The sequence below is a fragment of the Scomber scombrus genome, chromosome 18, assembly GCF_963691925.1.
Source record: "Scomber scombrus chromosome 18, fScoSco1.1, whole genome shotgun sequence".
NCBI lineage: Eukaryota > Metazoa > Chordata > Actinopteri > Scombriformes > Scombridae > Scomber > Scomber scombrus.
Genome location: NC_084987.1, coordinates 26,139,271 through 26,211,359, shown reverse-complemented (window position 1 = coordinate 26,211,359; position 72,089 = coordinate 26,139,271). Strand labels below are relative to the sequence as shown.

Genomic DNA, 72,089 nt, shown 5'->3' with positions numbered 1-72,089 from the left:
GATAACACTAGGCCAGCATCAACTTAATATCAATGTAAAACTACTTAATATATCATGGTTGCTTACTACTAGTATAATAGTTAGGCCTGCCCCCCCCCCCCCCCCCCCCCCTTACATTATTATACTATTATATTATCATTATATCAGTTGTATAAAATGATCTTCAAATAACAATAATATCGTTTATCGCAATTATTTCTGAGACAATATATTTTTCCAACAAAAGTAGTTTTCATGACAGGACTGTTTTCACATTAAAAGCCTTCTATCCGCTCAAAATATATAAATCTTCCTGGTTCTTGGTAGACTTTTAATGTGAAATATCTCAAATGGCAATCAAACTTAAGAAACACTTTCTTTCATTCCTTAACCTCCAGTTATTTTCACAGTAATCATCATGTCCCTCCTCTTATCCAGGTGCATCACTTCTGTCACCTTGACGACCCCCCTGAGCCCACCCCACTGGTGACCCCTCCCCAGTCCTCTGATGATGAAGAGGTGATGAATGATAATAATAATGTGTGCCACTCTTGTGTGTGTCTTTAAAGCAGTGTTATTCACTGTGAAGATGTCTGTTATAGGATGTGTGCACCTATCTATCGCCGGCTGCCAGCCCACCTCAGACGCTCGGCGCAGCTGGGATTGGCTCATCATCGCCTAGGGAACAGCCCCTCCACCCTTCATTCCCATCTCCGAGGAAACAGCCCCACCATCCCTCTTTCTCAGCCCCAGAGGGCCCTGCCACCCTCTCCTGCCATCTGCCTCCCTACATGAACACTGAGCACGCTCAGTCATGGCCCTCCATTAATGTGAGTTCTAAACAGTGGAGAGGATTACATAAAGTGGTTAATAGATTCTTTTCTATTCCCTGTGGGGAAACTAGGTCACTGCAGCAGCAAAAAGAGGATTCACATGAAAAAAAAGAGGAAAGGGAGACGAAATATGAAACATTGTTTTATATAATACAGGACTGAAAAGGTATTACAGCATAGCATTAGAACTTAATGAAGCAGAGGAAAACTCATTTATTCTAAATAAAAACAGGAATGTAAACATGTAAAATTAAATATTTTAGGAAGAACCAAATATGACTAGTTTGATTCAGTAAGTTACTTGCCATATTTAGGCCTAATGATTTTTTAAAAGCTGCATTAACACATTTTGATTGGCCAGACTCTGACACCCAATTAACAAAATCTACCTACCAGCACCCCTATAGCTCACTAATTTACACGTTTTAATTAACACATATTATGTTTGTTTAATCTGCACAAGAAGCAAAGTGTAAATAAATGACAATTGCTCATTTTTTAATGGGTGTTATGTCCTCTATAGTTTCTTGGCAACCAATAGAGACCCCAAGAAGTTACTATGACACTAGTTTCCAGCAGGAGAATGCTGTGTGTTACTGAACAGGAACATATTAATGAGTCTTTGTGTTGATTAACGTTGTCTTCAATCTCTGGCATCAGCAAATCTAAACAACTACAATCAGCCTGAACTCACTAATCACATTTCTTGCTGTCTCTACTTAGTGTTTCTGTAGTTGCCACAGCAGTGATATGGAGGCCTATTCAAATGATACATTCACAGACAGCTACGGTGTTCCTATGGTGGTGCATCACCTCCATAGCAATGTTGTAACCATGTATAACCCTTTAAATCCAGCTGAAGGCCTTATAGCTATGGTTTGGTCTTCACCAACTTGCTATCAGACATTGTGATTTGATCCATTGTTAGTATAAAATCTTCATTAATGCATCTTTAAAAAAGAAAATGAAACTTAGTTCAGACTCTTGCTGTAAGTTGGGGTTCAGTAGTTTGAAAGCTGTTTTTCTCTGTCTTTAGTTATGGATGGAGTCAGAAGAGAGTGCCGTTCGTAGCTGTCCTCTGTGTCAGCTGACCTTCCCAACTGGTTACCCTGATGATGCCCTCATCAAACACATCGACTCCCACTTAGAGAACAGCAAGATCTGAACCTTCTGTCAAAACCCATTCCAACCAGAGGTGGGAATTTGACCCATCTTGATTGTTTTCTTGTTTTTTTTTGTGTGGTTTGATGAGCCTGCATGCTCCTTTCAGCTGCCTATGGAACAGCACTCCTCTGGTACTACATAAGGGTTACATGCCTTGCTCAAAAGGGGCACTTACGTGTGCCCTTCTATACAGACTGTGGAATCAAACCAGCAACCTTCCACTAACAGTACACCTCTGTTTTTCTACTCTTCAGACTCAAGTGCTCATCATTTCATTTCCAGATTGTAAATCTTTCTAAATCACTTTGGTTCATCGAGGACATGCATACATAATATCTCTTACAAAGGACCATATCAACAGTTCTATGAGTGGCTTTTATCAAATGCTGTTTTACTCTTTTCACAACCCAGCTCCTCATTTGTATATAGATCTGAGTGCTGCAGAACTGGCAGATGTAGAAAAGACAATAGAGCCACAGATACACTGAAGCTCCTCTGGTAATGTAACATACTGTATATACTGGTCTGACTGGAGTACCGAAGACAGAGGGTTCAGTGTCAGAAGCATCTGTTGTTTTTCACGTCCCCAGCATCAAACCATCCGGACGTAACCACTATCATGTGTTTTTGTCTTGATTCAAAATGAGGATTTTCAAGATTTCTGGACCTCCGATGAACGCTGAACTCTTTTAAGATCAAAGAATTTAGAGGTGGAAAAATCATCTGCACAAATAATTTCAGTGAGTAAATAAAAAAAACATGCAGTCTAGAAGTCTGAGTATGTATGAATGGAACAAGCCATGGAATCGTTTTAGGACATATAAATCAGGACATTGGTGACAATAAACGGGGCCAATGGACAAGCAGCCGAGGTTCCAAAGCAAACTGTATGTAAACTCACAAGTGTGAAACGCTCCAAAGGTACTAATGTGAAAAAGCACCTACTGCCATCTACTGGTGTGGGAATGAAAGTGCCTTTTAATCATTTTCTCAGAATTATGACTTATCCTATAATTATGGAAAAGTGTCCCATAATTCATGATTGTTAGTCAACATTTTTTCTTGTTTTTTTCTATTATGTGACAATATCTCTAATTGTTAGAAACTTTCTCATAATTATGACCTAGTTTATTATAATTAACCAATTCAACATACATATATATTAAACAGTACTTCCTAGTTTATATCAGTCCAGATTGTTTTATTTTTTTCTCCATAATAATTCTAACTTCCCTTTTAATTTAAAGATGTGTTTCTACAACTACAGATTTTATCACATTATAATCTATAACAATTATGTATCTTTATCTCATAAGTTATGACTGGAAACATAATAATAGGGCAATAAAAATATTCTGGACAGTGAATAATCTATATACTATCTCATGATCATTTAAATGTATAATTTATGATGTATCTCATAATTATGTCTTATAATAATAAGGTCATAATTATAACATACTACGATCATCTAGCTTGTATGGATCCATATGAAATCTGTAATGAATGGCATTGTTAGACATAAGCAAATAATGTTTTACAATTTTGCTTCATTTTAAGTTGTTACACTTGAAACAGTCAACACTCATGGGTTTACATACTTTGCTTTGGATTGAATGCAGCTGTGCGGGGTTCTTCATGGTACAGAAGAACAATAAAAAAGTGAAGATCAGCAACAGAAACTTGTCAACATGTCTTCACTCATCACTTCCATCACATGTGGACTACTGTGCTGAATAGACTCCAGAAAAACTACGGACTGACATTTCAAAAAGACCGAAAGTGATTTAAGACTCTTAGCTGTTAGTGTTTTAAAGGATGAAAGCCAAACAAATGAAGCAACAAAAAAAAGAGAGAGAGAATCTGATATAACAGAAAGAAAAAGAAAAAAATCATCTGTATAAGAACTACGGAGAGATTTTTGACACATTTGGCTGCGAGTCACAGGTGGATTCATGATGTGATGAGCAGCAGGTGGAGGGGGAGGGGGAGGGGTCACTGCCTCGCTCAGTAACATTTCAGCTTGGCTTTGGGTGGACACACACTGCCTGTTAAATTCTCCTTCTTATTATTCTCGGGATCTTAAAACCACCACAAAGTCTGACCTCTGTGTGTGTGACTGGAATGTTTTGAGCACACAGACACACTTCATAGTAATCTGTGCAGGTGAGGTTCCAGCTGTCACACATGCAGGTCAAACTAACAGCAAACAGCTGTCCATACACAAAAAAGTCAAGACATTTCACAGTCGATCCTACAGGAAACCTAACAGGAGACTTAAAGGGTCAGTTTACTCAAATGATGTATTAACATGTTCTGACATTTACCCAATTTAACCATGAGGATAGGACAAAGCTAGTAACAGGATGTTCAGTTGGGATTGTTCTAACAACTATTTCTAAGTTCAAGAAGGAATTTTCATTTTCAACTTGCTTTAATTTGTTTTAAGTTCTGTCATATCTGATTTTTGCATCCTCTCCAATACTTTTGAGATGAATGAAAGTTGATTTCATCAAAATTCAACATCTGCAATACGACATCTGCCCAGCAAACACCGGATCAGTATATTCATGAGAACACATACATCCACACTATGTAGGATCACACTCGTATCCGTCGCCCCAAACTGAAAATGTGGACTCGACACATTGATTGAAGTGCAGGTGTAAATACTAACATGTATGTACAATATTACACTAACTAACCTGCTATATTGTACATACAGTACACACACTAGGTTAGGGCTATACAATGAGAAATCATTTCAGGATACTTTTTTTTGTTTTGTTTGAATCTTTGTCACTTGAACTTCTCTCTGGAAAACCTCTGTGGAAAATGAAGAAGCGGAAGCTCTTGTCTTTTTTTGTCTCTATTTACGATGCTTGAACTAAAACTCCATTCACACTGCAGCTGACACATACTACCATACGATTCAGATTCAGTCTAAAAGGAAAAACTATGGCTTGACTTTTGTCTCAGCAGGTCAGTTCTAGTTGGTTTTAATAACACAAAAAAGTGATTGCTGAGATCTTGATGAGCTGTATCAGTTCTTGACATGAAATAAAGTGAGTAAGTGCACCCAAAAGTTATTCATTAATCCCTCGTTGCACAGGAAACAGCATGTGATAAACAGGAAGCGGGTGTGTAAACCATGTTATTTTAAGTACTTCCAAATAAATGAGACTATCCAACTCACTGGTTTTCAACCATTTTTTTTTAGCACTGTCGCCATGTTGAGAAATCTCAGCAATTTTGGGGCCACAAAGTTATTATAATTATTGAGAGGAAATGTAGAACCTGATAATGTAATCATTTCCTGATCATGTAATAACTCCCAATAATGTAATAAAAGCCGCTCATAACTCATTAAAAATGTAATAAAACCTGATAACGTAATAAAGTGCATTTCCCAATAACGTAACAATCTCTGTACTGATGATGTAATACATTCTTACATTAACGGAGGTTATTACATTATTGGGTTAACCTTATTTTTGCAGAACCTAATAATGTAGTAATTTCCCACTATTGTAACTACATTATTGGGAAATGTACTTTATTACATTATCAGGAAGTTATTACATTATAAAGTTTTATATTACTTTTTTATTGAGTTATGAGGGGGGGTTTATTACATTAGGAATTATTACATTATGGATAAATTATTACATTATCAGGTTCTACAGGAATGATGGACTAAAGTACAAAAATAAGAGCCAAGTGCAGTTTTTAGGCTACTAAAGACAGAAATATGAAATAAACAATATTAGATCATTTTCTTAATCTACTGTCCTTATCCAAACATATGGAGCGAACCATAAAATCAGGTATGGTAAGGTAAACTTTATTGATTGGAAATTCAAAATTGACACAACAGTAGCCTTGTAATGGTGAAGTAATAAAAAATTAAATTAAAATAACACTATATACAATAAACAATCTCTAAAATAATCTGCAATTATATACATCTGCAATATAGATAAATACCTTATACTATATACAAGTGTGTGCCTGGGATTAAACAGTAAGGACAGCCTCAGTCTTATTAGTGGGAGGGACTACGAGGTACTGGGAGCTGTGGTGTTGTACAGTCTGATGGCTGATGGTATGACAGTGATTAGTAAGACTATGTTCCACAGCTGGATTTGAGTTACTGTAGTTGTGTTATTATGAATATTAATGATTTTTAATTGGGTTTACTTACATCTGGAACAGAGTGCAGTGTGAATGGAGCCCAAAGCCTCGAACACGCTCTTGCATTTGTAAATCTACAACATCACACACAGTGACCCAATTTGGTTGTTGGGTCAACTCAGTTCCACGTGACATTCATGAGTTGTGCTATCGGAGGCTATCAAAGTCTCACATTTACAAAAACAGAATGTGTGTGAGGTAAAGAAGCAACGCCAAAAACAGAAACCTGTGAAATTGAAGGAGGTTTACATGTTAACTTGGTTTATAGATGCCACCCTACTGCACAGGTTACTTGTAGACTCAGAAGTGTATCAGAGCAGAAGTGCAGAGCCAACATGGCTGTGGCTGGTGGTGCTGGTTGCATTAGAGACTCCAGAAGAGATGTCAATGAATTAAATACAGGAATTCCATCACTGTATCACAACTGTTTTCATTTTAAACCATGTACTATGAAACTTAGTTTTGTTTTACAGTATTTTTTGCAGTTACATTTATTGTAGATTGTCATTGTTTATAAGCGTCACTAATTATTTACTCTATCAAAAAAAATGAGTATGCACTTGATTCCTTTGGCTTTGTGAAATGAGGATTTGAATGCTGCCAGCAGGGAGCGCTTTTTTATTTATTTTTAAATCAGTTCCCCTCACTGTTGTCATGAATACCTCACTTTTAACTTCACTGTTTACAGCAGTGGTCTCCCATCCTGCTCCTGGAGAGCTACTGCCCTAGTAGTAACACTCCAGGAGGAGGATTGGAGACCATTGGTTTACAGTATCGACATCAGCAGGAGAGCAGAGTGAATGCTTTTCAGATAATAAATGTTAGAGCTGTGGACAGACTTTTCTGCTTGTAAATGATCCAGAAAAAGAACAAATCAATAAAATAACTAAAATAACACCCGTTGAACCTCCTTCACTGATGGAGGCCATGACATAAAGCAGAAAAATTCAAGTATACCTTGAGGTGAGACTATTAAATTGAGTGAACATAAAATTGAAGTCAATGCAAAACAGTGTTGATAACTAAACCTTTTATTTGAACCATTAAAAAGAACATGACTGGACTGGACAGTTGTCTCTTTTCCTTCTTAAAATCTATTGTTGAAACGTCAATAAAAAAATACTTCATTGCATCAACTGAGAGCATCAAGATCAAAGAGACACAATCCTCATCTTTTAACTCATTTTGGACATCAGCAACTTTGTAAAGGTGAGAGGAAGAAGGCTAGGCAGTGTATCACCAGTGTGCCACTATTAAACAACAGGAAATTATATGCACCGACCTAGTAAGACCCACTGAGAAAGAAAGCAGGACAGCACCGGTTCACCTGTACAAACATCCCCACAAGCCCTCCAGCGCTCTTCAGAATGACATTTTGCTATGAATTCAAAAAAATGAGATTTAAAATATTTATATAGACATCTTAAAACTCACAAAAGTAGAACACATAATCTGACATTCATCCCACAAATATAACATAGGACACTTTACATAACGAGGTCTAAATCCTGACCAAAAAAAACCAAACTGATGATTCTCACCTATAATTTTCTGTCGTAAAGGGTTAAAAATCTAAATTTTTTAAAAAAGGTAGGATTTACGTTTGAATCATGAATGATTATATTTAAGGTTTCCATTATATGAAGAAGGCAGAAGGCTGGAAAGGCATCCGGCTTTGTCTAAATCAGTCTACTTTTTGTTCCTTAGTGGCACCTCACCTCTACATGAAAAACAAAAAAAAAAGAGGTTCATGTATGCTTTCTAAATGGCCTTCTCCTCCACATCTGCAGTAATGGTAGCAGCAGACCTCTGGATCTCTGCTGATGAGTCACTACAGTATATTCATGCTTGATCGGACTGTTCGCAGCATTCATCAAGCGTACAATTCATGTTTTTTACTAAACAGAGAGCTGCATTGTTCCCCCGCATCTGATCAGTGCGTGTTTAACACCTGGCGAGTTTCATTCAGCTGCAGCATTAAGTGAGGTGCAGGGTTCTACCACAGGTCCAGGTTCTCCGTGTTGGCGAAGCCTGGGTCTTTACGGAGCTTCCAGTAGGTTCCGTTGGACAGCCACACTTCTCTGCCGGCTTCATCCAGAGATTTCCTGAGAATGAAAAACAAAACAAAACCGTTGCTGTCTAGAAACTGATTTTTTTTTCTTTGGACATTAAACATTTAGGGAGATATGCTTTTTAGCTTTCTTAATGAGATGAAGATTGATAACACTCATATCTGTGTGGTGTTAGTGAACTTTAGAGGTGTTTGTAGGTGGATATTGTCACTTTTGGACAGAGCCAGGCTAGCAGTGTCCAACTATTTACAGTCTTAATGCTAAGCTAAGCTAAGGTTACCAGCTGCTGGCTCAGGCTACGTACTTTGAGTAAGATTATAAAGATTGATACCACTCCTGTCTGTATTGTATTTCCTAAAATGTCCCAAACTGTTCTTTTAACATTTTAACAGAATTTAAAATCTGCTGTGACAAGGAATTTCATAATATTAGGTTTTTTCTTTAAGTTCATGAATTACATTTAGTTTGTCATAACTTAAGTCAAGGTTGAGAAAAATAACCATGACGATATCAGTTTGAAGGTTAATATTATTAGAGTTTATGATAGAAACCCTGTGTTATTTATCCAAAGCTTTCAAACTGTGGTTGTTTCTTATATATAAACAAGGCAATGTTATACTTTGCTTCCAAATGCTCACCTGAAGAACCTGGGGATGTGCTCCTCTCCTTTCTTAGCCATCTCCTTCCTCCTCTCCCTCTGCTTCTCCTCTACCTCGTCCTTCTTTTTATCTGCCTCTGCTAACTTTCCCTCCTCCAGGATTCTGATGGAGAGAGGAGTCACAGGAATTGAACAACATGGACGATGCAGTAAAGGGGGATTAAAAAAATATTTGAACAAATGTTGAAATAAAGATAAACCCTGTTTGTACCTCTGGTCTGGTCTGTAGCGCGTGTCTGTAGGTGGGAGGACGGTCTTCAGGTCAGGCGTCAATTCGTTTTGTTCTCTGGCATAACGAGAAAAGCCATAGAACTGCTGGTAGTCATCAGGCTGCACGTCTAAAAATAATAATAAAAGGAAATGATATCATACATGTTAAGACTTGGAACAATGGATGATGTGAACTTGAGGAATTCTAAGTGAAGAACTGCAGTATTACTGTTCAGTCGCCTGTATTTGTCAACCCTTGACCAAACTACAGTCAATCAGTTGAAAGTTTATACTGACTGTTAATTAGTCTGGGGTTTTCAGGACTTTTATTGTATTTCAACTGGAAAAGGAAGTTACTTACTGGGCTTCCAGATGCACTTTGGTGTAGACAGTGTATCACAGAAGATGCCCTCATGCCAGAGCCCTCCAAAACGATGGACTACCTCTCCAGCCCGGTCCAGAACCACACCCTGGACCTCGTTTTTACTGCTATCTGAGCTCCAGTACCGAGACTGATGAAAGAATCAGGGCGGTTAAAGAGGAAGACGACAAATGAAGTCCATGTGTGTTATTCTAACTTCTAACTGAACTAACAGCAGCAAATACAAACATTAGAGAGAAGAGTGTGTGTGTGTGTGTGTGTGTGTGTGTCCTAACCTTGACGAAGGTGATTTTGCAGGTACAGGTGTCGTTCTGTGTGTTCTTGATGACGACCTCGCCGTAGTGTTCCATTCTGCGCTGCTGACTCAGCACATTGTGAATACACGTCACAGCCTTGTTCCATTCATAGTGATCACCGTACCTAGACACACACAGCATTCAATTATATTAAACGTCTGAGTGGAATACAGTCGACAGTTGTCCGTTCAATACTGTTACTGCTGATACCTCATTGACGATTCTCATTCCACACAAATGTAGTTTACCATGGTAACAGTGAAATTCTTAGTCAAGTGATGAGTCTTTGATTTCAGAAAGATAGAAGCTGTCATGAAGCTATCTAACATTCGTTTTCATGAGTTTGAAACTGTCTCCAGATGACTTGTATAATAAGCACATGACTGCTACATACATGATATTGTACCAAGCTACAACAGGACAGTTGCTATTAATTGAAACTAGACATGACTATTGTAATGTAGCTTTATCTGCTGTACTGTGTGACTGCTGTTAAAGGATGCGGTGGCTTACTTGGGTAGGGTAACGTTGACCTGTCCACTAGAGAGGATCTCCACTGACTTCCCCCAAAACTTGTTCTTCCATCTCTGATCTGAGAGCAGACAGACAAAGTGCTATGTTTCACTCCACTCATACAGGTGGATCCATTACTCATGATGACTCTCTCTTACAAACACACACACTGCTCCTACCTTGCCAGAAAGTGAAGTTTTCTGATTCTGCGTGGCAGGCTGAGACGGGTGGGTGATGGCTGACCTGAAAGCATGACATCAAACACAGCGTTACAGTGTGTTCTAAAGCCAGATGTTGAGGTTAAGTTAGAATAGTGCGTTTCCTTCTCTGTCTTTATTAAACTGAGCTGGTTACCTGCTCGCTGACGTAGCGGAAGCCTCTGTCTTCTCTGTCGCTCTCGTACGTTTCTCCTAGAACAGGGTTGAAGGGTTTGTAGCGATACCTCCAGGATGCCCAGGCATATCCAGAGATGGAGAACACTGCCACATACACCTGGAAACATACACATTTCTCTAAAATGCAAGTACAGAGGACTCCTAGATGATGATGTTCAAAGCATTTCAGGAGGCTTGTGAATGATGCAACATGCTGGTTGGATATCTAGGTAAAGCAAACTCACCATTCTCTCATATGGATCGTCAATTGTGTTGGCTATGTCCAGCAGCTCGGAGTACTCCAGCTCTTCGCTGAGTCTCTGCAGCAAAGACACCGGCTCATTGAGAGCGACGGGCATGGAGACTCTGGATAGGTCCTTTCCAATGTTGTTGTACAGGATGGTCATGATGCCGATGTGGCTGTTGTCTGCTCCTGGGGCGGGGAGGACTGTGCGACGACCTGGATCACAGCAACACAAATCAGTACAAGTGCTTAGTGTGTCCATAGGAGTAAAATAGCATGACGTTAAATACATGGGAAAAACAGAAGCATGGAGCAATAAACAAAAGGCAAGTTTAAAGAGGTTTTCTCTTTCAGGCTGGGCACTGTATACCCTCTTAAAAAAAAGCCACATATATACTGTATATCAGCACACACTTTCATGCAATCGAGGGTGTACAAGGGACTTTTGCTTCCTGACTTTAGTCTTTCAAGCAGCAGGAAGGGAATAAAACAGCACAAATCCTGGAGAGAAGAGATGCCTGAAGGACAAACTCTGACAACAAATGTCTCTTCTCTTGCTGTTCTTAGGCAACCTGCAAGCTTCTATAACTTTTGACAGTTATAGTTAGAGGGAGACAAAGCTGTAAATTAGGGAAAGTAGTAAGTGTCGATGTAGTTTTATTAAGTTTTGTGAATCTTGCTCTTTATCTGGTCTAAAATGACTGAAATGTTGAGAGCAATCAAACTATACTTCACTCATTCACAAAATAAGTGAGTCCACAATAGTATAGGTGTTACCTGTGTCAGTAGGCACTGGGCTGGGTTGGTTAGAAGCGGTATTCAGACTGGCTCTGTAGTTAAGGGTAGCAGTGGCTGAGGAGGGGAGAGAGAGAGGGGAGAGTGAGCCATTCTTTCCTGTCAAAAGGTCTCTCTTTATTTTTGTTAGTCAGAATATGTTGGACTGATTCACTGGAGACAGGAGAGGTAGGTGGACATTTACCATGTCCCTCCTCAGGCTCTGAAGTGCTTGTGGTGGTGATGTCACTCAGCCCTGACTCATCCGACGCTTCAGCCTCAGATGATGTCTCGCACACAATCACCTCGCTGGCGTCGAAATACTCGGCCATGGACTCGGCCACTGAGGGTGTGCGGTGAATGTGGCGACTCGTAGATGGTGTCCTCTGTGAGAAGAGGATTAGTGGTTCAAACTTTGCTTTATCATTATCTTTTAAATGAAAAAAAAAAAAGGCGACAAGTATGTGGAGAGTCAGACACACAGGTGAGAAACATGCAAGAGAAAAAAAAAACCCCACACACACTCAATCAGACCTGGAGGTTCAGTCCCATTGGTGCCACCCACATTAATTATTCTGTCAGGCTCTTAGGTGCAAAACACATTTTAGTAGCTAACCTGAACCACACCAAACACATACTGTCATTCATTTGTATTTGCTTGTTGCATCATGAAAGAATCACTGTGTAAAGATGTGCTCTGCTGTCATAGCTTCTGTGAGAATCATGATTTACTCCTGAGTTTTAGACAAATTTCATATGAAAGATGAAAATGAATGTAAATGGCTGACAGTGACATAGAAAAAGATGGAAGGTGTGACTGCTACTGTGCATTACAGCCCAGTAGCAGATATTTTTGGACGATATTGACCTTTCACAGATATATTGGTATCAATGAATATGTTGTCCGATATGTGCCTTTTTTAAAAAGTTATATACGTCGCATTTAATGTATATTTGAGCCTTTTTCTTAATTCATATATATATATATATATCTCTTTCTATGTTATGTGTTATTTGTAATTATTAAATTCTAAGAAAACTTTACTGTTTCAGTGCACTGATGTCATTTTATACAATAAAGTTATTGACAAATGGTAAAAATATCATACCTTCTTAAAAAACTTAGTCAAAAGTGTTTTTAATGGATCAGTGTATATATTCTTTATATGTAAAATTATCGTCTGACATATCGGAATTGTTTTACTCCTCAATATATATTGGTACTGGCCCCAAAAATCAGTCGGAAGTCGGAAGAAACTGTCTTTCACACACACTTGCAGAGCGAGTACACACCTGGTCCGCACGGACAGTGCAGAAGGATTCCTCAGAAGAGTCAGAGGACAGGGAAAGCGAGTGGACTTTGGTCAGATGAGACTGTATGTCAAGCTGAACACACGTGCGTACAGATACACGCACATGCACAGACCAGCCATGCAAGACACATGAAGAGGGAACACAGAAGATCACAAAGAAATGGTCAGGACCTCATGCAGACTGCAGAGTAGAGGGGGGCTTCTCCATACAGACACTACAGGGGGAATGAACAGACTTGCTGACAGTAGAGTGTGTTTCTCACAGTGAGAATGCATAGCAACCACCAACAGCATAAATCCCAGACTCACATCAGCTGATAATGGTTGAAACAGACAGTTGCATGCAGCGTTGATAGAAAACAAGCAGGCAGCTCAGAAGAAAGCTCATGCAACACCAGACAAGAAGAGTTACTGAGAGCCATCAGTGTGACAGGAGGAATGAACAAACCCCCATACTGATGCGACTGCTCAGTTTCGGTATGTGACAAAAGTTGTCCTATTTGTGTGTGTGTGGTGAAAGAGGGAGAGAAAGACTTGTGAGGTGTGTTTCCTGAGGTGGAAACGGGCGGTGCCTGTGATAACTTGTGCCTGTCCTGCCTAAAAACAGCCCAAACCTGCTCAACAGTTTCACACAGAGAGCCAGGGCTTGGTCTCCATTGTTTCTGCAGGCAGATGCTAATATTTTGTGCCAATAATCTGTGTTTTAACTGTGAAACTCCTGGAGGAAGGTAAAGAATGGAGAGAGGAAAAAAACAGACTCTACAAAATCCATGTCAGTCTTTGATAGCGTCTGGTTTTCAGCTTCAAAAGAGATTGAGTTGTGTGCACGTGTCTGTATATACGAGGGTGTGTGAGGGTGTGTGAGGGTGTGTGTGTGTGTGTGTGTGTTACCTCAGACAGTGTGCTGCACAGTGTAGCGAGCTGATGTGAGGTGTTCTGCCTCATGTCTGGGCCGGTCCAGGCCTGCCTCAGTCTCTCTCTCTCCATGGTCAAAACATCATAAATGGACTTGAGAGAAGAATGAACTGCAACACATCACACAGAGGCACATTTCACTTAATGCACAGTACAGTACAGTATGATGTCACTTGAAATGAAAAGTAGGTCAACACAAATGTTGCAGAGTCAGGTGAAGCATTTGTAACTGTGGTCAAATTCATTTAATAATGTCCAAAAAAAAGTGACATTGTTAAATATATTTAGTCGACCATTAGTCAATGAGAAAAATCTTAGTTAGTTAGTTAGTTGCAGGAAAATTCATTCAGCAGCTACGCCTTGCCAAAATTAGGTCAAAACCTAGTATAAGTTATTCCTTTTAGTCCCACAATAGGGAAATTTACAATATTGCAGCAGCAAAGTGGACAGTAAAAAAGCATCAATAAAAAGAAAAATGAATAATAAACAAGAACAAAAGCAATAAAAAACAATAGCAGTAAAAATATAGTAAAAAAGTAATGTACAAAAGTAAATAAGTAATATTGATGTTGAGTGATACCTGAGTTTAAATTGTTATTGCACAGGTTTAAAGTGAGAATCAGAATAAATAAATAAATATATATATAGCACAGTTATAGTTGAACTGAAAGGAGAAGTAGACCTAAAACGCTGATATTACACAATAGTGAAGGTTAAAGTGGCTGAACTGTGTGTGAAACACTAGAGGACTATTATTTTGAAAATGTGGATACAGGAAGTGGCGAAACCTGGCGTTATGTATTTGATCAGTCGCTTTTGGTGGACCAATGGCGCAACTTCATCACTCAGCCAGTTTCTGTTGACATGTCTCATTAAAACCAAACTCCTATATAAATCTATAGAGAGATCAGTTGTTAGGTGTGAGGGTCGTACCTCTGTGGGAAACAGTGCAGATGTCCTGGTGGAGCTTCTTGGCCTCAGGTGAGGTGACCTGAGGGTTGGACAGCTGATTGTAGACGTAGTCTGGGATGGACTGAACTGAACCGCAGTTAGTGCTCAGGTGGCTGGAAGTGAACTGGAGGAGACAAGAAAAAGAGAGAGAGAGACAGAGAGAGAGAAAGAAAGAGAGAAAGACAGAGAGATTATGACCTTTTTCTATTTACTTTCATCTCTTCAATAGTAATGAACTTCACACATGGCTGAATGGACTGACTTTCAACTGAAATTCAAGGTCCGTGTGATTACAATTCACAGAACTCATTTACACAACAAAGTTAAGATGAAGAGGTTAACACTACAATAAAGATTCTCTGTGGTGAGCAGAATAATGATGAATTGTGTAAGAGTAATAAAGTCCCTCCTACTATTCCTCCCATGGCTTCAACACGGGACAAGGTCCTGGAGTGTCCGACTCCTTTCCCTATCCTCTTCTTAGGTTTCTCAAGGGAGAGATGCTGAAACAGAAAACAAGGTTAAAGCTTCTTTATTTCATCAGTTGTTTCAATGATAATTACACAAGTTTAGATATAAATTAAAAACACTGACCTGCATACTGATTCGCCTCTCCAGATCTACGTCTGTGACGGGTAGGCCTCCTTCCAGCCAATGGAGTCGCTGGATGAGCTGGGCCAGCTCTGTCATCTCTGCCTGACAGCGAGCCAGATCTGACGGAGTCATTCAAATAAAGACAGTGAAAAGTCAAGTCAACCCATGTTTTAATATATCATTTAATTTGTCTTAATATGTGCATGGATTATAAATAGGATGGAATACACATGTGGCTCTCACCATTGGAGGTTGCATCTATGTCGTGGGTCTGCTGCAGCCAAGCAGACACCTTGTTGGTCACTCCTAGAGGTGGAGGTGGATGTGATGCGACGGCTGGAGCGGGGGGGCTTACCATCTCTGGTTGATACACTGATGCTGAGCTGGCATAGTGAGACGGCTGGACAATCCAAGCACACCAGTCAGCAAAACAAGAAAAAATACATACATGTATTTTCTTCTGTTTCTATCACAATAAATAATAAGGGAATGTTTTGTTCATTTACTCAGTCGATCAACTGATTAGTATCAGTTTCAAGTATTCCTTGGGTAGTTCTGCTTAAAGAACTGAGTTGGTACGTTTCTTAACCAAAGTCACAGATGGATCTATTGAGAAACAATAGCTATTTAAAGCCCTGGTGTAAAGTATTTTTGCTGATGCAGTTTGAGTTTCTGTCTCTTTGTTTGTTCAACTAACAAAGTGCATCTGCAGCACTTCCTGTACAGGAGGGAAGGACTACCAGGAACTAAATCTAAACTAAAGTTATTCATACTGCAGACTAATTAGATAGTGATAATAAGTTTGTTTGTACAACAAAGATGCCACCTAAGCGCTCTAAAGTGTGGCTACACTACACATATGTTACGCCTTATAAAGGAAGTGCCCAAAACGTGTAATGGGTACAGAATGAAGTACTCAGTTGGTATCAGTATCACTTTAAGGGTACTTGGATTGGTACTGGTATTGGAAAATTCTAAACGATCCGAGCCCTAATGTGCAATGAATGTACATTAGTCAAGTCCAGCAGGAATGTCTACTGACCATGGTCCGGTTTTTCTGAGAGTAAGCGGACATAGCTGGCAGGGTGCTCTGACCCATGGAGAGAGCGTGAAGTACGCCGTGATGGACGCTCATGGCCTCGTTTTTCCTGTATACACGATGAGCGCACAGCTTGGTCAGCCATATGTAGAAGAGATCATGACTCTTTGTCTGCCGGAGAGGAGAGGAGGGGGGGGGAGAAAGAAAGAAAGAAAGAAAGAAAGATTGAAGAATGAGCACATGTTTGGATTCTCTCAGATAGTGAATTATGAGTTTCCAGTCATTGTTTTCTTCATATTTAAAGTTTTGCTAATGGCTCTGTGTACCTTGACATGGTAGAGGTTGTCTCCAGCGTCCATGTCAATGCGTCTGGACTTCTTGTTGATGGACATGACAGCCAGGCTGACATCCAGAGAGCCGTGCAGTTTTCCTCTCTGAATCTAAAACACAATAGCAGTGTTTGTGTTTTTAAAACGGAGCTGTCAGAGCAAACTGGAATCAGCTGAGATTATGGCTTTCATTATCACTGCTGTGTGTGACAGTGTAGTGTCAGCATCTGCATTGTTCTCAGTCACTTACATCTTGCTGAGACTTTGAGTACTTGAGAATTCCCTTCTCCAGCAGGAAGTATCTCTGAAAAAAGGACCAATCACAGTGAAGTGTTACAATGAAAACAAAGAAGATCCACTGGACAATGGAGTAGCATCATGCTGACTGGTTAGATGGTATATGAGTAGGTATGATTTACTGTAACAAAATGTGTATAAATACAGATGAAAAGTTATAAATAGTCCAGCCTGTGATGAACGGACCTTGTGCCAGCCTTTGAGCGGGTATTTCCTCCTCTTCATCAAGTAGCCCTCACAGATTCCTGGGATACTGAGGTCCAGAGAGGAGCCTTGAATTGCACACTGTTCCATTTGCTGCAAGTCGTCCATCACCTCCCAGTGACGAGACTAACAGAGAAAAAACACACATCAATTATCACAAAATACACCTAAATACTAAAAGACGGCCTCTATACCGTAAGAGTTGAGATGTTATTTCCACAATGACAACTTATGAGAGTCCATTTCTGCCAAGCACAGGGAAAAAACAAACAAACAAACAAAGGATGAAAAGTTATGAATGATCAAAATATACTAATAGTAAAAACTGTCCATTTTTTAAACTCATGAGTATTTTTATTTTTGTCATTCCTTGCTGGTGGGAATTGACTTTCATTAACTTAGGAGTCATTGATTGAAAATAATTAACATAGATGGGTATTGGCAAGTGTGTTCATACCATTTAAAGCCATCTTATGAACAGATTGTCAAAATAAATCTTGCATTTTTCTGTCCAAAGAGAAAAACTGTTTATCTGTATGTGGGTAAAATTCAGCACAGTTACTATTGAGTCTGATTTTTGTGTTTCTTTACCTGCTTTGAATGTTTGGAGGAGCCGGTGCTGCTGTTCCGGGAGTGACCCGGTTTGAACCCACTGGCTGGGGACTTCTCCAGGATGCTTATCATCGACTGGCTGCTACTAAGAGGAGGTGGACACACCTGGGGGTCCATTGTTGTAAGGTGTTGAGGAAAGCGTTCCATAGAGTGACAGGACCTTCAGGGCAGGATATGTCTCATGGCACACTGCTGCACTGCAGAGGTCAACAAACAGCAGTATGTTAGTACGATGATGGACAGATCACAACTATGTGGGACAATTTATTACATAGTGACAAACAGAAATCAAGTTCTAACTAATTTAATACCTTAAAACACATGTGAACAAATAGATAATCATAATCTCACTCTTAAGTCTACAAAAACACATGTAATGAAAATCACTATATATCCTGCAACAGAATTAATATAAAAAGCCTCAAAGTGCTCCAAATATCATATTGGTAGGGTCTTTTTTTTTTTCTTCTTAAAACTTTGCATTAATAGCCATGATTTTATTTTCATTACGTATAAAGTGGCTATATCCCACTATGTGAAGCATTTCTCTACATTGAATAAAAAGGTCCTCCTCATGATTTACAGCAACTGCCACCAGAAAATGGTAATGAGTATTTTAAATTCTTCTTATCTCCAAACACCATAACACTCAATACTGTCAATATCTGAAAACTACACCCCATATGAAGTCTTCAGACAAGGTCAGCAGCAAACATTGTTCTCAAGCTTGCTCTTCTTGTATTGGCTGAACAGTTAAACACACAGTACACAGTCACACAAGTGAATAAACTACCTTCAGCTTACATCAGAGGGGATGTGGGTCTAAAATTCATTAGAACAAACAGACAGAGGTATAATTAGGCTGAACCCAGAGTCAATGGATGACCCGATTCTTCCTGCTCCCTTCTCTCATTCAGCAGGTGAAAACAGCCCATAAAAGGAAGTGCTCATTGTTGAATTTCCAGTTTTAAAAGTTTCAAGAGGCCTGACCAGATTCTAAGGTTTTGTGCTGGTGTCTGGCAGCCATTGCCACATGATGTGTTCAGAGACGACTGGGATTTTTTTCTCCACTTTAGTTTAGGGTTGTTGCTGCCGTCTTGACCAGAACATCAACTGGGTGCTCGTTTTTGTTTTTGATAATGGGTGATCATTTCAAACTATATTATCATGTGTCTGGAAAAAAAACATTTCTAAAATAATCACAAATAAATAAATTAGCTTCATCTTCCAGTATCCAGAAACCACACCTAGGAATAAAACTGACATGCAGCCCTGAATGATAATTGAACATGTCAACATCTACGAATGCAATGATTCATATGTAAAAACACTAGAGATTTTTCCTATAATGTTCATATCGTCTTTACTGCTTTCCCTTTTAATATCTAAGTGAACTAGGCAATTGCAGCCGATCCTAAATATGTTGTTACATTATCACTATATATTCTTAAGATAGATATATTGGAGGAGCTTGAATGACAACAGCACAACAACAAGCAATAATAATTATATCTAGTACATTAAACCATATAATGAGTCAATGGAAAACAACATTTGAAAGCAGGAAACTCTTGGTGACACAAAGGCAAATTAACAAAATGAAAACACACCTGTGTTTGCTTGATGGTTGTCGGTTTCCTGAATATTTGTAGAGCTGCACAAAAGTTGAAAATCCCCTTCAAAAGTTTCCTTCATACAACAAATAAAAAGGGGAATCTCCCATGAGCGCTCTGACAAACTGCCTTCAACTCTCCTGTGTGTTACACAGAGCAACACCACACCTGACTGATGTTGTGCTTGTCAGAATGGTGCATATGAATGAGCAGTGGGTATCTGGGTGGGGCTGAAGGCTGAGCAGTACTGTCTACCTGAACCAACAGGCCTGCCGGCTCTGTCATCACGAGGATGACAAGATCTGCAGCAGTATGTTGTCAGTGGATGCACATTAGAAACACAAGAGCTCTAAAATGTGTTAAATAACTAAATCTGACACACAAAGGTGTAGCATGTACTTTATGGGGGATTTAAAAAGGTCAAAATGGGGGTTACAGAACTACTTTCAATAGGAAAGTTTTAAAAAAGACAAACAAGACATAATGAGTGTCCAGAAATATAAATTTAAAGTAAAAAGAATAAAGTTTCAGGGATATCTTGGTACTGTTTGATATATTGAACCACGGCGTTACACTGTGTGAAATCAGGTTTTATTGCCAAGTAGGTTAGCACAGACAAGGAATCGGCTGTGGTGCAATCATAACATATACACAAATACTAAGTAGTCATATGGACACGCCTTCCCATTCACTTAAGTGACACCGCAGGTTTTTTTGCTTCAATCCCACACACACACTCTGCAGGGATTACTCACTAGACTACAGGTGAAAATAGTCCTCAACATAGGCAAAATTAAAATTAAAATTAAAACTATTAATAATTCAGAGATGTAGATGTTCAATTGAAGCAATGGGATTGGGGATGATGGTTGGCTTTGGTCAGTTCATGGTGCTTTTGTAGGGATTTTGGCAGGTTTCTGTCTTTAAAACAAACAAGCAAGCCTACAAATAAGTGAAATTCCAATTCTGACGGTTATTAACAACTTTGAGGTGAAAGGTGAGTGCTGAGCTTGAAGCTGTTAAAATACCACACATTCATTAGAAGAAAAAACAAAACACTCCCTCCATGTATATTATTGATAAAATACTCAGGCAACAACAAGTCAACAAAGTCTGTCTTTTTTCTACTGTGTCACACTTCTGACTTTCACCACCAACACATGGACACAGGACAACTTCTGGATGACATACTTGCTACTTTTAACACTGGTGATTCTGCTGTTGTGTTCACTTCTGCGTCTATGTACAAGAAAGCAGACTTCCTGGTAGCCAGACATTAAAGTGTCCCATTTAGCTCTTGGAAAGAGTTTTACTTGTTGGAAGCAGAGAAGAAGAGCTGAGGCCAAAACATTCCCTAAATGTTTTGTGTGGCATATCACTGATTACATATCTTGGGTTACAAAATGACTGTATAAAATGTTCTTAGCATGAAGTGATAAGCTGTGGTATTGTTGACAACAAGTTCGCCCATATGAGAGACATATCTGAAGGGATCGACATGCCGATAGCTTCTTCCTGTTTCTAGCGTACTCTTTTCTTTACTGTCTATAAAGGTCAACTGATCATGGCTCTTATTTTATGGCATGTGTTCACTTCAAGAGTGATCATCATAAAACAGCTTAAGATTTGAGCCACCAAATTTACAAACACATTTTCTAATTTGAGCTGTAACAGTAACAACCGTGCAGATGTATTTGGATTTTAGACATCTGTGTGAGATTTCTGCTTCCATCACACTGCAGTGAAGGTGAAGGGAATGTTGTTGAACCATGACCTTTAAACACATTTAGCAGCAACGTGACCCTAAACAATGTCCAGTTACTCTATATACAAAAAAACCTCACTTAGTGTCACAACATCCAGCTGTGACACAGCAGTTTTCAGACAACCAGCATGACTCAGAACCACCAGATGTGAATTTTCTTTGTTTGAAATTGGAGTCAATCGACTCTAAAATAGCCAAGAAATTGAGATTTTGTTGCCAGGGTTTCTAGTTTTAGGTTTACTTCTGTGATATGTGGCCCACTGAATATGCTCAGTAGTGTTTCACCCTCGACCCACAGATTTTACATTGTGATGACGTCAGATTTTAAATCATTTTTCTCGGCTTGAAGAAAGTTATAATACCTCCATGGGTTAAAAAATTCATATTCAAGAATCATATTGAGCTTGTTTGCAGTTCAAGGTGTCCTGTCAACAGTTTTACAGACGTCTTTTACAATGGTGGTCTATGGGGGGAAATGCCTTTTGGGACGCAGGGGGATTTTTGCTGCAATACCGCAAGTGACCAATGGGGGAAATAGGCTGATGGCTAAGCGGTGGCGCCCTATCCAGCTCTTCTAATGCATCCATGAAATTTCTCCAACACTTCCTATGAATATTCAACTAGAGACAGTGAGAACTATAGATATAACATTGTCTTCCGACTTTGGAGGGGAGGGGGAGGAAGTGGGGAAGACAGTGACAAATATGAGCTAAGGGGGGAGGGTAAGGATGACTCACAACAGCTACCATACATACTGTAGTTGAAAGCATAAAGGGATGTATCACAGTGTGGTATTCTAGCTGCAGGCCAAGGATACATAGGACATCATCATGACTAAATGACTGGATATTTAAGCCATCATCATCGTCCATTGAGATTGAGAAACCGCTTCTTCCGTCGGGCATCCACTCAAAACACCCGACTGTCCATCTTTAGTGGACACCCACAGCGACATGTCTTCACTCAAATATCTCACGGCCAATGTCATAATGTAGTAAATCAGGTATGACAGTTATATGTTCAGTCACTAACTAGGACAGAGGAAGAAGTTCAGAAAGACTATGCTAAGTATGCGGTCTGTCCGGTAATCCAGAGAGAGAGAGGAGGGACTGAGATCCAGGCCATAGGGGGTTATTTCACAAATAACCTTGCTGGCAGCAGAAAACAAGGCAATGCGTCGCTATGAGAACTGACTGTTTGAATTCCACCGACTTATTCAACAACATATTTCCCCTTCACTCACACTGCGGGCTTCGAAGTGCTTTCACAAACAAGGTTTTCGGTTTCAGATCCATCAGTTCGAAACTCTGGTGTACGATGGCTATTCCTCACTTAAGTAGAGCGTGTTTTGCCTGAGCAGCAGCTACCAATGCTGAGTGCTAACAGAGCGTCTAGTTTGAGTTAAAATCCAGATAGTCTGCAGGCGTCTATAATGAGACTGTTGAAAGATATAGTGACTACAATTACATCTGCTGTACTGTCAAATCTGATTAGTCTTCACAGTGCACTGACAGATTAAACGGAGATGGGTAAAAGCTGACCTTAGCTCAGAGGTTTTACTCTCTAAGCTAACACATTGGTGTCATTGAAATGTATCAGTTTGAACTTGGTCTAAAGCAAATATGCACTTCTAATGCCCAATAGCTGCTAGCTCATTGGAGAAAGGAATTAAGGTGAGATCATTAAGAAACACCCTCTCCAACCTCTCATAATAGTAGGTCAGGTGTATTCAAGAAAGAAACATCAGTAATAATATGAGAATTTGTAAGTACGTAAAATATGTATTGATAAGAAGGAAGGAATGGGAAAAAAAGTGTCTAACAGTGGCCCTGCTCATGATTAAAGCTTCTAATAAAGTTTACTACCTACCAAACTCAGGACAAGTTGTGACCTAGAGACTTTACCTATAGTAGAAAAATCTACTTTGTATTCAAGAGCAAATCAAAGCACACATGCTGCTTAAATGGCAAAGAAAACTCAGCTGAAAGATAGAATTCTATCATTAAACTGCGTACAACACTATACACAATCTAAATGGGATTAAAAAAAATGTTCATGCTACTGACCAACATTGAGGACAGTGGCAGATGGAAATCATTACTATCAAAAATCGTATTCCATTGTGGAGCTGCGCTAGCCACCATGTCTGTTTGTTGGTCTCTTTCTCATACCTGCACACTCTGAATCAAAGCATGATCATATATGCGGGAGGAAGGATGTTGTTGGCTTTTACTTCAGAGAAGACAGTTGGCTGAATTCCTGAGTAGAATGAAACCAGAGTTCATGAATGGTTAGTATCATGAACAAAACATGTTAACGCTAATGGAGTACCTTTCACATATGCACTGCAACCCCGAAATGTTCCAGACATTCCTGACAGACAAACTGACTTTAACCTGCCAGCTGCCCAGTACTACAACAGTAGTAAACAGGAGACATTATCCAGAGATCATATGTGAAAACACTTTTAGCACACTTGTAGTCACACAGATAGCATCTGATTGTATGAGAACAATGGTACAACCTTAGCAAAGCATAACAGATTGATCAGAATGATGCAGAGTGATTGAAGGAACAATCTGTACAGTCACATTCATGTGTATGTGACCTCAGACAGGGCTGAGACCTGAACAGACTGGTTCTCTCACTCTAGATCGTCCATCTTTCACTCCCTCCTCCCCCCAGGAATGTACCAGAGCAACATGCAGAGGCTGTTTGGTGGGAAGTCTGTATAGGTGCACAACAGTTTACAAAACAGTTTACCACCCAATGCCACAGTTCTGGGTGAGGTTTTGCAATCATACGCAGAGTAGAGGGGAAAATGGAGCACTTCAGGCAGTTTAAACCTGGAGATTCCTGCAGTGAAGACTTGATGCTTTCACATTATTGTGGATACAGATGACAGGCACGTCGACTCATTAGAGAACCAGGAGCACAGTTTCTGGCTTTTTGTGATTTTCTGTTAGCACCTGAAACATGAAATCTTAGCAGTCTACAATAGAGAAGAAAAGAAAAAAAATAAAAGGAAAAAAAAAAACAGATGTATGAGTCCCTTACATCATAATAGAGGTTTGTATGGCAGCCTTTAAGACTGATAATTATACTTTATTTCTTCTTTGGTCATGGATGAAATGTGTCCGTGGCCCCAACTAGAGATGGGGGGGCCGTGCACGTGGACAATTCTCTTATCTGAGAATTTAAAAAACAACTTCTCTCATAATTGAATATAGTTAATATTTCAAAATAAAAAGGCTGTGGATCATTTATGCCATCTGCTGGTGAATGGTTCTGCACACAGTGTAGTGGAGCAAGAGACTGGAAATAGTAACCCAGGAGGAAATGTGGACAGTGTATTGAAATAGCCTATTCCTTTAAAACGGTGCTGCTTTAAAACTGCTCTATACCTGAGAACGTTAAGTCCTGCATAAAGCTGTGATCACTATCACATCACACATCTTAAATGTTTGTAGAGATACAGCCAAGACAAACTAAGTAAATAAACAATGTCATAAACAAAGACATTATGTAATGCTTTTATATCTCTAAAAGGTTTTAAATGGGTAAAAATATATGTAGAAGCCTATTCTGTGACAAACATCTAAAACTCATTGATAGCTCACAGTACATGGTACAGGGATCGTAGAAATACACACAACTCACATTTGTGTGGATTATGAATGGAGTGTGCAAGACTTGGATGTTTTATTGGGGCTGGGTATTGGTATTCGATAGCTTTAAAGGAAGTATTGACAAAATTAAATTGATACCAAGTAGTATGGAAACGAAACCTGCAATCGATCCTTTTTGCACCCAGAGCTAGAAAATATGACTATTTGTATGGACTTGCTTACAGCCAATCAACACAAGCGTTCTTTGACTTCGTGTGACATGTGATTGGCCCACTGCCACAGCAGCTACAACCCATCTGGGGTGGTGAAGTCACAATTTAATGCTTCTTCATGATGGGTGTTGAATGAAGTAGTCATTTGGTATCATTATCACTTTAAGGTTACTTGGATTGATACTGTTATCATTTTTTAAATGATACCAGTCCTATTTATTACCATTTCATTTAAGTCACAGAGCTAATCATCCCATTTTTTCTAAATGTACCTGGTGACATCTGAAGAACTCAGATCATTAAACAACACCTGTTGCTGCTGTACTGAAGACATTTTCAGAATCCGCACAAAAAAAAAAAAAAAAAAAAGAGTGAACACATTTCTCAAGTTGCACCTTTTCCCTAATCTAAACAAAGAAGCCAGAAATAACATTCGCTCAATTTCTCCAAGGTGAACTTCAACTAAACATTTTCTAATCAGTATTAATGGTGTATACAGATGTTTTTTTGCAATTTCTTATATTATCAAACTTTATTTATACAGTTGATTGACAAGCTGAGAATACATGTGACAACATAAAGAAAAAGAATAAAAACAAAGAACAAATTACAAAGAAAAATTTTTTAAAAAATGCACGCAAGAGAAAATAAAAATATTTAAACATTTAAATTTAAAATTTAAAATAAATGATTAAAAGTTTAAGTAAAAAAAATAAAAAAAAACTTTACACTTCTCAAATATTTAAGGTAATTTCCTGACACCTGGACTAGAATATACAGTCACAACTTGAGAAATTAAAGTATAAATATTATTCTTATCTTATCTGTGCAACAGAGTTAATATTTTTATCCAAATGGTAAGAAGACTTTTTGAGGATTATCAGAATACCTTGAGAACAAATGTTCATATATGACCATCTGGGTTTTCCCAAACATCACCAAGTAGGAGATATATATATATATATATATATATATATATATATATATATATATATATATATATATATATATATATATATATTTATATATATATATTTATATATATATATATTTAGTCAAATGTAACAGTGACACATTACAAGGGGCAATGAACAGTACAAACAGTAATAAATAACTTCTCAAAGACAAAAACAACCGTTAACACAGCAGTGCAGAAATCTGCCAAACCAGACTACACACCCAACAGGCGTGTGGTAAAAAAAAAAAAGAAGAGCACCCACTCCCTCCAAACATTACACTACACAGTACTGAACAACTCAAACATGGCTGTCTCTTACCTGCATGAACAATGTGTGAACCGTTTTCTAGGAGTTGCACAGCATATTTCGTTCAATTACTATTGACTCATTGTATTCTACCCTTGAGGCATAAGCTTAAAAAAAACAGGTTTTATAGTCCAAATGAACAAAACCGCCATAGACAGAGGGAGAAACAGCATGACGCATTTTAAATACTTTTTTTTTTGCTTTTGGCTCATTACTTCTTTTTTTTTCACGCTTCACGCACAGAAAAAAAAATCGACCACGCGCAAGCTCTGTGATAAAATAAATAATTTGTATTTGTTTTAAACTAGGTAATACGTGTTGCCAAGTTATTGCATTTTGCTTCTCTTGTAAAGAAAAAGAGCCGATACATAACGCGTGCAGGCCGTTGACCAAACTACGACGTAAATATTAAAAACTTTCTCTCCGTTTTATAAACTAAACATTATCAAACATTTCACTTGGCGCCAAATGAACCGGTAAAATGAGTGGTTTCCTGTGTAGAAGAACTCACCTGTAAAGTGTTTGTTGTGAGGTTGTGCTGGCTCTTCAAACACCTGTTCCTCCTATCAAGCCCGTCTTCAAACCTGTGCGTCGCCTCGAGCCTCCCTCGCGCTGATATCTCTGCGTGCGCGCGGCACAGATTTTGGCGGAAAGTTTCACAAGTACACCTGTGGGACAGGTGCATCATGGGAGCGCCGCTAGCCAAATTGTTGTCAGGGGCGGATCTAGAGGTGACTAAGATACTTAGGCCTAATCACCAATAAAGTGAAGGTAACTTATTTTCAACTCTATCTATCTATCTATCTATCTATCTATCTATCTATCTATCTATCTATCTATCTATCTATCTATCTATCTATCTATCTATCTATCTATCTATCTATCTATCTATCTATCTATCTATCTATCTATTATGTATGGAAGCCCATTTCCGCCATTGTGATGGAAAAAAATTACTAACTCAAAATAATGAGAAAGTATCTCAAAATAATGACTTACTATCTCAATCTAATGACTTACTATCTCAATATAATGACTTACTATCTCAATATAATGACTTACTATCTTAAAATGATGACTTACTATCTCAATATAATGTCTTACTATCTCAATATAATGTCTTACTATCTCCAAATAATGTCTTACTATCTCAAAATAGAAGCTGGTCAGAAATAGTGACTTCAACCAGAATTATTATTTTTAGTTGTTTTTTTTAATAGATTATGGGCTTTTGAGAAAATACCTTCACTTGATCTGCTGTCAGCATCAGTGCCTCCCAGTTTATACATATAGTCTATATAAAGTACATATAAAGCCTCAGATCACTTTCTCTCCAAAGCAGAAGGTCAGACACAGTGAACAGCAGCAGCTCAGGTGGTACAATAAGATGAGAGTAGAGAACAGTAAATAATCATAAGACAGACTAATTCTAATTCTAATAATTATTGAACTGTTGAATAACTGACAATACATGAAACTAATATGAACAAAAATTAACAAACACATAAACATTACATTCTGTGTAAAGTCTATTCTAGATCGCTTTTTCTATAAATCAGAAGCTCAGACTCATCTTTTCATCCACAGTGAATAGCAGCAGCTCAGGTGGTCGAGTGAAATAAAACAGTGAACGATAAATAGTGACACTGACAAACAATCCTTTTGATTTCTAAATAAGTGGCATTATATGTATAAAGACATGTATATGCAATATACGATTGGTCAACTGGCTCAACTTTACAGGTACTCTGCCCTGCGCCATCTTTGAGCCAATGGCCTCGCTCTCCTCGTCCTACTCTCTCCAAAGGCACCATTAACAGCTGGGACATCGGCCTGAGTTGAGTGGCTTCTGCGGGTTGTCAAATGGGCACACCCCCTTCCTCAATGTTACATCGAATTAAGCCCATGACATCTCCAGGGGGCTCGACGGTAGAGCCAGTGTCCTGGAACTACCCCCAACATCCACCACTCAACTCTAAGCTGTCATCAGCATGTCGATCTGATGGCTCTGCCAACACTCGTTCCTCTTCACCCAGATACACCTGGATGCTGCCTCTGCTTGGTGGGTGATGTTAGCTACCAGCCACTTCTTAGCCTGGCTTTTGATTCCAAGTAGTCCCAGACCTCTCCAGAGCGATGTCCCAGCAAGGCCCCTGCAACCAACTTCAACTGGGAGATTCCAGGCCTTCCAGCCTGTTTCGTCCACTTACGCTCTTGTGCCTCCTCCATCCTGTCTTCCCAGGGAACTGTCAGCTCAATCAGCACAACCTGCTTGGTGTTTTTAGACCAGAGGACAATATCAGGTCTGAGGCTTGTGGTGGTTATTTCTTCTGGGAATTTGAGCTGTTTTTTAAAAATCTGCCCGCATCTCCCAGTCATTTCCTGTGGCCAGGAGTCCTCTGTTCCCTGTCACCGTTGTGACGCTCTCTCCTGAATTGTCAAAAGAGATGGGGGCCCGTGGAGTGGTGTCTAGGTTTCCTCCTTGCCTGCTCCACACCAACAGCCAACTGGGTCAGGATCTGGTCATGTCGCCATCGGAATTTCCCGTCCTCCAAGCTTGAACGACACGAGGAGAGGCTAGCTGGCCTTCAACAAAGTGTGCAGCTGGGGCTCTCTGCCAACGCCCATGTATGGAGGTTTGATGGAGTAGGCAAAACATCATACACCGAACAAAGCAGGAACTTGATCCGGTGTCACTCCAGCTGCCCTGCTTGGTCATGGCGACAGCTTGACATTTCCGCTCTCCTCTTCCGTCTTGCGGACCTCCTTCTGTAACATGCTCCGCCTTTCCATCGAGTTAGCTTTCTTCCAGCTTGCCCTGGCGGTACAGTCCAGACCCAACCTGCTTTGGGCTACGGCCCCAACGATATCGGCATGGTGCAGGTGCTCCTCTGCCTCCTTTAGTGCTCTGTTGGCTGACCATTTACGACCTGTCCTGACCTCGATTCCTGCCTGGCGAACTCTACAATGCTTACTGTCTCGTAGCATCATGGCATGGCTTGTTTTTGTTGCCTTGTACTCCTTGACCACAGATGTTACTGGCATCTGGAGCTTGCTGCCTGTGCTGTACAGTCCAATCGAGCAGAAGTTTCGTGGTACACCCAGCCACCTCCTACGGTAGGAGTTGATTTTCCTCTCCAACTTCTCCATGGTGGAGAGTGAGACTTCACACACAAGCAGCGGCCAGAGCAGTCTTTGAAGGACCCCGTGCTGATATGCCCAGGCCTTGTACTTGCACTTCTAACTATGTGTGTCTTAATTAAACCAGGTTAAACTAACAGCATGTCTTAACCAAAATAACCACATTAACCTCTGAGCTTCTGTGTGCACCAAACTAGTTGTTTAACACTAGTTCACAATTGTGCGCAATAGTTTTAAATTAGGAGACATGAAGGAGATGGAGGCATCCTTGTTGCAGGACGCACACATTCACTGCATGCGGAACCACTCCTCTCTCTCCAAAATGAAAATACTAAATCACATTTCATAATTAATGAAAATGATGAAAATATCAACATGTCAAGTACCAACTGAGAGAGTATTGACAGCACACAGAACTGGCACAGGTTTGTTCACACCTGCGCGTTCTGATGTTGTGGCGTTCGCTCCTAAAAGTTCCATCGTCTCCATGGTGCGCAAAAAACCCTTTTTTTGTTGCATTTTTCCAAAAAATGGTCCAGTCAGCATATTTTTTCCCCAAATCGTCAATGACAAATTTGGATAATTTAATGTCCTCAAATAAAAAAAAACTGTGTTTTTAAATCACTACACCTTTTGTAAATGACCATACTGAGATTTGTACTTCTGTTTGTTCGATATTTTTGATAATAACATGGGATGGGTTATGAGCATAATGTCTGTAATTTATTTTTTGTAACATGTTAAATATTTAGAATTTGGTATGTGTTTAATATGACTTATATGTGTGTATTGACCGGATATCCTATATCCTGTACCAATTGGCCCAACAGGCGGCACCGTGGAGGTTTTGCTTGGCTTTCGTGGCAGCCAGCGGCAAATCAATACTCCGCTCGGGCCTGTTGAATTATTATTGGCACTTTATGCGTAATTTGCACAAATTGGAGCTTGTCTTGGTCAGTTCACACGTTTTATGATTGATGAGGAGACGATCGTATTTGCCAGTTCATAGTTTAATGACAGTAGAAAGGACACGTATCATGTTTGCATTCTTTGGAGAGCGCAGCGAGGTATGATGTGTGATTGTTTATATTTATAACATGTAGAAATAGTTGTGTATGATTTTTAGCATTGTGTAGTTAAATTAAGATAACTTTCATTCATGTAATATTGATGTGCGCTGTGGAAACACATGTGTGAAATGTTTATTTGTATGTCTTCAATACAGTTTTCACGGTGCCATGAGGACTTAATGAATTAAAAGTTGCTGCTTGACGTCATCTGCTATTTGGTGGATTAAAATAAAAGAAAACCTTACGCATCAGACTCTCTATTGTTTTCGATCCGAGGACTGCTACACCTTTAATGACACATTTAAACACACCATCTCATATTCATTTTACACCTAGAAAACTTTTCCATCAAATCTGTGATTTTTAAAGAGTTGGACGGATTGCCCATCTTTAAATTTTAAAAAAATGACATTAATAATGTCCTAATATTGTACTGAAACAAAATTAAATTATGATTATTATTATTACTGCCTCTATATCTTCTAAATCCTTTATTGCTAAAAACAGATTATCAATCATTTTCTTTTAGGCAGTAAGAACCTGTTTCTCCTGAAGCTGTCCACCTTTCTGGCATCTTTTATGACAGATGTCCTGTTCCTCAACCAGGAGAAGAGAGGGATTCACATCATGTCAGCTACATACTATATTTACCATGCAAGTGTGTGAGGGATTTGGCTCAAGTTCTCCATCTAGTGGTAAAAAATAACAACTACCTGATCTCTACACTGTTTTTCTCTGAGCTGAGCCTACTTGGCAACACCTCTTTCCAGCAATATTGTGTTGCCGGTAAGTATATCATCAGTCAATGCGTAGCAAATAGTAAATGGATTAGGGTTTAAATAATGTTGGTGTTAGGATGCCTGGCTGCCAATCAGAGGGAATGGAGCAAGACGTGTACACACTGTGTGAGGAAACAATGACTGGGACTACTCACAATATTTCTCGGCCCTGGACGTACATATGACGTACACTGCCACTGCAAGAGTGAAGGTTTGAGGATGTGACAGCCACAATACACACAGACACAGAAGACTGAGGAACAATCAGCAGCATCTGTCAGCTTTTCCTGTATGGATGAAGAATGAAAATCACTTCATTTGGATGTGAGTTCTTGCCTCATATTCTATAATTGTATATAAGACTGACTTAAAAGTGCAGTTGTACATTTGAATATTCATTAGAGTTATATGTGATTTGTGACTTTTGGGGACAAGCGAACCTTCTTTGAGAACATATAGTCTATTGTTAGTGTTGCTAGAATGTGGTCCACAGGTTGCAACATGTTATGGTATTATTATGATGTGAAAAATGTGTGTATGCCGTGCAGAATACTATTGCTGCACCAAACTTCTACATTGCAACATTCAAGCTTCCTTGATTACAAAAACCTTATAAAACAGCAAAGAAAACCAAAGAAAAAAAGTCAGTAGAAGACAGCCAGGAGAGTAAACTTTCTATAATACAATATGGTGATAAATAAAAGTGGAAAAATAAGACATTCTTTTAAGTTGAAATTTGCTTAACAGGTATTACACAATGTGAAATTAGACCTCAGTTCCTGTTTTTTTATTTATTTTTTTACTTCCCTATATTCAACTTCAACACCAACCAAGTAATGACATTTTTAAGGAACATACCCGTTTTATTAGTACTCCTTTATGACAAATCAAGTCTTTATGACAAATCAAGTTCCCAGGAATCTGCTTTTTGCTACTCCCTCAGTTAGGAGATTGGTGTTTGACTTGTGTTGAGTTTAGTCAGAAATGGCTATTCCAGCTTACTAGCCAAGCTTCTTCTGAACAAAAAAGTATGTCATGTATCTATGTTCTTGAGTGTTTAAATGCCCTGTGGTGTGTTTATTTATGGAGAGATTGTCTTGGTGATGAACAGGTTAAATGACTAGACACCAATGGCAAGGAGGAAGTGTAATATTCTAGTAAGGCACTACTCATATTGGCTTCCTACAATGATGATACCCATTATGAGATGCAGAATCATCCAATTCCTAGAGATGGTTGGCTCATCATAACACATACATCCTTAATGTTTAGCAATAAAAGTTATTCATTCCATGTGTTAAGGATTCATTGTTAGAACAATGTTGTGAAGTGAGGTGATATTAGATTCCCTTTTGATCATCTTGCTATTGGAGGTAAAAACGATGTCTGAAATTGCCAGGACTGATAATGACGGCAGTTACGGAGGTACTCTTGGAAACACTGGATGATCTGGGCGATGAGGAGCTTAAGATCTTTAAGTGGTTCCTGCAGCAAGCTGAAATCCTGGAAGACTTCCCAGCCATCCCAAAGAGTCGTCTGGAAAAGGCTGACAGACTGGACACACTGGACCTGATTGTGCAGACCTACAGTGAACAGTCGGTGGAGGTGATCAAGAAAGTGTTGAAGAAGATCAACAGGAATGATCTGGTGCAGAGTTTGTCCAGCATCAGCTCAGAGTCTCCATGTAAGTTATTAAATGTGAGACATGTAATAAAAAAAAACCCTCTGGATTGTATAAAAAGTATGGACGTTGACTTTCTTTCTCTCTCAGTGAATGTTCGTGGTGTTGCAGAAACCTCAGACAGCAGGAAAGCATCTTATGTTCAACCACAGGCTGCTTCTCTTCTTCACGCACTCACCAGCAATCAGACTGAAGGTAAATCTCCATTGGGAAGTTAATCAGTAATTTTCTCTTCCTCTCATGTATAGGACTTAAGTTACTGAGGAACTAACCATGAACAAAGCATTAACACACATTTGTAAATGATTAATACTATGTTAACACGTCACAGATATGTTGTAAGTCATCTGCAAATGGTCAATTATGAAATATTCATAAACAAATATGAACATTAGTAGATGATATCGTCATAATCTTTTTTTGGAATTTTGTGAATCACTTGTGAGCCATTCAAAGCAATTATAAGAAAGTAAGTCAAATAATTCATAAATTAGTTTTCCTATGGATAAACATTGACAAATTATTTACAGGCAGGGCAAATACAGACATACCACCTCAGAGATGTTCAATCCCTACCCCGCCAACTGCTTTGTAGAACACAAATGGCAGATTTTGTACATATTAGCAAACTTTATCTAACAATAAGACTATAAGTAAATATGTCATCATTACTGGGACCCTGAGCCGGTCTGTCAGGTAGAGCCGATCTGGTATCTAAAGCAGCAGTTGTTGAAAACATGAACAAAAAACATAAGTATCCTCTGAAAAGCCTTAAATTCTCTTGAATTGAATGTTCAACACAGTATATAATCCTCTGGTCCTTTTTGTCTTACATTATGTAAATTGAATGTTGTCGCCAACAAGAAGCAATTATGTCAAGTTAGTAGGCTTCAGCCTGGGTACATTTTACACAATATTTTTTATGGATACCCAGCTTTGATATGTAATCTTTTTCCACGTTCATTTGTTCTACGTAGATTTGCTGGAGCTACAACCTGACCCTCCAGAACTCATTGCATCATACCACTGCATGCTCCAATCACACCTCCAGAATAGGTTTATGTGTGCACAAGAAGGGTGGACAGAAAGGGTGGATAAAAAACACCTGGATGACGTCTACATACCACTTTACGTCACATATGGGAGTGTTGTAAACATCACCAGGCAGCATGAGGTCAGCTACATTGAGATGGCATTAAGAGAACCAGAGGTAACAGAGAAACCAGTCCAACCCAACGATATCTTCAAACATCCTTCTGGAAAAAACACACCAGTAAGAACAGTCCTGACCAGTGGGATTGCAGGAATCGGCAAAACATTCCTTGTACACAAGTTCATCCTGGACTGGGCAGAAGGAAGAGCCAATCAACATGTGCATCTTACATTCCCCCTGACCTTCCGACAGCTGAATTTACTGAAGGGTAGGAGGTTTCGTTTTGCAGAGCTCATTCACAAATGTATCAGGGAAACGAGAGACATCAAAGAGGAGGATCTTAATTACATTTTCAAAGAAATACAGGCTTCAGGAAACACCAACTATGATAAAAGTAAATTCAAACTTCTGTTCGTGCTAGATGGGCTGGATGAAAGTCGCCTTCAGCTCAACTTCACCAGTAACCAAACTCCCATTACTGATGTGACACAGTCAATTAGAGTAGAAGTCCTGTTGACAAACCTCATCAAGGGGGAACTGCTTCCCTCTGCTCGCCTTTGGATAACCACTCGACCAGCGGCGGCCAGTCAGATCCCTCTTGACTTGGTTGACATCATGACAGAGGTCAGAGGGTTCACTGACCTACAGAAGGAGGAGTACTTCAGGAAGAGATTCAGAGATGAGCAGATGGTCGACAGAATCATCTCCCACACCAAGACGTCACAAAGCCTCCACATCATGTGCCACATCCCGGTCTTCTGCTGGATCACTGCTACAGTTTTTGAGGACGTTTTGAAAACCAGTGAGAGAGGAGAGCTACCCAAAACTCTGACTGAATTGTACACAGAATTCTTGGCGTTTCAGATCAGACAGACAAAAGAGAAGTATGGCAAAGAGAAGAGCATCCGGTACATTCAGTCACTTGCAAAACTGGCTTTTCACCAGCTGGAGAAGGGGAACTTGATCTTCTATGAAAAAGATCTCAAAGAATGTGGTATTGATTTAAATGAAGCCTCGGTGTGCTCAGGAGTGTTCACACAGATCTTTAAAAAGGAGCACAGGTGGAAGAAGGTCAAGGATGAGGATAGGATGTTCAGCTTTGTCCATCTGAGCATTCAGGAGTTTTTGGCTGCTGTTTACGTGGTGCAGTCACTTGTAAACAGGAACAAAAATGTGATGGAGCAACAACAACTCAAATTCCAAAGTGTGCAGATGCTTTTCAGCAAACCATCTGTAGCAGAGATCCACAGAACGGCTATTGACAAAGCCCTACAGAGTCCAGATGGACACCTGGATTTGTTCCTCCGATTCCTTCTGGGTCTCTCCCTGGAGACCAACCAGAAAGTCCTACAGGGCCTGCTGAAACAGATGATAAGTACTACAGAGGCCAATCAGGAAACCGTGCAGTATATCAAGGAAAAGATCCATGAGAATCCTTCTCCAGAAAGATGCATCAACCTCTTTCACTGTCTGAATGAGCTGAATGATCATTCTCTTGTGGAGGAGATCCAGCAGTACCTGAGTTCAGAAAGTCTCTGTATACGCAAAATGTCTCCTGCTCAGTGGTCGGCTCTGGCCTTCATCTTACTGTCATCAGAAAAAAACCTGGGTGTGTTTGACATGAGGAAGTACGCTGCTTCAGAGGAGGGTCTCCTGAGGCTACTGCCAGTGGTCAAGGCCTCTACTGTATTCTTGTAGGTCTATAAGTAATATTATATACTTTATATATGTTATATATAAGTTTATGTGAAGATTTTTTAACAGAAGAGAGTCCAAATTATTTGATCACTTTTTTAGCTTATAAAAAATAGCACATCACACAGTGCCATTTGTCCAGCTTATAGTATAGTATAGTTTGTGGCTGATGTTATATTTGTCATAAACTCTTCCTCAGCTTGAGTGGCTGTAACCTGTCAGAGAGAAGCTGTGAAACTCTGGCCTCAGTTCTCAGATCGCAGTCCTCCAGTCTGAGAGAGCTGGACCTGAGTAACAACAACCTGGAGGATTCAGGAGTTAATCTGCTCCGTCCTGGACTTGAGAGTCCACACTGTAAACTGGAATCTCTCAGGTCAGTTCACTTCAATTTTAAAACAATTTGTCATTTGTAATTGATCGTAACATGTTTTATGTTGGCACCCTGCACCTATTTATTTGGTTGTAATATACTATCCTCAGCTTGAGTGGCTGTAACCTGTCAGAGAGAAGTTGTGAAGCTCTGGCCTCGGTCCTCAGCTCGCAGTCCTCCAGTCTGAAGCAGCTGGACCTGAGTAACAACAACCTGGAGGATTCAGGCGTGAAGATGCTCTGTGCTGGATTGGAGAATCCACACAGTATACTGAAAACTCTCAGGTCAACATTCATGAAATTTCAATTTAGCTCTCTTTTAAATCATTTTTGGATTCTTAAAATATATTATGGGGTGTTGGTAGAGGTAGAGGTATGAGAGAACTAGTTAAAGGGGTACTGCACAAGTAACAAAACTTGCATCAGACAGGTAAAAAAAAGAGTGCTCATAATCAAAACAGCAGAGGCTGATATACCCCAACTTTTAATTCTGTGTATGATGTTGTTTCTTAATTTTCTTAAATGCAGCTCAATAGGCTCTTTTGCTTTACCCTCCCTGTCTGGGCCCATGTCTTTAAAATTCCCAGTTTGTAGCTGAGGCCTTTAATATGAATATGAATATTTAATATGAGGCACAAGTGATGATTGAAGGTTAAATGTATATGAATGTGAACTGATAAATATGCTCTTAGATTTACACTTCTTTTGATAATGACATGCAATCATTCAGGTATCTATTTCACTAAAATAACATGCATTGTAAGAAAACTACAACTAATGCAGACATGCACTAATAACCATATAATAAATCAGACAGGAAAAAATACTTGGAAAAGGTCTTTTTCAAACATGGAAGCAGTTACAGTATGAGTGAAACTGAATTTTATGTTTATATCACTCTTCTCCGATCTGTATTTAGTCTGACTTTTTTATTGTCATATTTGCTTTTTTCATTCAAATTCCTCAGGTTGAATTTGTGTAACCTGTCAGAGAGAAGCTGTGAAGCCCTGACCTCAGTTCTCAGCTTGCAGTCCTCCAGCCTGAGAGAGCTGGACCTGAGTAACAACAACCTGCAGCATTCAGGAGTGAAGCTGCTCTCCCCTGGATTGTCAAGTCCACACTGTAGACTGGGAACTCTCAGGTCAGGAAAGATCATTTTGATTATCAGCTGACTGTTTAAATTGGTCTTACTGTCTCCAGTGTTGAAATGACTAAAAGATAATTTTGAAGATTGTGATGCAAGTTTTAAAAATTCAATGTGACCACAGGAAGACGATCGTGAATGCAACAGCTGCAATTAGTTTTTCTAAAACATCCCCAGGTCACTCTCTCTCTCTCTCTCTCTCTCTCTCTCTCTCTCTCTCTCTCTCTCTCTCTCTCTCGTGTGTTTAGGTTATCAGGCTGCCTGGTCACAGAGGAAGGCTGTGCTTCTCTGGCCTCAGCTCTAAGCTCCAACCCTTCCCACCTGAGAGAACTGGACCTGAGCTACAATCATCCAGGAGACTCTGGGGTGATGATGCTCTCTGCAGGACTGGAGGATCCACAGTGGAGACTGGACACTCTCTGGTATGTAGAGCGGAATGGCTGATAAAAGGCTGTAATCTCATGCTGTTTCATATTTAAAACAGTGGGTTATGAGTGATATTGATTGTAAAAAGAAAATATAATAGTCTGATTTTGTGTATTTCACCAGTGTGGACCATGCCGGAATGCGCTGGTTGAAATCTGGACTGAGGAAGTGTAAGTTTGTATTCAGCTTGATGCATGAATGTAGAAAAAACAATCATAACAAAGACTTTGTATGTATTTGGCCCTTGTATGATACCTTTGAGAAGCAGGACTTAGTTCTCTTAGTCACTTTATCTTGGAAGATTGAACGTGAGGAAAACTGAAATATTTAATCTGTAATGATCAATTTGAATTTAAAGTAGAACAGGCTCTGTCCTCTACTCCAGCAGTTAAGTTGCAAAAACAAAGTGCCCATGTGCAATTTGTGCTAAAATTTTAATTTGATTTCTTAAATAGCTTTTTAGAAGCCAGGTTTATTTTCTTGATAAAATGTCACTTATTTAAAAAAATGTGTTTAGTTCACTTCAATTTTTTTTATTTGTCTCGCATATATATCTCTATGTATGTGAATGCGTGTATAAGCATTGGAGTATACATCTTATTTTATATTTATTACCTTATTGCTTGTAATATAATTAAAACTGCCATTAGTTGTATTGTTTTTTAAAGACTTTCAGGTGAGGGAGGGGAGATAAGATGAACACAGGAGGGCTTTGAGGTAGAGACACATAAAGTATTATACATACTGTGCTATGATATTGTCAAGTATCCATGTCATACTCTCAGTCAAGCTTTTATAAAATAAAAAGTCACTTTCTTTGACAAACTGGAATAAACTGTACAACAGCATAGGTTCACCTGGCCTTGATTGTCTGATATCTGCAGTCAGATGATTTCCACTTTGTCTAAATGACATCTGTATCCACGGTACACTTTGTACACTTTTGCCACTAATATTATTTGAAAATAATCCAAATTCAGGAAAGTTTCAAAATCAGAGGTCTGAACACTTGACAAAAAAGTACATCAGTATCAGCATTTGAATAGTTTCTTGTTCTCCCCATCAGATGCTTGTGAACTCACCCTGGACCCAAACACAGCACACCGTTATCTCTCTCTGTCTGAGGACAAGACAACAGTGACTCTGGTGAGAGAGGAGCAGTCTAACCCTCATCACCCAGAGAAATTCCTCCACTGGAAGCAAGTGCTGTGTACAGATGGTCTGACTGGCCGCTGTTACTGGGAGGTGGAGAGGAAGGGGTGGGTGTCTGTGGGAGTGACTTACAGGGGAATCAGAAGGAGAGAGGAAACTGCTGACTGCTGCCTCGGGCTCAGTGACGGGTCTTGGAGTTTGTGCTGCTCTCGTGACCGTTACTCTGCCTTTCATAATGATAGGCGAATAACAGTCACACACGCTCCCATCGTACGTGTTCCTGAAAGACTGGCAGTGTATCTGGACTGGCCTGCTGGCGTCTTGTCCTTCTACAGGGTCTCCTTTGACACACTGATGCACCTCCACACCTTCCAATCCACATTCACTGAACCCCTCTATCCTGCATTTGGGTTTGAGTATCTGAATAGATCGGACTCCTCTGTGTCTCTGTGTCAGATGGAAGAGGGAGAGTCATCTGCATAGACTCACACTTCTGCTAAAACAAGACAGTACAAGATCACACACTTAAGAAATGTGCATCCTGACTTTTTGATATTACCCCTTGGATTATGCTGTAACGGAACAATCAGTGTCAATTGATCCACATGCAAGAGCATTTTTGTCTTCTCTAGGGCTGTTTTCATTGCAGGAACTTCGGGGTAATTTTACGGGGACATGACCGTTGGCGCATGTCTCCATAGCAGGAAGGTCACAGTCAAAACTGTTGCACAACGATTACGCAACGATGGAAACTGTTGCAGAATGATTACGTCATCTCCAGAGTCCGGTGGGCCCTATCAAGGTCCTACTCTGCAATGGAGACACAACAGCTGAGAGGACCAAGTGAGAGGACGTTCCTGTAAAGTTCCCAACTCCTAAATGTTACCTGGAACTTCCTTAATGGAAATGGGACTTCTGACTTTTTTTGAGTAAGGTATTCCAAGTAGGATTCAATGACTCTTAACTGCACAAACTTGCTGTAAATCTCTCGTTTCAGCCTGATGTATGTCACCAGGTCATGAGGAGGTGCAAGTTCATGAGACTTCATCTTTAGCATCATCGGTGCAGCTCTGTCTGTGGGTTTCATTTAGAAAAAATGGTGAAGTAAAGTTTTTGCCCTGTGAACAGAGAGAATCTCTGTATAAATTGAATGATAGGTCTGCATCACATGTAAATATTGTTCATACTTTAGAAAATTCTAAATACCACAGGTTCTCTTAAATCACTTTTACATTGTGCAAAAAATAGTTTCATATGAGTGTTTCTTGCATGAGGCCTAATGTCTACAAGCACTCAGAGTGAGGGTTGTAACATACTGTAGCTTCTTACGTAACTTGTATGTACGATTTCAAAATGACAGTTGTGTGTTTTTATATGACTGATAGATTAAAATGGTTAATTCAGCAACAAAAATGTACTCATGTCTAGTTTTTAATGTATATTTTATATTACCATGTACCATGTTTGACTTCTTTTGTATTCTGTGCTATACTGGATTTATTATGATGTACTTGGTTTACTTCCTATTTTACTTTTTAATCTCTATTTTATTTTTAAAAACATTTTTCTCTTACTTTCACAACAGCCCTCCAAGGGACAGGTGTTGCAAATTATCATTAGCTATGATACTGCATCATTTGTTCTAGCCTGCCTATGTATATTGTATCTTCCCCTTATTAAATAAACCAATAAATGTAAATCTTTCTTATGAACCATTTTATTTTGTCTTCTTTAAAACAAAACAAAAGATACTATCAGCCCCTACATACTTACATACCAGCATCTATGTTCAACACAAATATATTCCTCCTGTATAATATATTTGCTAGTTTCAAAGCTAAATAATTAATATATTTTTTTAAATATATTTTAAGGGAAAAAATGCTTTCCCCTCTGAGTCTGTCAGAGAAACTGTATGCCATTACATTACATTACATTGGCCCTACACTTCAACTAACATACCATTTTCAGCATTTTGATTGAAGGTGTGACTGTCCTTTGGTCATATTTAGAACATATTTCTGTTTTGAAACTTAATAAATGCACATAGGATTTGGGTAGGTTTACCACAGGTCCACTTTGGATGGGGTCCAACATTTTGGACCCATGAAGAACTCTTATTAACAACAACAAAAAGTATAGGTCACATGTATCAGGACTGAACAACATTTTATTCTGTACTTTTCCAGAACTTCTGTACAATACCAACATTTTTTCAAGACCTGGAAATGATCATTTCTGTCAGTAATCCAGACTTTATAGAGCCACAGAAGAACCCTGCTATAAGCACAACACAACACAACCAAACAGGGATATGATTTCTTCACTTCCACTTTCAGGAAGCGTGTTGCAATCAACATTTTGGCAATCACATATATTCTGCTAGGTGCTGCTTTTCATAACCATTCTATAACATAATAAAACAAATAAAAAGGAATGCCCTATATTAGTAATCCCATTTTAATCTTCAGCAGAGTCTAACCTGACCAGAGGTCAGAGGCACACTGCTCTTAACATCAACATAGCTGTAGAGAGCTAAAAGCAGACGCTGGAGGACAATGGAAGGCAGACAGGACATAAAACAAACACAACCAACCAACCAACCAGCAACTTCTTTCTTCTTTGTTTGACCTCTTTTCATCACGTTGGAAAGCTTCTATAAAAATCTATTTGGATTTAAAGATGGATTCTGCTTTCCACAAGTCTATCTTAACACAATACAAAAGATATTATCTTTAGATAATTAAAATTAGATATTACCTTAAGCTGAACTCTAGGATGGATTTTTGCACAGAACAAAATTTCTTGTTGAGACACAATGTATCACTTGTCTATCACAGTCAGTATAGATAAGAGAAATGATGACAGCTACATATAACTTTCCATGTATGTATATTGTATTAAGATAGACTTGAAAAACTCTGCTTCCTTCTCTTCTCGTCAAACAAGTCCCTTTGTGATTCTAAACGGCCCTGACTGTGTTCACACTGCAAGCAACTCTGTTAACAGGTTTGTTGTTTGTTTCCTTTGTCATGATGGCTGACAACACATGCATAGATAGAAATAAAGTGTCAGCTGAGAAAGGTTGGCTAGTAAGTGCCTGATTTCCCCCTAAAACCAAATCTGTGTCAAGCCTGACATCTAGTGGTGGGTTAGGGTGCACATGAAATAACTGCTATTAGTTAGGGGTTTACAAAGTGTTAGATTTTTTTTTTAGAAAAAAACCTTTATATTGATGTCTTTAGTTGTCCCCTCCTTTAGCCTGTACAAAGTGACAGAGTTGCCCTACCTGCAGTGTGTGAACACATGGACAGTTATATAGAAGGTTCTTCTTGTCTTGCCTCCATTAGCCCATCTGGATCTAGCTAGAGTACAGGATGGTTTGATTTGTGTCTTGATTGGTTAATCACTAGAGCCGACAACCCCAACAACAACTGAATTGAATGAAGCGTCCTACATACTGCAAATTATCATTCCTTTCAGCACAATGAGAAAACAGTAGAACAGAGAGGGTGAAACGTTTGGATGTCAATGAAAGTGACATTTTTCCTAAACGGCTTCTTCTCTGGTAAACAGATTTACTGTGAAGTCAACAGCACTATTGGAACTGAAAGCTAAGCAGAACTCTTTTTTTTTTTTTTTTCATATAATACACAGGAATCATTGTTTTTAGAGCTGCTGATGTTTTATGCGGCCCGGCTGTGGAGGCAGCTGAGGTCCAGTCTGAAAGAGCCGTGGCGTGGCTTTACCTCGGCCAGAGGAGACAAGGCACGTGACTTGCGAAGCCTCTGCAAATGATCGCTTCCTACAACCACCTTCTACTGCAAAAGGTCCATTACAAACGTGTACACCAGGCTACTTTGAAGGAGAGCCTGCAGAGTGCTGCCTTGATGGACACCGTCATCTTCCACTGGTCCAACCAATTCAGCCCTAACTCAGTCAGTAAATGGTCTGTTCGTCTAGTCCAAACCTGCCTTGACTTAAGAGCCCAAGTCAGTAGATCTCCACCAGATAGACTTTGCATGAGTAAAGGGTATACAAAATGTTTTATAGAGCTGTAAAGACTAGATTTCTTTTTGGGTTTGTGGGTCAGTGTGGAACGACTGCCTTAGAATGTTGCCTTATGTGCTTGTGTCCATTCCTACTCATTCAAAGGTTCAAGCTATGAAACTAACCATTTAGATCTTCACGCAAATAACGGCCGGTTGATCTTAAAATCTATCAGGCATCTGGACAGCCGCCTCCAGTTTTAGAATAACGCAGGATGTCGAAATGATAGCTGGTTAGCTACAAAAGTAGCATAAATGCACCGCTACAGGCCAAATTTGCCAGCATTTGACTAGCGGATGGTTTTCATTTTCAATGCAGTATGGTCAATGTCAAGAGAGCACTACAATCTTTTTTCTATCTCTCTCTGCAACAGCCATACAACAGAAGCTATTATTCAGTCCTTAACCCTGAAACATAGGCATCACATTCTCTTCTGTGATGTTGTTCCTCCACTGCAAACAAAACAAAAAAGGTCCCTTTGTATTTAGTTCTTGGACCGGGGGTTTGAGTCCAGCACCGTGGAGGGAGTCAGGGCTGGGAGCTGCCCTGGCTGTCGGGGTCCGTCCCTGAGGAGCTGGTGTCTGAGTCTGAATCGTCATCGTTGTGGTTGTCCTCCGCCAGGTTTTTCTCACGTATTCGCCTGTGAGTGGCGCCGAGGCGAGCCATGAGGCCCTGGTAGTCAAAACGACCACGCTTCTCGCCAAATGGGTCCTGAGTAGAGGAGGTTGGAGGGGACATAGAAATACAGAGGTGAGCTGAGTGCAAAGTTCCTCAGTTTGCTGCATCCTACAAGCATATTTGCAGTCCAATTTACCAAATACACACTTCTGATTGTGTGCTTAACATATAAAGGCCAATTCAATTTATAACAATGCTGTTAGAAGACGGAACAAGGCTTACTATTCTCTGTCTCTGCATGTTTTATCTTGTGCTGCTGCAGCTTTTGTTAATCTGAAAGCATTCCATTCAGACTTGTGTCGTGTTGAAAAGTCCAAACTACTGAGATCGCTGTTATGACTTTCATGCACAACTGACCATGTTAAACTGCCATCAGATTAATGGAAAGGGGTGCATGTCCGAAAGACGCTGTAGTGTGCTTGTTAGGATAACAGCTAAAAAGCTCAGTATGTTATTAGACTTAGACAACCCCTCCTCCCTCTAACAGTGGTACTGGCCCAGCAATAAAACTACATTAGCAGCAAGACTAATAGAATGAGGTTAATGTTTTCTCTACTACAGTCTTCCGAGACTACTGTCAGTGTTGTGATGTAAAAAATATTATTTTACATGGGTTTCCAAGATATATTGTTTTAAATGTCGTTCACTCAGGTATATTATTATTCTGACAACACCAATATTACGCTTGTTCATAATGTTAATATTTTTTAACATATTTTTTTTCTACTATTCTTTTTATTTCTTGTTCTTGATTCTTTCTACTGATGCTCTTCTATTTTTACTATCCACTTTGCTGCTGTAACACTGTAAATTTCTCCACCATTGGGCTAATAAAGGATTATCTTTTTGCCGCATTGGAAACAATATTTTGTTATGTGAAAATATACAGGACACATTTTCCCATTCCTTTGAATAAGAAAGTGTGTCCAACCTTTGACTGGACTGTAAATAAATGAAACTCATGTTCTCAATTTTGTCCTTTTCTATACAATCCTTCTATCCTCACTGATGAGTTATCACTTAATGTTTGTGTTTTTTCAAAAGAAATAAAAACTTTATTTATTTTCCCCACAGAAAACATAACCAACTGTGCAAGTACATTCTGCTCCCTTATTAATGACTCCCAGTCACTATCAAAACAGTGTATAGTACATATATTGGAAAATCTTTGTATCATTAATATTCATTTCACAGACTTTCCTCACATTCTCACTAAACATATACAAAGTTAATTGACATAGTATGACATACAAAATAAAAAATAAAATAAATATAGTCACCTGCATGTTCTGTCCCTGCAGATGCAGTCTCTCTTTGCAGACCCCCTCGTAGAAATCATAATATTCTAGGAAGGACTTTTCCATCACGCTCCTAAAAACACACATACGCACACATCTATCAGCTGATAGGCAGGACGAAGAGGGCTGATACAGATGGAGGAAGAGGAGGTTAAACTTACCACAGAGCTTCAGGACAAGGAACTTTGCCCTCCAGCATGTCACACACAGCCACCCTCATGGTTTCATGGCGGATGCACTCGTTGTAGTTCTTACTGTCCCCTGGGTGGCGCTCCTGAAACACATACACAGGCCACATCGGGTCAGCTCGTAAAATATATTAGTCATGGAACATCACACCTGATTATATTTCAGTGGAATTATCTAAAGTAAACATAATTTCTCATATTAGTACAAATAATATACAAAGGTTTTAATCACATTGCATTTGTGTATCGTGTATGGAACAAAGATACGGCACATCAACGACCTGAAGCTAAACATCACTGATGCCATTGCCACCATTGATGAGGCTCTGCTACAGCCAACATGGCGAGAAATCGAGTATTGTCTTGATGTGCTTCGTGCAACTAATGGTGCCCATATATCCCCCTTTTCCACCAAAGCAGTTCCAGTGCTGGTTCTGGGCCAGTGCTTAATTTGGAACTGGTTTTCCTGTTTCCACAGACAAAGAACTGGCTCCGGGCCAAAAAAACCGTTCCAGAGTGGCACCAGTTCTTTGCTGGGCTAGAAGAAAGAACCACTTACGTTAGGGGGCAGGGGGCGGGGTTATTGAAACCAACCACAACGAACAAGACCGCGGTGAATAGATAAAGAGTGAATTATCCCTTGAACATTTGACTGATGGTGAAAATCAGACACATTTGCGTTGTGAGTTAGCTGTGCTCTGCTGGCACCAGCACTGGAACTGCTTTGGTGGAAAAGGGGTAATAGAGGTTTATTAAATGACTTTTGTAATACATTTGTTCAATTGTAAAGAGACTTTATGGAAACCCTCTATAACAAAACGGTAGACATTTCTCTTTTGAGCTGTTCAGTTTTGCTGGTAGGTGTTGTGTGACCCAGTTACTGTATATAAATATGGACGACGTTCCTCCACTTCCAGTCGCAAAGTGAAGCCAAAATATCACATCTTCAGGAGCGGCCATCTTGTTTTTGTGGCGTCATTTGGAGCACGTCTGCACAGTACAGTAACTGTTTTGAATGAATGATTTGACAATATAAAAAACGGGGGTGTGGCGTCATGATTGACAGCCGATCTCAAACCTTTGTCTGACGGAGGTTTGAGAACGGCTGTCACAGCTGTCAATCATGATGTCACGCCCCCTTTTTTACATATCGTCAAATAACTAATCTAACACAAACTTATCACAAAATGAGCACTTAGACAAACATCAGTGTGATAAGAACGACTTAAATGACAAAAACCATGACATGTACTTTTGATTTTTTAAGTTTGGCTAACATGGAGGGGGTGGGATTGTAGACCTATACTGCAGCCAGCCACCAGAGGGCGTTCGAGATGCTTTGGCTTCACTTTTTTAGGGAGCTGTCACAATGTCCATACTTATACAAGTCAGAGTGTGACACACATTTAGAAAAATAGGCTAAAAATTGAAGAAATGATGGGTGTGATGCATTATTTTAGTTTTTATAATGATGAAGAATGTACTTTTTACATTTTTAAAAACATATATGGTTTCAACTTAAATCCTACAATGTGCCGTTAGGGGTCAAGCCTCTGAGCCACATTTACAAATAAGGATTTACCCACTAAAAGAAACACAGTAATACCTGCTCAAAGCCAGGTTCATTGTGATAGGGGTTCTCCGTCATCAGAGATTGGATGGAGATGAGGACAGATGAGATACTCTGAGCTGGACTCCATGCTGGACCTGTCCATGTCCTACACACACACACACACAAACACACACACACACACACACACACACACACGTATTATACTTGTTTTTCACCATGACCAACCAACCTTAGTTTATTTCAAAATTCTGGAATTAAGCAACACTCACCCCAGGATGCTAAGGCAGACCTTGCCGTTGCGGTAAAAGTTGGGGTTGAAGCGGACCGTGTTGTGCCCGGTGGTGATGAGTTTGACCCGTGGGGGGTGGATGGGGTAGTCGGGGGGGCAGCGGAACAGGAAGAGGAAGAATCCCCCCTCGTACGGGGTGTCAAACGGCCCTGTGATCAAAGCGTGGATCTGTGGGGAAAGAAGGAAATAAAAGTATGTTGAGCGCAGTAGACACATTGGAAGGGTGTGAAGAGAGAGAGAGGGGGCGGTGAGAGAAGGGTGAAACAAAGGGATGGATGAGAGAGATCATAAGAAAATATGCCACAGTGCAGAAAATTTGACCTAGAAAACAGCAGAAAATATCCTGCTGCGAGGGAGAAAATGAACAAATGAGAAGGATGACAAGTTTCAGTGATTCCATGACCTAAAATCTTCACTCTGGTTAAACTGGAATCCCCTATCCATACAATCAGTGTGACACATGGTGCTAAAAACCCCGACACTGGCCAACATGCCCACATTATCTGTCAAATCCCAGTTTCTCTAAAAAGTCAAGGACTAATTCAATGTATCTGTTAAGCATTAATGTCTAAACTCAAGGTCTGCTTACTAGCTTTTTCCAGCGCTTTTTCATCTGCAGCTCACAGGCTTCGTCAGCAAATGGGAGTTTTTCCAGTTGCTATAGAGATTGCTAATCGTAAACAAAGCTCAATCCGGAAAAGGAGATGTTGAAATGTGGATAAATGCGCTGGAAAAAGCTCGCAAATGGACCTTGAGTTGAGGTCATATTAGGGCCGATTCTACTGCAGGGACTTCGGGGTAATTTTACGGGGCCGTGACCATTGGTGCGTGTCTCCATGGCGGGAACCGCCGCTGAAGAACAATCTTCCGGAACTTATACAGGGGCATAATGAGTCCCTGACACGGGGTATGTTCTCTGTGTGGCCCTGAAAAATTCCTGCGTGGGTCTTGAGGTTGATTCAGCGCTGTTTGGTTATACTCAAAGCAGGATGTGATGTCAACAGAAAGCGCCAAAATAAGCGCCATTTTATGATGGAAACTGTTGCAGAATGATTAGGTCACCTCCAGAGTGTGGTGGGTCCTATCAAGGTCCTACTCTGCAATGGAGACACAACAGCTGCCAAGTTCCTGCCTCCTACATTTTACTTAACTAACTTCCTTAATGGAAACAGGACTATTGTTAAAATTAATCCTTGGATCATATTTTCAGTTTATCTTCTCTTTAAAATTAGTTAATAATTAATATTTCTGCTAATTTAGTGTGAGATGGATGTTTCCAACAAACAGAGCAGTAGTTGTACTCTTTGTCTTTGTTTTCTCTTCTAAATAATTTTAACTGACCTGTAGGATTGTTTCCAACCTGTCAGATCGTCTGACCGCTCGTGTTTCTGACCCCTGATCTATTGTTAATGATGGTGCTGCGTTCACAGATCTCAGCATTGACCCGTAACTTGGTAACTGATTGCCTATTTAACTTCCAAAATGCAGCGTACACAAGGTGTCCGTCGATATTAGGGCTCAACAGATACTGGATTTTTGGGGCCAATTCCGAAAGAATGAAAGAATTCCAATATCAGCTGATAGATTGTTTATAAACAAAATATATACATAAACACACATTTTACAACGATCCCTCAAATGTGTTTATTAGAGCCCGACCGATATATAATCCGCAAATACATGCATATGTTTTCTGATATGCACTGATCATTTTTTTTAAAGTTATTTAGGGAGCATTTTTTGTATACCCTTTTCCTTCATTGAAGTTTAATATACATGTAAATATTTTTTTGTTATTTATAATATTAAAATAATATTGAATTCCCAGTGAAGCGTTTATTGTTTAACAGTAAAATATCATGGCTCAATTACATCGTTATCACAAGTGTTTATGAAAACAATGTGTGTTTATAATAGACATGTATATTCTGTATGAATAAAATGATCGGCCAATATATCCATACTTGGAATTTCTTTACTTTCTAATATGGTATTGGTCTGTAGTGGTTATCAAACACTCGACAAAGATACTGTATGTAATAGAGGTCGTGAGATTTTACAGCTTAACAATACACTTTATTGTATTAAATGACATCAGTGCAGGAAAGAGGAAACTTTACAGGGAATTTAATAAATATAAATAAAAACACATAGAACAAAAAACATGAACCTGAATTAAGAAAAAGGATCAAACATAAAGACATAAAGAAAAAAAAGAAAAATATATGGGTGATTATTAGACAACATACACACTGATACTGATCTATCTGTCATGGGGGAATACCGGCTGATCGATATATATTCAGTCGGTATATGTGCAGGCGTCTCCGGTGCATTGCAGCATGGACACCACCTCACTGACAACTCATTTAAATCAGTGTTGGTGAGATATATGCACAGTATTACACAATTCTAAAATATACTGCTGTTTTTCACCGGATGTATAAAGTTATTATGTTAGGAAAGCTGCGTACTCTCACACACTGACCCTCATCAAGACCAGTTAGCTTTACTGTCAGTTATGTTTCATATTGCAGTTGAATGGACAAAGGACAACAGTGAATGTATGGCACACAGTGTGCTGCTCCTTTCTATTTATTGTATCAGGAATAAAAGACATCAAGAATGGGAACTGTATCAAATTTGCCATCCAGCATGAGAATGTTCATGGCAGCTGCTACATAATAATATTTTGTTATGAAGGGAAATTAAATATGTGACGAGCATCATTATAAAATGTGGCTTCAATTCTGTCTCTCTCTTTTTTTTTTTTATATCCTTCTTATTTTCTCTGGTCTCAATTTCTTCTTTGTAGTTTCTTCTTTGTTTTTCTTCCTTTTCTTTATGTTGTCACTTGTTCTGTCTTATTATCAGCGTGTCAATCAACTGTGAAGCACGTTGAACTACATGAACCTGTTTGAAAGCTGCTGTATAAATAAAGTTTGACTGATTGATTGGTTCGTGTGTCTCCAGACTACACTACGCTACACTTCATCAACTTTATATCTATTAACTTATCTCTCAAGTCATGTTTTGCAGTTTTAAATGAAGCCCCTGACACTTTACCTTGGTCATGTCTTGAGGATCAGGGACGACAAACATGCCCGGTGGAGGCTCCTTGTAGATGGACATGATGTCCCTGCAGACAGACACAGAGAGGGAGGGAGACAGATGAGACTCCAGAGAGGACAAAGTGATTGTAGACATGGAAAGAAAAAAATGTTGGTAAAAGTAGAGGAACATTTAAAATGTTGATCTTAAGCTTTATGTGAAGATAAATGATTATTTAAAGGATCAGTTCACACAAATCGGGAAAATGTATTATTTGACTTACAGCTGGTGGCGTCTCACCAATGCAGTATAAGTACTGCAGTATTATGAGTGATGTAGTATGCAGTATTACAGTTAAAGTACTGCAGTATTATGAGTGATGTAGTATGCAGTATTACAGTTAAAGTACTGCAGTATTATGAGTGATGTAGTATGCAGTATTACAGTTAAAGTACTGCAGTATTATGAGTGATGTAGTATGCAGTATTACAGTAAAAGTACTGCAGTATAATGAGCGATGTAGTATGCAGTATTACAGTAAAAGTACTGCAGTATTATGAGCGATGTAGTATGCAGTATTACAGTAAAAGTACTGCAGTATTATGAGCGATGTAGTATGCAGTATTACAGTAAAAGTACTGCAGTATTATGAGTGATGTAGTATGCAGTATTACAGTAAAAGTACTGCAGTATTATGAGCGATGTAGTATGCAGTATTACAGTAAAAGTACTGCAGTATTATGAGTGATGTAGTATGCAGTATTACAGTTAAAGTACTGCAGTATTATGAGCGATGTAGTATGCAGTATTACAGTAAAAGTACTGCAGTATTATGAGTGATGTAGTATGCAGTATTACAGTTAAAGTACTGCAGTATTATGAGCGCTGTAGTATGCAGTATTACAGTAAAAGTACTGCAGTATTATGAGTGATGTAGTATGCAGTATTACAGTTAAAGTACTGCAGTATTATGAGTGATGTAGTATGCAGTATTACAGTAAAAGTACTGCAGTATTATGAGCGATGTAGTATGCAGTATTACAGTAAAAGTACTGCAGTATTATGAGCGATGTAGTATGCAGTATTACAGTTAAAGTACTGCAGTATTATGAGTGATGTAGTATGCAGTATTACAGTAAAAGTACTGCAGTATTATAGTGATGTAGTATGCAGTATTACAGTAAAAGTACTGCAGTATTATGAGTGATGTAGTATGCAGTATTACAGTAAAAGTAGTGGTTTGGTCCTCTGACTGATATATTATTATTATGACATCATTAGATTATTAATAGTGAAGCATCAGTGTTAGAGCAGCATGTTACTGTTGTAGCTGCTGGAGGTGGAGCTAGTTTACACTACTTTATATACAGTTAGCTAGTTTAGTCCAGTGGTTCCCAACCTAGGGGTGGGGCCCCTCCAAAGGGTCAGCAGATAAATGTGAGGGGTGGTGAGATGATTAATGGGAGAGGAAAGAAGAAAAAACAAACTTCTTTTCAGTTTTTGGACTTTTTCTCTAATCTTTGATTTTTGCTGAAATATTGGATCATTTGAACATTTATTGAAATGAAAGCATGTGAGAAGTTTAGAGGGAAAATCACTATTTGGTGGAACTGTTAAGAACTCGTAAGCATCTGAAATGTGAGCCGACTACACACTGCTTTTTGTAAGACGTCAAAAGACAAAAAGGATGGAAACCACTGGTTTCATCTTTAACTATGTGTTGTATTTTAAAAGCTTGTTATATTATCCATTGTGTCAAATCTTCATCTGAAAAGTAACTAAATCTGTCAAATAAATGTAGTGGAGTAGAAAGTACAATATTTCCCTCTGAGATGTAGAAAGTTACATCACAATAATAAATAGATAGAAATAAATAGATTACAAGTAGCTCAAACTGTACTTAAGCAGACTACTATGTTTTGGCAACATGACAACAATCAAACGACGATGATTAATAAATGTTTTTGTCAGTGTAGTGTTCTGTTTATTTTTTTTGTCTTAATTATAGTAAAGTCTTGAGTTTCTTGCAATTTTCTGTCCTCTGTAAAGTTTAACGACAGTGATGACAGCAACTTCATGATAAGCTTTTACTTTCGATTTTTAATCACCACCATTAGGCCTCAGCTTCCTTAAATACACACAACACAGACACACTTGTGTATTATTGAAGTGAAGTGTTTGTATTACCTCTTTATCCTCAGGATGCACTGCTGGGAAGCCTTCTCGTTGTCCCAGTCCGTACTGAGGGTTGGGTCCCAGGAAGTGGCGTGGATCTGGGACAGGAGGCCTGCTCCTGCCACCCCGCCGACCCCTAGCCCCACACCAGTGAGAGGAGAGGAAGCGTGTAGGGTCGGAGACACGGCCACGACCGATGGAGAGGAGCCGGGGGTGAATGTGTTCCCAAACCCGGCTGTGGTAGCTGTGAAAGCGGTAAGGCCACTATGCGCCGCCGCAGCGGGAGGAGGGGAGGCCAGGTTGGAGCTGGAGTGAGCACCGCTGGCTACAGAGTGTCCACCCGGCACAGAGTTGGCCAAAGTCGGCAGTAGCGAAGCTCCGCCGCCTTGTCCGGTAACGCCTATGCCAAGGGCACCGCCGCTGGACTCCTTTCCGAAGCTGTCCGCCATGGCTCGGCTAGCAAGCCTGTGTTAAACCACTGGTGTTGACTTAATTTATAATGCTAACTCTAAGCTACATTGACAGCCGAGTGCGAAGTTACGTCGACTTGTTTTGTTGTCCACTGGGATCAGAGAGCAGGCGAACTGCGCAGAGGCGAGGCCAGAAAACAAGGCATTTCTTCCCACGACATGGTGGCTATGTATCGTTAGCTTAACTGGTTCTTTCCCCCGGGCCTCCAAAAAAAGTATCAAGTCGTCAGTGAAATGAGCTCGTCCGCCTCGTCGCGGCCTACAAATCGACACACCGCCCGCTTGTTATCAGTTAGAAGGAATATATTAGGAGAATATTTGATTTTCTACCGAGCACTTCCCTGTCAGTCCGCTCGTAAAACGCAACTTCAGGGTCTGATTTCTATGTGGTGAAGATCCGCTCAAACGATAAAATACAGTACATCCGGTAGGAAGCTTCAAAATAAAAGTTGCGAATATCACAGCAAGAAGAGGTCAACATTAAACATTTACTTATTAAATTAACAAATGTATGGAAAAATGTTTTTAAAAATAATAATGTTAATCAGATTAAATCTATTTTTTTATATTATGAAGTCCAAGCCACACAGAGATATTGTGATGGCATTAGCAGTATCACAATCAAGACATTTATTATGTATAACCTAGTTTGTACCACTTCCTCACATACTCCTCTTTATGGAGGCCTTTTGGTGCCCACATTTGCCCGTTGATTTACTTTCATGTAACATCTATTCATGTTACATCATTAGATTTAAAAAAAAAAAAAAAAAAAAAAAAACTGCAAGATATTAAGTTTTATTTATTTATTTTGATCAGGCTCTACAGAAATACGACACAAGACTTGACCCATTCTCTTGATGTTGATAATTATAGTCACTGTTAGAGACCTAGTATCTACATATAAACACAGACTCCAAACAAATATCCATCCTTGTACTACTCGATCTCAGTTCTGCGTTTGACACGGTTGATCATAACATTCACATGTCATACAGAAACATAACATAATTACCATAATTATGCTATAGTGATGCTCACTATATCCTGATGATCTATCTCCCTTCTGTCACTCAATGTATCAATGATATCAATCTTTGGATGACAGAAAACTTTTTACAACTAAACAAAGACAAAACAGAAATACTTATTTTTGGCGCACAAGCTCAGAGACAGACAATTGCAGCACATCTCAATTGTCTGTCTCTGGAGAGCAAACCTACAGCAAGAAATCTGGGAATAATAATGGACAGTAATTTAGATTTCAAAACTCATATCAACCACGTTACAAAAACAGCATTCTATCATCTCAAACTAAAAAGTTTCCTGTCAAAATCCGATTCTGAAAAAATAATCCACGCATTCATAACAAGTAGATTAGATTACTGTAATGGCCTTTTCACCGGTCTTCCAAAATCCAGTATTCACAGGTTACAACTAATTCAAAATGCAGCAGCACGTATTCTCACTGGAACTAAAAAATATCAACACATCACTCCCGTTCTTAACCCTTATGTCGTCCTCCCGGGTCAAATTGACCCCGTCTGTTTTGACTGTTCCTTCTTTCCTCCCTTCCTTCCTCCTTCCTTCCTTCCTTCCCTTCCTTCCTTCCGCCTCCCTTCCATCTTTCCTTCCTTCCTCCCTTCCTTCCTTCCATCTTTCCATCCTTCCTTCAATCTTTCTTTCCTTCTTTCCTTCCTTCCTTCCTTCCTTCCTTCCTTCCTTCCTTCCTTCCTTCCTTCCTTCCTTCCTTGCATCCTTCCATCTTTCCTTCCTTCCTTCTTCCTCCCTCCTTTCTTTCCTTCCTTCTATCTTTCCTTCCTTCCTTCCTTCCATCTTTCTTTCTTTCCTTCCTTCCTTCCTTCCTTCCTTCCTTCCTTCCATCCTTCCATCTTTCCTCCCACCTTCCATCTTTCCTTCCTTCCTTCCTTCCATCCTTCTTTCCCTGACTCGAGGACAACAGGAGGGTTAAATCTTTGCACTGGTTACCCATCAGGGCGAGAATTGATTTCAAAGTCCTCCTCCTGGTTTACAAAGCTTTAAATGGCCTCGCACCTCAGTACATAACAGACATGCTCATCAGTTACACACCAGCAAGAACCCTCAGATCCACAGGCAGCAGAAATCTAGTTATACCTCGCACAAAAACTAAGGAAGGGGAGGCAGCTTGTTGTGTTTATGCCCCACACAGGTGGAATACCCTGCCTGAAACAGTCAGAGGCGCCACATCAGTGACCATTTTTAAAAGCAGGTTAAAAACTTTTCTTTTTATGACAGTGTTTGGTTAGGTGTGTATAGTTGTGTGCACATGTGTGTTTGATTGGACTTGTTTATCTTGTTTTACACTTGCACTTTATTTGAGTTTACCTTTATAAATAACATTTGACTTGACTTTGACTAGTATGTCCAAAACTAAATATGGAGTTGCAAGGTCTCAGCGTTATCCAATCACAATAAAATAAAAGGTGTTTAGGGGACATGCCCAGGGGCCCTTGGGGGTACTAATGCAGTCTTGCTACCATGTGATAACTAAATACAACAGGGACATATATGATATAACAAATATTGTAATTAGATTAACTCTGTTGCGTATTTACTTACATTATAGTACCGAACCTGTTTTTGCATGTCAGTGGCTTACTACAAAATAAAACACTTTGCATTGGTTCAACCTCTATAAAGCTTCCTGTAGTGTTTTAGATGTTTGAATTGCTGGATGTGCTCAGACTCCAGTGCAGCTATTTGTTTCCATTCATTTCTTCACAGTATTAAAATTAAATGTCTGCAGACATTCATTCTGAGGTGATTAGATTAGCCACTACAAAATAAATGAATCAACACATTTGAGGAATCTTGTAAATTGTTTTTTCCAGGCTAAATTTTTTTCCCCAAAATATATGTAAGTATTTGCTGCTTGTTTTATTATTGTTAGAATGAATACTTGTTTTGGAATGTGGGTTAGAAGACTAATAGACTTCACCTGTGGCTCCTGTGAAATTGTGATACGCTTCCTGACATTTCAAAACAAAACCAAAAACCAAGAAAATCAAGAGCAGACAGAATAATGAAAATAGTTGTAGTCCTAATGAAATACCAGTCAAGCTTCAAGACTGAAACAAGTTATTTTTTACTGCTTACCTAGAGAAATGGATAACAGCTGCCCCATGAGGAAGGAAAAGTCAACTGATTCAAGTTTTGACACCTTTGCTTTTAACCTTAAACCACAGCTGACCAACTCATTTTTAAAGCTCCTATCAGAATGTCCAAATAGGGGACTTTGGCTTCTGTGAGAAGACGATACAAATCATTAATTGGCTGCTTTCAAATAGTGAGGAGACACAGGTGGGCTGAATGCTACAGTTTGTCCATATTAGCTCAAGATCATTTCAAGAACAGCATAAAACCTGAGTGATATCTGAATGTGTCACTTGTTGCATTTTCACACTACTGACAATGAATAAAAGATGAAGACACCACAGATGGTTTAGTTATCCCAACCATTTATTTTGGACAGATTTCAACCGAAGTGAGGTTTTACATAAAACTTCAGAAAAACAAAAATAAAGTGTAGGAACATAAAAATGTAGGATTGGAGGTTTTGTTAACCTCAGATGTAAATATTTTTCCTTTTAAAATTTCTTCCGTTGATTGGAATGGCCTAACAGGTCGTCCGGAGTTTCCCGTTCTGGAAACCCCCCCTCCAGGTAGAAGGAAGGGAGGGGAGGGAGGAAAAAAAGGAGGGAGCACCAGGGGAAAGGAGGTAGAGGGGGGGTAAGAGAAGGGGAAAAAGGGAGGTGTGGGTGTGTTTCAAAGGTTTTTTTACATGGCGAACAGGATGAGGAACGCCACCATCAGACAGAAGAGACCCATAGCCTCAGACAGAGCGAAACCCAGGATGGCGTAGGAGAAGAGCTGCTGCTTCAGGGAGGGGTTCCTGTGGAGGAGAGCACAGAGGTACACAGAGATTAATATCAATTTCACTACAACAGAAATGATTCTTCAGAGTGGCGAGAGCATTGTGTGTGTGGGAGACCAAAGAAAGGCGCAAAAACACAACAGTCTAGATGTGATTGATGACTCATGTTTCACCTATTATCTTATCGTATTTAGAGTGGAAGAGTGGAAACTTTGATCACTGCGGTTTTCAAATGTGGCTGTATCATCCAATAGGTTGTGTTCAGGTCTGCTGCTTTTTATATTGCTTCTCATTTTATGATCTACTCATCTGTTTGAATGTCCTCGGGCCTCTTTTGATCAGAGTCTCTGATCATTTCTACCCTGGTTTTACATGTCTGTTACTAAATGGTTTGTTTAAATAACATTTTGGACATATAGAGAGGATGAACGAAGAGGTGGACTGGAATTATATGATTTGGTACAGTGAGTTTGTTATTGTATCTATATTCTCTTGTGTTGTTTTGAATGGTTATTTTGTTGTTCATCTAAAGTTTGCCATCATTTCTATTTATGTTTTACTCCCTATATATTTTATTTAGTTATTTTAACATGTTCAAATAAATAAATACACTAAGACAAAGCACTAAACTAAAGGATTAGATCCACAGAGATGTATTGATTTTAGCACAAAATCACCCAAACTGTTGAAAAAAAGTAGGGTTACAACTACATTTTCAGTATCCAGTAAGCAGTAGATTCTTAATTAGTTTAGTCTATTTAAAAAAACAAAAAAGCAAAATAAAAAAGGCATTGACAGTCGATTTCAATAAGTAATTCCTTACATTAAACATTTTGGCTTGAAAAATGACTGAAATGATCAGCTGATTATAAAAATAGCTCATTACATTTTTGTCAGCTGTCATTTTGGTTGTAAAACAAAGTGGCCTGTACAGCTTATATACATAATACCTGCCTATTTAAACTTACTGCAGGTCTTAATAGTAAAAATCTAGTTTAAACTGCAAAATCTATGTAATCCTTACATCCACTATTAAGACTACACTAGCTTTCATTATTTACCTGCTGGTACTCTTCACTATGACACAAACTTACTTTCATCTCAGTGGATGAATGAGTCATATGTGTCCTTAAAGGTTACATCACTGCAGTGATGTAACCTTTTAGGACACATGTTGTTCCTTCACTTGGACATTTGAGCATCACAGCAAGCAATTAAGTTATGAATTAGGAAAGGAATATGACGTATCCAACAGCTAAATCTTTCAAATGAATAATATTTACATGTTTGTAGATCTTGAAAAGAAAGAAGTGAATAAACTTGTTATATGGAGGAAAAAACCCCCAATAAGACATGATTATTTTTTGTCATGGAATTGCTCCACAAATGTAAAAAGTTATATTGTTAAACTTGAGATTAGTGCAGAAAGTTAAATAATAAAATGATACTGATATGAGTAGTAGACTTAATGTTCACAGCTGGATATGTCCACAGCTGTTTGATACTTGCTGCTGTGTGTGTAAATGGTTACCTGGCATAGCCAATGATGAGGCTACCGAACACTGTTCCGATTCCAGCTCCTGAGCCAGCCACACCCACTGTGGCAGCACCGGCACCAATGAACTTGGCGGCAGTGTCGATGTCCCGGGACACAGCGCTGGTCTGGAAGGAGCGGCTCAGGACTGCAGACTGGCTGACTGGCAACAGTGCCTAGAGAGAGAGGAAGGGAAGATTAATGTCTACAGTACATGCTGCTACTGCATCATTTAATCAATGAGTCAGCTGTATAGTAGCTTTCCCTTTAAAAGCCACTTTGTAGAAGATGTAATATATCCTGATGTGTATCAATACTGTGATTTGAAGTTTAACATATCCTAGTGTTTGTGTTGTTTCTAAAGATGACCGAGGTCAAACACTCACCTGCTGCTCCACTGTGACTTCAGGTCTGTTGAAGAGGGAGACTGAGACTGGCCGGGCGAGGACTCTGGACCCTCCACGCAGCTACAGAGAAGAGCAGGATCATTACAGCCACACGCTTTCACAAGGAAACTGTATGTCAACAGTACTTCCAAAATGTCAGTGTCCTCACAAATAATGGAATAATCTACAGTGATTTTACAAATTGGGAGTCATGATTAGTAATTAGTTTAAAACAAGACTGCTTCTTATTGTTTCATTTAACAAGTCTAAGGCTGCTGAAGAACTGCTTTAAAAAATACTAAATGACCAAAAAGTGAATTTGCTGCGTCCACAGACGCTAATCTAACTAAGAGTCTGAGAAATAGGTGTAGCAGGCTGATAACAGGTACCAAGCATTAGTTGATGGCAGAAAAGTAATTGGCAACTATTGCAATAATTGATTAAAGGGGGCCTATTATGCTTCTCCTTACGTGCAGTCAGATGTTCATATCAATGTCAGATGTTGAAATTAAATATGGTGAGAGTGTCAGACAACGTAAAACGTGAACATATGTAGTAGTCATCTCTGAGCAAAAAGCAGCAGCTTCACACTGCTGTAAACGTTTCTATTTCCAGCTCAAGCTGATGTCAGCTCACAATTCTTTAATATGATCATCTGCTCCAAACACAGCACTCACTGCTACGCTTGTATTATCATTATAGTCTTAGTCCTTATTTAGTGAAACGTTTTAATATTACTAAACACTAATGTGACCCCAAAGCAATCAGAACAGAGTGGAGCATTAAAGAGACAGGAGCTAAGACTGCCTGTTAAGGGCCAGCATAAAATAAATATGTTTTTTCTTGAACTGTGAATCATGCAAAGCTACCCTAATAGAGTCCAAAAATAGAAATATAGAGCTGGAAATGAAAATAATACTAATAATATTAGTAAGTCCCCTTTAATTGCTCAAGTCATTTTTTTTCAATGAAGTGACAATCTGATGCTTTTCCTCATCTTTAATTGTAGTTAATCGTCTTTGGATTTTGAATTGTTTGATCAGGTGCATTTTATCATAATGTGAACAGTTTTGTATACTCAGATCAATAATGAAAATAGTTGCCCCGATGTTAACATGTAGGAACAGTTTCTCTCGTGGTAGCACTTAGAAATCTTATAGACAGTTGTGTGTGAATGTTGCAGACGAGAGAGACTTATGGCTAAATCTGATTTACATGATTCCTGCTTCAACATTTGGAAGCTTCCCTTAGAATTACATGTTGTCTCTCCAATCATCTTTTATGTTGTGTTTATGTTCTGTCAATCCTGCTGAACAAAGTGTCCAATGTAAATATGGAACTTTGTCCTCTGCAACACTTCCATGACCGAGATGCCCAACATGCTGAAGGGTCAGCTGACGTGGAAATGCCACAAGCTGTGCGACTGTCATGGAGAGCATGGACCAAACATGGCCACCATGCACTGACTACTGCAACAGCTACAACTAATGTCCTTGAAGGTGAAGAAGAATGCAGAGAAGCTTTTGCAGCCATGGATCTTTAAATGTGAGCAACCTCTGAGCTTATGTCACCAAAATGAAATGGATTGGGTTAAGCCTTTTTTCTTTAAAGTCGAGATGGTTTCAAAGCTAGGAACCCTCAACCATCCCAAGTAATCAGCTGTCTCAAGATTATTCCGAAAAAGCAGCAGCTGACGTACCACGGCGGGAGAAGTGACAAACTTGGCGCAGGCGTACATGGTTGGAACCTAGAAAGAAAGAAAGAAAGGAGGAGGAGAAACAGAACATTTGTTATAGTACTGTGTAACTACTATACTAACAGACTACACATACACACCAATGAAAGATGGACAGATGGTGAACACGAGGAGTTGAACCTGATTGATTTATCTAAATTTTGATCTTAAATTGTTGAGCCTGACCTTAACATAAGGATGTCAGACATATTTATCCACTTCACAAGGACACAGGGGCTGCTGGTCTATAATTTAAGGGAATTTAAATAATTTTGCAACCTTACAGTGTCTCAGTGAACAAGGGGAATGGAGGTGGAAGCTGCAGCTCTGTGCCACAGTTTGTTCTTAGCTAACCTGACAGCTTTACTGTAGACAGAAGCTGCCTCAGGTTCAGTTCAGGGTCAAAGTACACAGACAAGCTCAACTAAGTAAGTTTCCAGTGCATTAATGCCGTCAGTCAAAATAAATCAGTTTGAGGATAAATGTCACTGCAGCAGTACACAGAGGACAAGTCTAGGAACAAGTTGGTCATGTAGTGCAACTCTAGTCTTTTGCTCTTGGGTAGGTTCAGCCAACAGGCTAATCCAATTGCATTGTCTATAGCGAGGATCAACCTAAGATAAACCGCTAAATGTCCACACACACACATGCTGCAGAATGAATGGCTTTAACGCCCTCACTTAAAGACGCCATTAGCTGAAAGCTGGAGGACATATCTGCTATGAAGTGTCACCTGGTTCTAGTGCAAGAGTCGGAGTGTCAGTTAGAAATGATTCATGTATTTTATGGGGGGGGGGGAATAAAATAAAATTAATAGTGGTAAAGCTAGAAGGAAGGTTACACTGCTTGTTAAGGCCAGCTGATCAGGCTAGAGTTAGCTTGGTTGCCCTGGTACAAGAGGGGGAGTATGCTAAGTTGCTAAGCTAACCAGCCTGTAGACTTGAAGGTCAAAAATGAACCGTAGACGGTCACATGGGGCCTGGAAACCGGTACGATGCAGTCCCCGCTAAAACAAAGCGTAACCTAGCTATGCGGTGCAATGACAAGGGGCGAGATTGCTCCGAGGGTTCCCCCGATAGAAGTGTCCTTGCAGCGGCGGACTGACTCGGAGCCCAGCAAGGCCCCGCAGCGTCAGACATTTTACATCCAGGTGCCCGTCAGAGTTGCTCGGCTGCGTCGTGCCTGGTGTGTGAGCCGCCGCTAACGCCCCCGTAGCATTGCAACAAGAAGCCGAACCGAACTCTTAACATCCACACTGCTCCATTATCCGACACATACACATACATAGAACACACACACTAATGAAGTCATTCCTACGACCCAAGTCATTGAATGGCCGACCTAGCCTGCTAGCTACACTGTTAGCAATGAAAGCTAGCTTTATAAGCGTTTTCCTGACAGCTCGTACGGAGAAGTTAAAATATCACATTCACATGCATTTGAAACACGGACTAAAAGTGAGTATAAATGAAGTGTGGGTGTAGTGAAAAGCAAGTATTACCAGTTTGTTACAGCTTTCGGAGGGTCCGGGATTAGCTGGTCTCACACACAGCGGCAGTCAATGAATGTAGGAGGAGGTGGACTGTCACCTTGTCATTTATAAGCTCAGTGTCTACGTCCTAAACGCCCATTGGTCAGAGAGAACTCCCCTTCATTCATAATTGGCACAGGGACACGTCACAGCAGTCCTTTTAGCCTATCGGATAGAGCTTTGTTGAACTACAAGGTTTTGACTGGCCAAGAGGTTTTTGAAGGCGGGACTGCAGGGACTTTCATTAATTTTATTGGACAGTATTGCCGGGAATGACGAATTTACAAGGAGCGACCTTTCAAAGCACATCCAGTGTCCTATGTATTCATTGGTTAGTATTTGGGAAGTCCCGCCTTCGGAAGAATGATCTTTTCTTAAAAAATAAAAAAAATAAATTATGATAACGTTGCCAGAATTAACTAACTAATTCAGTTATATGTATATCTATATATATCTATATATATATATATATATATAGATATATAACATATATGAAACATTTTACACACACAGTCACAATTTAACTGGGTGAAAGAGGACAGACTGAGCAGTTATGCACAAGCACAGGTTACACAACCTACAAAATCATGTAGCAAATGAACACAATATCTAAGTATAATGTTTTCAATCAGCAGTTAGGTGTTCATATGAATAGTGAAAGACGTTTTCCTCTCTGTAATCATTCCTCCTGTTCATACTGACTATTAAAAGATCTCCTTCAAATGTGCTTTCAATGGAAGTGATGGAGGTCAAAATCCACAGTGTGTCCACACAGTCATTTCAAAGTAAATGTGAAGCTTATATGAGTCTTCATCAGTGTGAGTTAGTCATATCAAGTGATATCTGACACATTTACAGTCTTTTTAGCATCAAATTCCCTCTTAGTGTTTCCCTGTTGAGCTGTGGTGGAAGTATAGTAACAAAAAGACTTTGGTACTAAAAACACTGTAACGTTGAAACATAGAAGATGAAGATTTGACTGAGACAGAAAACAAAAGACACATGTCAAGATCATGAATGGCAGTCAAGGTTAGTTATTTAACATATAATAATGTTTGGAGGCTACATATTTTATAAATATATTCTTTTCATGTAACAACACACAGTTGTCTTGCATTGAGTTTATAACTGTCTGATAGTTGCAGTTCCTCCTGTTTAAAGAACACACATCACATGTGGTGTTTTTTATTTAAATATATATATATGAAATTCTTTTAAATAATAAATTGTTATATAAATAATAACAATAAAATACATTATTTATTTATTTATTTATTATTGTAATAATATATTATCAGAACACCTTTTTATTTGATATTTGATCATATTTAGATCAACTAATAGATAATAATGATAACAGCCAGTATGAATGTGCCCAACTATCAAATACACAGCATGTCAATCAAAATGTTGTTCTTTCATTCCTTCCCTCCTTTCCTCCTTCTCTCTTCCTTCTTTCCTTCCTTTCATCTTTCCTTTCGTCCTTCGTCCCTTTCTTCCATCCTTCCTTCCTTCCTTACTCCCCTCTTTCCTTCTGTCCTTCCTCCCTTTCTTCCATCCTTACCACCTTCCATCCTTCGTCCTTTCTTCCTTCTTACCATCCCTCTTTCCTTCCTTCCTTTCATCTTTCCTTTCGTCCTTCCTGCCTTTCTTCCATCTTTCCTACCTCCCTACCCTCCTTCCTTCCTTCCTTCTTTCCTTACTCCACTCATTCCTTCCTTCCTTCCTCCCTTCCTTCCTTCCCTTCTTTCTTCCTTACTCCCCTCTTTACTTCTGTCCTTCCTCCCTTTCTTCCATCCTTCCTTCCTTCCATCCTTAGTCCTTTCTTCCTCCCTCCCTCCGTTCCTTCCTCCCTCCCTTACTTTGTTCCTTCCCTCCTTCCTTCCTTGCACTGGATTTATATCGTATATTGTGTTATAGCTGTGAGCTAAATATGAACACACACATGCCTCCATGCTCACAATAACAATGCTACAACATGCAAGTGTAATGTTTAACATGAATGTAATTACTTTTACAAATGTTTGGTCATAAAATCATTTTGACCTGACGCTATCTGGTAACCTGTACTGTCTGCACAAATATGCAGGGATAAGATATTTCATTGCAATCAATAGAGTCACACATGTATGGTTAAAATCAGAGAGAGGATGCAACAGAAGCATTGTGAATGATGAATAAATAAAAATAGCAATATGATGGAATAAAACAAAGATTAAAGAAGAAAGGATAAAAGTGCAGAATAAAGATGGATGCAATGTGTTGAAATACCAGTGGGGGGTAGGGGGGTGGGGGGGTGGGGGGTTGGACGCAAAGACAGACAATCAGAGACAGACAGATAGAGACAGAGAGACAGATGCAGGCCAGCAGGAAGTAGTCGTGTTCTGTTTTACAGGCGACAGCTGTATTAAATTATCACATTTTTTACAAGCTCTAAATCCATATACACCACTGCAATGTGTCTGTGTGTGTGTGTGTGTGTGTGTGCAGTATGTGTGCAGTGTCTGTGTGTGATTTATATGTATGTGCATGTGTGTGGGGAAATGTAAGCGCATGTATATTAAATGTGAGCGTGTCTGTATTAAGCTCATTTACATAATAGAGATGTGATGCTGAACTCTGCAAGAATTCGACCAGTTTTCGCCCTATTGTGTTTGCACGTTTTACCATCTCACTTTATTGCATCATGCATGTGTGATTCTGTGTGATTCTCTCTCTGTGTGTGTGTGTGTGTGTGTGTGTGTGTGTGTCATGATACTAACCTACTGTTATCAGAAAGTCACCCAGCATGCCCCTGAACCATCCAATGATTGCCAGAAAATTCTAATACTTTGAAACTGGAAGGTTCATTGGACCTTCTAACTAATAATTAAAAAAAATGAATAAAATAACACTTTGCATATATAAGTTATGTTTTGTATCACATTTTTTATATTTATTTGAGTTTTTGCGATTTATTTTTCATAGCATGTTTTTTTAAAAACATATAAAGACATATTGAATACAACATTTTTAAGCCCTTAAAGGTCCTGCATAGAACTCATATCAGCAACATGAAATGCAATAAATTGACAGATTTACAGATAAATAAGCTTCTATACCTGCTGTATCTATACAGTACATTTTACATACACACATTTTCAACAGTTACATTTAGATAGCACCTTTCACAAACCCAAGGATGCCTTACAAAGGAAGAAATATATAAAATCAGGCAAAATAATGTCCATCTTGGCTTCCTCAAATTATCCCTTTCATACATGAATTATGGTAACCTCAGTCAGGAAGTGTTTTTATTTATGTTTTTTATTTCTCTTTATAAAAAAAAAAGTCAAATTTCTTTTTCTTTTTCATCAAATTACATTACATTACATTCTAATAACATAAATCATGTTATTAGAATGATTTACAACCACAAAAGGTTACTGCAGATGAAGTGGTAGTGTATGAGATGATGTCTAAAGTACAACTATGCATCAAAAATCCATGCATATATAAGAAAACAGCTTTTAAATAGCTGTCCACTGTAGTGACCACTATGCATGAAAGGGTTAAAGGTCCCCTGTTGCATGTATTCTGCCCCCTGGTGGCTTGTCTGTGCACTACATCAGGTTTTCCAGGGAAAAAAAAGATCTCACTGATGATGTAGATCTCTCTTAAAACTAATGTATCAAATATGATTCACAGGGTTAACAAAGTATCTTCTATATATTCTTTCTACATGATGTATATTACAACTGTAATGTTGACCTAAAATCACATGTTTACAGGGTTGTCTAGCAGCATCTGCAGCCTCCTTTCCGGCATTGAAACGGAGACAACTGTGTCCAATTGAATCTGTAATTGTTTCTAATTTGACAAACATGCTCACTTCTGGCAGTGAGAGGCAGGGAGATGGAAACGAGGAGGCTGTTATGTTTATGTGTGGCCTTCTCAGAACAGGCCATTTGTTTTTGTAGACAGATGACACATCGTACAAACTTTTTGAAGCCGAGGCCTTAAAGTTCGTAAAAGGAAACACACAACAGCAACATCTGGCGCGCATCAAAACACACATAGTCATTGTTTTTCTGTGGAAGCTTTGCAAATGTATATGTTGGAGTTTTATCAGTATATAAGCCACTGTTCTGTGTACCAGCACTGATGTGTGAACTCTGCAGAAAAGTGTTGAATTCATCATATTCAGTCCTCAGATCTGTTAATCTCAGCTACTGTATTTTGACTAGGTCTTCTTTTTGTATGGCATGTCTGGGGTGTGCAACACACATGGATGTGCTTTATACTGTTTTATCCTCTCCTTCTTCTGGTCTACTATGGAGGTCTGTAGCTGTCAATATTCAAATGAAATCATTCTGTAGGATTTACTTTTTTTTCTTTTCTATTTGTGTGCTGATGATGGATGAAAAAGTTCAAACTGACCTTTTTAAATCATATTTTCAAACATAAAGTTAACATTTTTTCATAATAGCAGGATTATCCCAGGGCTTTTTTAATGTAATACACTGTAGTCAGTCATTATAAATTGGCCATTAATCAACATTTAAAAAAAAAAGAAATATCCATTTTATTTTCATTAGAAATGAGCTGAAATCAGGACATATTTCAAACTCTCAAATTCTTTAGTGAGAACATTTTAAAAATAAAAATGAGACCTTAACAGTCAGTTTAACCATTTGCTGGAGGGGTGTAAACATTTAAATTTAGGGTAAATAAGAAAAAGTTTATGTTGTCATGGTCCCAAACAGGTAGGGGGAAAAAAATAGATATAATACCATAATAAGTAATTAGAGTTAAAGGGTTAAATTTGTATTATCATTATAGCAACCTATACAGAAAAATATGTATTGTGGAGTCTTGATTTGATTCTTATTTTGCCAGTAATTATGTATTTTCTAACCTGAAAATGAAAATGTATCTAATTATTTTATATAAATAGTGGCAGTAATAGACTTCCATACTGTTCAGCACTTCTTTCTTCAACCCATCATCAGGTATGGTGACCTCTGACCCCTGCATCCTATAATGTTTTCCAACTAACAGCAGCCAACTCCACCAATGCACTCATTTCAGTTTCCTGCAGATGAAAACGTCAGCTAAACGTTAAACATGTAAATGAAAATAATTCAGAGCCATTTACTGCCACCGCTGAGCAGCCGAGGCAAGCTTCCAGTTGATTTATGCTCACCATACCGTCAGCTGATTGGCTGATCTCGGCCGAGGGTCCTGCTCATAAATATTCATTATATCCTGTAAAAGAATTATAGATTCCTCTATGAAGACTCAGACAGAGAGGGAGAGAGAGAGAGAGAGAGAGAGAGAGATGCAGACTTATTTATTTACACTTTCTCCCAGCAGAGGGCGCCACAACATAAAGATGTACCATTGTTGACTTTGGTTTTGGGGACTGGATTATTACATACTTTAAGATACTTTTTTAGTTTCACTTTAGTTTTCGGTTTTCATGTGGGATAAAAGATGTGTGTGTATATATACATTACCTAAACCTTTTAAATAACTTATATTTGATATATTTAACCTAAAGCAACAAATCACCAGGACAAGACTGTTGTATATTTGCAACCTCACAAGTGTACAAGCCTAAACTGTATAACTAGTAATGTACAAGTAGGAACAGTAGTACAAGGCCAACATTAACAAGATGGAAGTAGAAGACAATGAAATGCAGTAAGGAGAGGATGAAAAAGATTATAAAAATAAAAACTAAACGAAACTAAAAATACAATGAACAAATGACATCACATAAAAGCAAGTCTGTAGAACTGATTTAAAAGAAGAAGCTTGTAGATTCTGCAAGCCTTTTTTTCCTCAGGCGGGTCGTTCCAAAGCCGAGGGGTCCTGATGGCAAAAACGCGGTCACCTATAGATTTCAGCCCAGACTTTGGAACAGCCTCGACTAGTAACGTACGCTCATGGGTTTCTATTTAACTCTTGGAGCTGGAGTGTGACCAGTGTCTTGGTCTATGCTGTGGTGTAATGTATGGTAGTGTAGTGATGTAATGATGTAATGATGTAATGATGTAATGATGTAATGATGTAATGTCAGTAAGGAGGATGCTGCTCAGGCTACAGAAAATGATGAATATTTGTCTCCTGCTTTTCTGTAGCAGACTGGAAACACCATGGTGCAGGTCTCTGCCTTCTTTCCATATATTTCTATGTTTGTAACAGTGATGCACCTTTTTATTCACCTTTTTAAAAATAGCTTGTAACATATAAGACAATCACAGACCCTGAACTTTAATTTTTTTTTCATTACACAATTATTTGTATGTTACACTGCCCCCCATCACTTTTTCTTTTACATGTAAACAGTATACTTCTTCTACCTCTACTAGGTATGTATGGTATAAGGACACTATATTCATTTTACTAAGCATAATGAACGTCTATGGTGTTAAACATTTACTTCAGAATGAAAGCCACATCTGTAATACAGCATCATACTTCATAGCAAATATCAGAGTACATATCAGAGTATTTCATGGGTGTTGAACGAGCTGCAGACTACACACAAAAACATTATGTTTCACACATAGCAGGTTTTTATCTTTATAAGGATTTTTTGAAAAAATGAAGTATTGCAGATGTTGAATAGAAGCTTAATGGTGGATTAATAAATGAGTTAAACAACTACACATTTGCAGCAATTCTGGTATTCAGTTATTAATTGGTGTTTTTTTTTTTTTTCTAAACTGAAACTAACAAATACTTTCCGGTTCCATCCTCTCACATGAGAGTATTTTCTTTTTTCTTTGCATTAGTGACAGTTAACTGTGGGACAAAACAAGCCATGTGACGCTGTCTGCATTTCAGGAAAAAAATGTTATTGTAACATTTTTTCTCATATTTTATGGAGCAACTGACAGATTAACTGATAATAAAAAGAACTATGGTCCTAGTGTGGAAGTAAAATGTTTGCAGTTCAACCAAAGTGTAATTTTTACCTCTTAAAAGTTGTTTTTATTTGAAGGAGTTTTACAAGCCTGAAGAAGTAAAAGTATACAGCATCTCACAAGAAAAAAAAACTAAAGTACCATAACATTGTATAATATTTATTTTTACATTCTTATCACTTTAATAATACATGTATCCTGGACTCTTTGGGGGGTCCCGACCTTTAGTTTGGGAACCACTGATCCAGTATAAGCACATTCTAAGCATATCACCCCCCAAAACCAAGGTCTTTAAACCAGCTTTTGACTAATAAGGCCCCTCTAGATGACACTGCCTATAGAATTAGGTGATTTTTGTGCTGCTATGGTGCGTATCTCCGAATTTTAAGAACACATTTGCAAATAATTAAAGTTATTAAACCTAAAGCGAGGGATCTGAGCCAGTTGCCTGGTTTGTCTGGTTGGTAATAAAAGCTCTGCCTCACGGGCGGGAAAATACGAGCGCTATGTGCTGGGACTAGATCAAGTGAATGACCAGCAGCCAAACATTACTGTGTGTTCTCACCAGTCAAATTAAACTGATCCATCTCATCCAGCACTGGGTTTTTGATTGATGACTTTTTTCTACATTGGTAAAGGTGCATTTCATGAGTTATATGGAATTATACCTAAGATTAAAGCCACCGTAGCATCATATATAGGACATGACTTTGGCCGACCACGTTTCTCTCCACAGTTATCCTCAAGCACTCCTCCAGCTGTTCCCCTAATTTCTCCAACTGGCAGCAAGATTGGGCAGCGGGACTGTTGGCGTGGTGCCCCCCCCCCCAGCTGGTTAACTGCCTGTGTGGCTGCTGGAATTTAAAAATGCCCTCCAGACATGTTTCAAAGAAATATACAAAAAAAAATAAAAATAATTTGAATCATAATTTGTCCCTGAGATGATTTTTCCACAATGACATCTTCTCCTTGTCCCTCATTAAAAAACCCAGAATCTATGAACATGCAAATATCACTCAAGATGTCTCCTACTTCACATCAGCTTGAGTAAACTGCACACAGGCTTAGCTTGTATATAACCATATATATATAAAGATATAAATATCTCTCCATTACATATCTTTGTCAAGTGTTTGATAGCCACATTTGAGGTCATCAGCTGAAATATGGATATCAGATTTTTTTTCACTACCTAATATCAGCAATCCAGAACATCAAGAAATGAAATGGTTTTGGTAAAGGTAATAACAATTTTACAGGTAGTACTCTAAAAACAAAACAATGAGCAAAAATAACTTAGTTAAGAATGTTTCTGTAACTTCAAAAATGGATTAATAGAACTTCAATTTTTCGATGTTATCAGTTTCAACAAATGTTTTGAGTGGAAGTAACTTAATAGTAATGCACTAATTAATATTATGAATCATTTTTCATGCTCACCCACACATACAGACTCATTAGGAGGAGCCATTCACACCACCTGTCTGCAAAAGAATTAACATCTCATCTAATTTTTAACCTAATTAGTATATATTTTACACCAAACTGATAAATATATGCACTCCTTTTTAATTTCAGTTTGACTTTAAAATAAGACTTATGAAGAGTATGCAGAGCACAGGTCTCAATAGCACAAACACATGGTTGTTTGTCTGCAAACAGAAAAAACTGCTCCTTTTTTCCACTGAGACAGACAGAACCAACTCCCTTTACCGTTCAGACACAGCTACATACACACACACACACACACACACACACACACACACACACACACACACACACACACACACACACACACACACACACACACACACACACACACACACACAGACACACACACACACACACACACACACACACACACACACACATACACACACACACACACACACCCAAAGAGAGAGAGACTGCCATCTTCATTAGCGCTGAGTGCCAATGTGGCCTCTGGATTTATTGGCAGGCAGAGGGGAGGCCTACATGTACACACACACACACACACACACACACACACACACGCACACAGACACACACACACGCACACACACACACACACACACACACACACACACACACACACACACACACACACGCACACAGACACACACACACGCACACACACACACACACACACACACACACACACACACACACACACACACACACACACACAACTCTTCAGCATTCCACTCCATAGTAGCCTAGTAATAATGACCAACCTCAGTGGGATCAATAGACTGGAGACAGATGAGTCCGGTTAACACACACACACACACACACACACACACACACACACACACACACACACACACACACACACACACACACACACACACACACACACACACACACGCACACACACACACACACACACACACACACGCACACAATTTTGTTACATCTTCGCTACGCTGCTCTGGTCTAAGCTTAGGGAAGATGGATAGCTGCATTCACACTGCAATTAATAATGTTTTTACAAGACTGATGGCAGGGAGAGAGAGAGAGAGAGAGTGCGTGTGTGTGAGAGAGATATACAGCTTGATAAAACATGGCTGCATATTTCTCCCTCAGAGGTTGGCGGGGGGGGGGGGGGGGGGGGGGGGGGGGGGGCTTTGCACTTCAGTGACACACACAGACTGATTATAGTCACTGTGAGATATTAGACACAAAGAAAATGACTCTCTGTACCCTTAAGAGTAAAGGTTGCAATACCTATGCAAGACCATACTGAGGAGCTTATAAAACACATTCAAATGATTTCAATAACTTTACATATCATCTGCTGTCATCTTGGTGTCAGAGAATTGCATTTTTTTTTTGCATTTAGGTATGAAAGGGAATATCAAGTCTGGAGAAACTGCAGAAAGAGAGACGAGGTGTCCTTTTAGATTGATTTAGATAGTTGTGTGTTTTTCTAAATGGTTAGACTGTTGTATTTAACTCTAAGCACCAGCAATTCATTTCCCTAACTACCACCAATAGCTGTGAGTGCCTACGCACAGCTGTAAAAAAGCTGAATCATGCTTTAGTTGCTATGAATGGATTTTGTATTGGAGGAGACAGGGTGGATCTACCTTGCATACTGCGGAGTTCAGTACATTTACATGCGTTCAGACGGAATTTCTGAGTTCCCAGTCGGAAATTTCAACCGGAATGACTCTTGAAGTCAGATTTCCAAGTCGGAAGGTCAGAAGATCTTTACCAACCCCCGACCTGAAAATTTCAGGACGGCTGCCCTGTGCATCAACAGTGTGAAAGTTGTA

At 39.2% G+C, this 72,089-nt stretch overlaps 5 protein-coding genes across 5 annotated transcripts in view; 2 read left to right on the top strand and 3 right to left on the bottom strand.

The window, feature by feature from the left end:
* The window catches only part of LOC134000171 (TANK-binding kinase 1-binding protein 1-like), a 16,184-nt gene extending 14,207 nt beyond the window's left edge, over positions 1-1,977 (top strand). Inside the window, exons 11-13 of the mRNA XM_062439507.1 lie at positions 418-498; positions 582-809; positions 1,849-1,977. Coding sequence (XP_062295491.1) covers positions 418-498; positions 582-809; positions 1,849-1,977 — 438 coding nt within the window. The remainder of the gene's footprint in view (positions 1-417; positions 499-581; positions 810-1,848) is intronic.
* Positions 1,978-8,166: 6,189 nt separating this feature from the next.
* LOC133999464 (oxysterol-binding protein-related protein 7-like) lies at positions 8,167-18,064 on the bottom strand. The gene is made up of 22 exons (XM_062438653.1): positions 17,927-18,064; positions 17,318-17,461; positions 17,085-17,138; positions 16,832-16,945; positions 16,509-16,676; positions 15,710-15,866; positions 15,467-15,585; positions 15,286-15,375; positions 14,855-14,996; positions 13,898-14,031; positions 12,987-13,079; positions 11,899-12,079; positions 11,697-11,771; positions 10,921-11,135; positions 10,656-10,793; positions 10,481-10,544; positions 10,302-10,380; positions 9,768-9,912; positions 9,472-9,622; positions 9,112-9,238; positions 8,881-9,003; positions 8,167-8,275 (listed from the first exon to the last, which is right to left on the bottom strand). Exons 1-22 carry the CDS (start codon positions 18,062-18,064, stop codon positions 8,167-8,169), a joined length of 2,760 nt encoding a protein of 919 aa, XP_062294637.1.
* Positions 18,065-31,665: 13,601 nt separating this feature from the next.
* LOC133999095 (NACHT, LRR and PYD domains-containing protein 3-like) lies at positions 31,666-40,519 on the top strand. Its single transcript, XM_062438245.1, has 9 exons — positions 31,666-31,745; positions 32,821-33,105; positions 34,080-35,949; positions 36,150-36,323; positions 36,431-36,604; positions 37,287-37,460; positions 37,712-37,885; positions 38,013-38,059; positions 38,956-40,519. The coding sequence occupies exons 2-9, from the start codon at positions 32,829-32,831 to the stop codon at positions 39,522-39,524; spliced, it is 3,459 nt and encodes a 1,152-aa protein (XP_062294229.1). The 5' UTR covers positions 31,666-31,745; positions 32,821-32,828; the 3' UTR covers positions 39,525-40,519.
* A 672-nt stretch (positions 40,520-41,191) lies between these two features.
* On the bottom strand, positions 41,192-53,166 carry ube2z (ubiquitin-conjugating enzyme E2Z). Its single transcript, XM_062438324.1, has 7 exons — positions 52,356-53,166; positions 50,184-50,256; positions 47,098-47,285; positions 46,862-46,973; positions 45,229-45,341; positions 45,050-45,140; positions 41,192-43,802 (listed from the first exon to the last, which is right to left on the bottom strand). Exons 1-7 carry the CDS (start codon positions 52,790-52,792, stop codon positions 43,620-43,622), a joined length of 1,197 nt encoding a protein of 398 aa, XP_062294308.1. The 5' UTR covers positions 52,793-53,166; the 3' UTR covers positions 41,192-43,619.
* Positions 53,167-56,296: 3,130 nt separating this feature from the next.
* atp5mc1 (ATP synthase membrane subunit c locus 1) lies at positions 56,297-61,962 on the bottom strand. Its single transcript, XM_062438325.1, has 5 exons — positions 61,886-61,962; positions 60,349-60,396; positions 58,650-58,730; positions 58,261-58,439; positions 56,297-56,747 (listed from the first exon to the last, which is right to left on the bottom strand). Exons 2-5 carry the CDS (start codon positions 60,385-60,387, stop codon positions 56,633-56,635), a joined length of 414 nt encoding a protein of 137 aa, XP_062294309.1. The 5' UTR covers positions 60,388-60,396; positions 61,886-61,962; the 3' UTR covers positions 56,297-56,632.
* Between the last annotated feature and the right edge of the window lie 10,127 nt (positions 61,963-72,089).

Excerpts from the sequence above, each read along its gene's own strand:
- ube2z (XM_062438324.1), bottom strand. The coding sequence starts at position 52,792 with ATGGCGGACAGCTTCGGAAAGGAGTCCAGCGGCGGTGCCCTTGGCATA. Across the intron at positions 50,257-52,355 it reads TGCATCCTGAGGATAAAGAG|GGACATCATGTCCATCTACA; the intron begins GTAATACAAACA and ends GTCTGTCTGCAG. Across the intron at positions 46,974-47,097 it reads GTCTGCCTTAGCATCCTGGG|GACATGGACAGGTCCAGCAT; the intron begins GTGAGTGTTGCT and ends GTGTGTGTGTAG.
- LOC133999095 (XM_062438245.1), top strand. The coding sequence starts at position 32,829 with ATGACGGCAGTTACGGAGGTACTCTTGGAAACACTGGATGATCTGGGC. Across the intron at positions 33,106-34,079 it reads CATCAGCTCAGAGTCTCCAT|ATTTGCTGGAGCTACAACCT; the intron begins GTAAGTTATTAA and ends TGTTCTACGTAG. Across the intron at positions 36,605-37,286 it reads AGTATACTGAAAACTCTCAG|GTTGAATTTGTGTAACCTGT; the intron begins GTCAACATTCAT and ends CAAATTCCTCAG.
- atp5mc1 (XM_062438325.1), bottom strand. The coding sequence starts at position 60,387 with ATGTACGCCTGCGCCAAGTTTGTCACTTCTCCCGCCGTG. Across the intron at positions 58,731-60,348 it reads TTGTCACTTCTCCCGCCGTG|CTGCGTGGAGGGTCCAGAGT; the intron begins GTACGTCAGCTG and ends TCTTCTCTGTAG. Across the intron at positions 58,440-58,649 it reads AAGTCACAGTGGAGCAGCAG|GCACTGTTGCCAGTCAGCCA; the intron begins GTGAGTGTTTGA and ends CTCTCTCTCTAG.
- LOC133999464 (XM_062438653.1), bottom strand. The coding sequence starts at position 18,064 with ATGGACCCCCAGGTGTGTCCACCTCCTCTTAGTAGCAGCCAGTCGATG. Across the intron at positions 16,677-16,831 it reads ACAACCTCTACCATGTCAAG|ACAAAGAGTCATGATCTCTT; the intron begins GTACACAGAGCC and ends CCTCTCCGGCAG. Across the intron at positions 15,376-15,466 it reads AGAGGCGAATCAGTATGCAG|CATCTCTCCCTTGAGAAACC; the intron begins GTCAGTGTTTTT and ends TTTCTGTTTCAG.